General features: G+C 25.6%; 4 protein-coding genes across 8 annotated transcripts in view; 2 read left to right on the forward strand and 2 right to left on the reverse strand.

The window, feature by feature from the left end:
- Positions 1–2,165: 2,165 nt before the first annotated feature.
- On the reverse strand, positions 2,166–35,638 carry LOC126904029 (poly(rC)-binding protein 3). Of its 3 annotated transcripts, XM_050682664.1 has the most exons (12): positions 35,019–35,638; positions 26,808–26,966; positions 21,938–22,044; positions 18,176–18,232; positions 16,447–16,563; positions 14,545–14,811; positions 13,930–14,190; positions 13,729–13,819; positions 13,494–13,653; positions 12,836–12,967; positions 6,448–6,548; positions 2,166–2,269 (listed from the first exon to the last, which is right to left on the reverse strand). In XM_050682664.1, the coding sequence occupies exons 3-11, from the start codon at positions 22,001–22,003 to the stop codon at positions 6,464–6,466; spliced, it is 1,236 nt and encodes a 411-aa protein (XP_050538621.1). In that variant the 5' UTR covers positions 22,004–22,044; positions 26,808–26,966; positions 35,019–35,638; the 3' UTR covers positions 2,166–2,269; positions 6,448–6,463. The 3 variants fall into 3 exon arrangements, with proteins under 3 accessions (XP_050538621.1, XP_050538622.1, XP_050538620.1); XM_050682665.1 differs by lacking the exons at positions 2,166–2,269; positions 6,448–6,548 and adding an exon at positions 6,637–6,703; XM_050682663.1 differs by lacking the exons at positions 2,166–2,269; positions 6,448–6,548 and adding an exon at positions 9,046–10,181.
- Positions 35,639–50,772: 15,134 nt separating this feature from the next.
- LOC126904034 (fructose-1,6-bisphosphatase 1) lies at positions 50,773–54,881 on the forward strand. Of its 2 annotated transcripts, none has more exons than XM_050682670.1 (8): positions 50,773–50,915; positions 52,579–52,807; positions 53,447–53,591; positions 53,708–53,814; positions 53,902–54,055; positions 54,170–54,307; positions 54,367–54,483; positions 54,547–54,881. In XM_050682670.1, exons 2-8 carry the CDS (start codon positions 52,635–52,637, stop codon positions 54,724–54,726), a joined length of 1,014 nt encoding a protein of 337 aa, XP_050538627.1. In that variant the 5' UTR covers positions 50,773–50,915; positions 52,579–52,634; the 3' UTR covers positions 54,727–54,881. The 2 variants fall into 2 exon arrangements, with proteins under 2 accessions (XP_050538627.1, XP_050538628.1); XM_050682671.1 differs by having other exon boundaries at positions 50,780–50,915; positions 52,588–52,807.
- LOC126904022 (nuclear cap-binding protein subunit 1) lies at positions 54,774–58,949 on the reverse strand. 2 transcript variants are annotated; one of them, XM_050682655.1, is made up of 15 exons: positions 58,752–58,949; positions 58,332–58,429; positions 58,117–58,256; positions 58,016–58,061; positions 57,744–57,937; positions 57,034–57,427; positions 56,867–56,964; positions 56,556–56,795; positions 56,360–56,497; positions 56,200–56,303; positions 55,893–56,140; positions 55,657–55,835; positions 55,281–55,593; positions 55,099–55,212; positions 54,774–55,013 (listed from the first exon to the last, which is right to left on the reverse strand). In XM_050682655.1, exons 1-15 carry the CDS (start codon positions 58,792–58,794, stop codon positions 54,900–54,902), a joined length of 2,463 nt encoding a protein of 820 aa, XP_050538612.1. In that variant the 5' UTR covers positions 58,795–58,949; the 3' UTR covers positions 54,774–54,899. The 2 variants fall into 2 exon arrangements, with proteins under 2 accessions (XP_050538612.1, XP_050538611.1); XM_050682654.1 differs by having other exon boundaries at positions 58,016–58,025; positions 58,081–58,256; positions 58,752–58,948.
- A 2,733-nt stretch (positions 58,950–61,682) lies between these two features.
- Positions 61,683–72,089, forward strand: part of LOC126904036 (D-beta-hydroxybutyrate dehydrogenase, mitochondrial-like) — a 13,882-nt gene continuing 3,475 nt past the window's right edge. The window contains exons 1-2 of the mRNA XM_050682674.1: positions 61,683–61,980; positions 64,705–65,053. Of these exons, the coding sequence (XP_050538631.1) occupies positions 61,912–61,980; positions 64,705–65,053 (418 nt within the window). The 5' untranslated portion in view covers positions 61,683–61,911. The remainder of the gene's footprint in view (positions 61,981–64,704; positions 65,054–72,089) is intronic.

Here is a 72,089-nt window from a genome sequence, read left to right on the forward strand (position 1 = left end):
ATTTTAAAAGAAAATGTCTAAACATTTAAAAATGTCGTATTAAACAATTCGTTTTGCTTGTGCATTAAGAATGTAACACGGCCGCCGGGGAATGACGGCCGGTTATAGAAAGTGTACCGGAAATCATGTGAAAAAAAGAGGCGCGGTAAGGGATTAGAACCCGCGACCCAAGGCGTCGTAAAGACTAACCTTACCACTAGGCCACCGTGCACTTATGAATCAGATCCCTACAATATCCAATACACTTTCATATAGGTTGATAACGTGATGTGCGGCTGAGGGAAACACGGTACCGTGTCAAATGTCTGGTGCTGTTATATAATTTTTTAAAAATATATATTGTTACAAAAACTTATAAAATGTTAATAAAGGAAATATTGAATATTTATGATCTTATTATTTATAATATACATACTAATTTTTGTCATACGGAACAATGTTTAATCATAGAAAGGTTAGCCGGAGCAAAATTTTGTATTTCATAGAAGGTATATGGAAGTTATTTCTCCTTTAAATCCAAATTAATTTGATATTTTCTCTATTGAGTAGGTTACTAATTGTAACCAATCCAAATTACTAAAACTTAATCAGTCAGATAGCAAATAAATGTTTTTGCTTCTCTTGTACGCAGCCTATGCATTTGATATTTTCACTCTTCATTTATTTATGTATAATTATTGATTGCATAATATAATTATTCAATAATACATTGAAAATCTGAATAATTATCCAAATAATTTTAAATAAATAACTACAAATAAATAACTAATGTTTATTCATGCGAACATATGGGGATAGTTAATACCTTATATGTAAATTATTAACTATATTTTTCATATATAATCGATGAATAATAATATAAATAATTATTGGAAAAAATCGAATTACTTTATAAATTAATTGAATGATGATATTTTTTAATTCGAAAAAATTTGTTTAAATAAATCAACTTTATCATTTTACAATTCTTATTATAGAATATATTTTTGCAACATGCCTCCCGAGTACTGCGCTAACAATGTTTGTCAATTAATAAAATATGGGTAACATGTATTCGAAATTAACTTCCCTTATTGAATTTTTCATGAAATATTATGTCAATATATAATTTTAATTTGGTATAAAGTTTTATGTTTGTAAAAACCTATTTTTTTAAGAAATGTATTTCTTACATAAAAAATTATCTTTTCTATTATATAAAAATTATCTAGTGGTTAAGCTTAAAAAATAAAGATTACAATAATATTTCATTTATATTAATTATAAATATAAATTATTATATATTATTTTTAAAAACATCTTAATTTCGTATGATTTTCATTAAAATAAAAATGAATATTAAAATATTTTAAGCAGGATGCTGACGAATATTTTTTTTAAGAAAGAAAAATTTGGTATTGGCTATAAGTATAATTTTGGGTAGGTGTTATTTTAAAGATTAAAAATTAAAATGTTGTTATTTGTAATTTTAATATCACTAAATTATATTAGTATTGTTCGTGTGTATAATTACACTTTGGTGTTATCATTTACAGTATAAAACTTCAATTGAATTGCCATTTTCTGTCACCACGACATACTAAATAGAGAACTGTAAACTTATAGCAATCACCAGATAACAATTACACCCTGTATGTTAATTTTTTAATTATTTATGCAATTTTTAAAACTGGTGAATTTTTTTACCCTATTAACACACTAATCAAATTATTAAAATTTATATTGCTTTCGTCCCACAATAATATTATAAAATATATACATAAGTACATGTTAATTTCTTTCAAAATGCATGGTTATACTTCAATTATTTTATCTGATTACAAAAATTATTTTAATTTTGTCAACGCGTTTAATTATAAATATTTTTCAATTGATATAACTCAATTAACTAATATTTTGAGGTATTTTATAGAAATTTAATGTAACTTAAACTAAACACATTTTTAATTGTAAATTATCATTTTTATTGCCATTTAAAATGCAATAATAATGATAGTTAAGTAAGTATTATAAAACTTTTGACCCTTTATCTAACAAATTAAATGAAAAAAAAATTATTATATGTACGGGCTTTGCAAAAGATAATATTTTTAATGCATTATAACCCTTTAATTTTATATCATCCTTGATATATTGACAATGAATGGATGTAACATTACTGTATAGTTGTATTTATCTTAGTTTATAAATTAAAATGATAAGTCGACATCTGCTGATTTATTCACTGAAACATTTTTTCGAAGTTTTGATTTCTTTCGTAATATTTAATCTAAAATAAATAATGATTATAAACATTAAACAACAATAGGGATTGGTATCTAAATTATAGAGAATAAATAACAAAATTTACAAATAAAATTCATAATTTTAATGTTTGATTTATTTTTCGTATGTCATTTATTACTTATAATCACTTAGAACTTAAAGACATAAAAGCAACACATATCCTGATAAAAGAAATACCTTTTCAACATCATATGGAAGATAAAATTCAAATTTTAATTTTAAAAATTATATCGATTAGATAAATTTGATGATGAAAATAAGGGGTTATTATTTGAAAATCAAAAATTGATACAAGTTTAAATTACAAAGCATAGTAGCAAAAATGTAATTTTTTGTGTAAAACAACTCAATAAACAATTATTATTATTATTAAAAAAAACCAGTACATGGGGTCGCAGCAAAGTGGTGACGTGGCATAGTTGGATCAAGTAAGTGATATCTGACAGTGATTAAAATCACTACCATAAAAAACGCTTCGATGCAAATCTTTAGATAGTGTTTAATTTTAAAAAATTGGTGGATTATTCCAAAAGCTACATGATCTACTATTTTCTTATTAATATCCTGAATGAAAAAGGGATTATTAAAAAATATTATTTCTCATAAAAAATTGTGTTGATCCATACACTTTTCAATAAGTTATAGTATTATAAAGTTAAAAATGTAAAAAATAAAATCAAGAATTTTCATACGAAAATAGCATTTAATAGCTATTTTCACCACGAAGACAAGTTTAGAAGTCAAATTTTTTTTTCCATAATAAAGTACATTACATTAGCTTTAATTTAAGATATATATAAAAGTGTCAGTATTTCCGGAACACTTTCAAAAGTTAATTTTTTGTGAAAAAGTAGTCATTTTAAATCCCCTCCTATGGGCAGGTAAAGGGTTAAATTTATAAAAAATATATACCAAATGATAGGTAAAGACATCAATCATCTATAAAAAAAAAATTATACTGATATGTTCATTTTTGAAAAAGTTACGGCAGTTTTTAGTAAAAAAATTTCGAAAATTTCGAAAATTAGCGATTTTTAAATTTGTAATTTTTTTGGAGGTTTCCCCCGTTTACGGGAAACGAGGTAAATTTTTTCATTTTTTTTGGGTAATGTCTTCTACTAGATAAGATTTGTGATCTTTTGGCGTTACGTTGAAAGAAATCCGTTTGGTGAGAGCTTAGAAAAAGTGGTAACAGACACAAAAAAAAAAACACATCATAGTAAAACCAATAACTTCTCAGCTTCGCATCGAAGCTAAAAATAAAAAAGGCACAGTATAGACGTGGGATAGTTGGGACAACTATAAATGGTATCTGACAGTGATTTTAATCACTGTCATAACACACTTCTATGCAAAATTATAGATAGTATTTAATTTTAAGAAGTTATATATTAAATATATTTAATAATTTAATACTGTAATTTTTACGGAGAAATAGTAAAAAATTATTAATTAGTATATTTTGTTACTTCTATGGCACGTACAAAAATTAAAGGGTTTGATACAATAATTAAAAAAAAAAAGTTTATTTTACTTATGAATAAATACATTGGTCTACTAGGAACTTTCATTGGAATTAAAAATATACTTTTCTAAATCAACTTTTTGCACTGTTCTCAAATCTGAAACTGGACTTATTCTATCAACTTTATGTTTTAATATTATGACTAATTATTAAAAGAACTGAGAATTATAATACAAAATTTTATTTTAATGGGTACCGTATTTTGAATACGGTACCCATTTTTCACTATGAATACAATTTATAGCTTGACATTGTTTTGTTCATAATATATTATACTACATAATCTTTAATTTATAATATATATAAAAGTGTCAATATTTCCGGAACATTTTCAAATATTAGGTGAATGGTCTAGTTTCTATTCACATGTTTATAGTTTTAACATCCTCAGTATAAAGGAAAATGGTCCAGTCAAAAAAAAAGTATGTCGGATGAAAGCGTTATACAAAAATTATTTATCCTAAAAAATTAGTATTGATCCTTACATGTTTTAAAAAGTTTTAGCAAAATAAGTTAAAAAGTGTAAAATATACAATCAAGAATTTTTCAAAAAAATAGCTATTATTAAATATGGCAGTCATTTTCATCTTTAAGACAAGTCCAAAGGACAAATTATTTTTAAAATTAAAGTATATTACATAAGATTTAATTTAAGATATTTATAAAAATGACAGTATTTTCGAAACATTTTCAAAAGTAAATTTTTTGTGGAAATGTTGCCATTTTGTAACCCCCCCCAGTGGTCAGGTAAAAAGTAAAATGTTTACAAAAATAGATCAAATGATAAGTGAATATCTAAGGTATCTATAAAAAACAAATAATGTTGAATTGTTCATTTTTAAATAAGTTATGACAGTTTTAAGAAAAAAAAAATTGAATAATTTTCGATAATTATCGATTGTTAAAATTGTAATTTTTTGGGGGATTTCCTCATCTACTGGGAACGAAAGATTTTTTTCAATGTCTTCAACTAGATATAATTTGTGAACTTATGACGTATTGTTCATCAAAATCGGTCCAGTGAGATCTGAGAATGAGTGGTAACAGTTACAAAATAAATAAATAAAAAAACACAACATATTAAAATAAATATCTTTTCAGCTTCGCATTGAAGCAAAAATACAACTTTTTTGATTAAAAAAAAATAGAATTTTACAAAATGTTATAATACACAACGATTATAAAAAATGACCAAGCAAAATATCAAGAGGCAACTCCCGCTTTTGCACCCCTTGTGGATAACCATGAATTCAGTATTGTTAAAAAAAATGTTTAAAAGAAATATAAACTGTTTAAAATGTCCGTCCTATAAGACCAATGTTAATTTTGTAATTTTACGTTACAACCCTTTTGTATATAGTAAAAATCTAGACGGGAATAGTATTTTGTTGTACCCAAATAATTATTTTAGAGCCGTTTCCTTTTAAAATTATAATTATGTTAAGAAAATTATTTTTGGTTTTTTTTTAGTTTCATATATTTTTTGATTCAATAGATATTAGTTACTTTTTTAATTTATCCCTTATACCTTACAAAGGTGTCAACTTCAATTTGTTTTATAGCAACACACATATTTGACTAGTTTATAAAATAACACATGATCTAATTAAGACAATTACTAATCAATAACAACTACTAAAATAGTACTTTAGAAGTCATTAAATTTTTAAATAATAACACAGAGTAATATTATATTAAATATAACATAATTTACACCTTCCTCCTATTCTATATTTAAAAATAGTTGTAACTTTCGAAAAATAAAAATACGGGATGAATTAAAAATGTATTTAATAGTTGATAAATCAAAAAACATATCAAATTAAAAAATACCAAAATTAATTTGTTTACCATACTTATTATTTTAAGAGAAATAGAGTAGTTAATAGAATATAGAAATAGTATGTTATAGTAGAATAGAAATAGAATTTAAAAATAACCACTCTATAATACATACATGGATCAAAAAAACGTTAGAAATATACACTTTTAAAAATTTGATCATATATTATGATACACGCAATGAAATATTTATTTGCATTTTTGTGATAATGGAGATTAAGCTATTAAACAGTGCCTTCCTTCTAACTCTGATAGGATAAAAATCATCCTGAATATTTTTTTTATTTCTTAGTGTTTTATATAAAAGGTTTTACAATTCACAGATTTAATAGTAAAAAATGTGTTCATATTCACGTTAAATACACATTTATACATGTTCAAAAATGTATATTTTAGCATATAGTTGATGAGTTAAACAAAGACCCAATTTCAAATCTATCTAAAGAGGGGTGTGAAATTTGTTCACCAAACCGAGCTCAATAACTATGTAACTGATTTAGATAATAATTCAATATCACAAAAAATGTCATTCTTCGCATTGGCAAAATTAAAAAGTATGGGAAACTACTTATTCATAGACAAAAGTAATAAAATAGTAAAGATGTAACTTTCTTTTTTTTTTGAAAAGGATAACTAACATAATTAAAAATTGTCCACTTTTATTTAAACCCCCTGGAAAAAATCATAGTTAATCCACTAATAATTAAATAATTGTTTTTTATGAGACAAAGAAATTACATAAATATTTTATTTCTTAATGATCAAAGTTGAAATAAATTTATTTATAAAATTACCTGGTTAGAAAATATTTCAATGAATTGGAGATTTCACGATGTGGTTTGGCGATACATAATGATAACCTGGTATTGCAAGTCCAGCTGTTTCCATAGATATCCTAAACAAACAATTGTCTTAAATTTTGATTACAAAAATGATAACAAAAACAAAGATAAACTAACCTTTACATATTATTTTCCTAATATAATTTTTTTGAGCTGATTTATAACATAAATTCACACAAGTTAAAGAACCACTGGTTTTGCATGCAACCTAAGATCAAATTATCAAAGGCAAAACTAGAATAAATAGGAAGGCAGTTTACCTTTTCAATAAAAAATCTTAAGTTGGGTAAATTATATTTTCTTATTTTCATTCAAACAAATATGATTTTGTGATGACTATTAAAAGAAAAAGTCATGCAACACTTACATTAAATTACAATTCACAAATTGACTTTATTGTCCTTTTATTAAAAAAAAATATGTTTTCGAGCTATTGAATTTGAGTATAATATTGCAAAATACTACTAAACATAACCAAAACAAGAATCTTCAAAAAAAATTTGAACAAATCAATGTAATATGCACAGATATCAATTTTATAAATATATTTTATTTTCGTAACATGCGTGTCTAAATTATAAGTTTGATTACAAGAGTTTTAAATCAATAAGTTTTATTTTAGTTTAAGAATCAGTTAATAACAAATATTTAATAAAACTATAATTTATTATTTTAACAATGATAACAATTGAAGTTGAAAACTAAAAGAAATTAATATTAGTGTTTCATTTTTAAATATAAAAGATAATGGCGGTAACTATATTTATTAGCCTACCGTAGGGTATTCAGAAACCTATAAGAGGATTTTGTTAACATTCCTTAAAAATAATTTATACCCCTTTTTTTTTGAACTGCCAAACAATAAAATTATTTTGAAAATGTTATGGCATATCGAATTTTTCTCTATTCGTTCACCAGTGGCATACACAAATATTTTCAAGAGAACTGTCACATATAATGATTTAATCGCCTCTTTTTGCACATTATCTGATAACATGATTCTCTCCTAGTTTAATCAAATATAGTAGATAATAATGATAATTATAGTATTCTAATTAATGTCAAAGTGAAGCCGGGATTAAAATTTTGTTCGTTTAATATTTAAATATACTATAAAGTTATTTAACTTGCATATTTGAGTTTAATATTTTATTCAACATTATTCAACAAAAACGTTTTATTATTTTGTGTTTTAAGTTTTTAATATTAAAATTGTTTTAATAAATATTATTGGAAATTAAAATACAGTTTAAAGATTTTTTTTTGTTTATTACATTTATATAAAAAGCATTAAGTCGATTAGTTTGTACAAAACTTCCCACCAAATTAAGATTTTTGTCTCTGTAAACAATTTAATAAATATATTTATATATAGTATACATTTTAATGGTTTCTAACTTTTTTTGGTGATTATTTATTATTTAGAGATTTTTTTTAGAGAGCCTACATTAAATTTTACTGGAACCACGAGTTTGTTAATAGATGTTTATATACCAAGAGCATTCTGAAATGTCTTTTAAATGAACATTTCAAAAATTATCTTACGTCGATTATTGAAAAAGCTAAGTTCATTAAAGTTTAGTGTAAAAATATGTTTTTCAAATAAATTTTTCAAATTTATAAAGTTAATTTTTCTTAATCATCGTATAATAATTAGAAAATATAAATTAAAAACAGAATAAATGTTTAAAAAAATACTTGTAATACCTGTTTAAAGGGGCGTGACATCCCTAATAAGCCACTGCCATTTAGCCTTCTGATTTTGGGGTTTACGCTGTGGCACATATTTTGAGTATCTATAGTCTGCTATAGATTAAATTATATACTTTTCTGTTATTTTTATTTTAATATTAACTATAAATCATTAAAAATATATTTTTAAGTTAAATAATATTTGAATTTACATAATAATTCCAAATTAATTAATTTAATTCAATAAAATTATTTTCAAATAAAAATACATAAAAGTATTGGCGTCAAATGTATATATATAAATATTTAACTAATTTATAAAATAAAAAATTTATAAATTAACAAAGAATAACTTGTAATACATATAAATAATTGAAATTTAAATTAATTTTATATAAGTATAAGTATGTTAAAATACTTATACTTATATAATATAACAATATTACTAGACAATTCGACAGTCTGTTAAATAAGGCACTTAAAGATGTTGTAATTCTAAGTTTAAACAATTATTTTTAAATATATTTTTTAATATTATATTATTATTTACATGTATACGCTAAAAAAATATAGATTCTAAAAAATATATCAAGGAGAGAAATATGTAATAGGTAACTTATTTAAATTCTTAAGAGATTTTATTAAGTTATATTAATCAAAAATTAGAAAATAATTTATTTTCTGAACATTAAATATGAAATATAATAGCATATTTAAAATGGCTGTGATATAACAACGATAAAACTTAATTTGTTAACTTTTCAAAACTGAAATTACAAAATTATTAATATATAAAAATGTATGCTATTAAATAAATATTTAACAATATAAGTAATCACATGTAATTGTTATATAATAAACCTCTAAATTTATTCTAAATATAAAAAAAATACTGAAGTATTTATAATTGATTCAATTTTTTCGCAACATTTATATCTTTTTTTTAAAATTAAATTCAACATTATATTGACGGACTAGCACACAAAAAACGTAAGTGATATTTTTTATAGCCAGCTATCTAAATCCGCTTATGCATAAATATAAAAATATGGTATACATGCATAGATGCAACTAAAACAAAAATTTTTAAGAAAGGGATAAATTAATTTGTCTACACCCTAAAAATTATTTTTTTAAATAATAAAAATAATCATCTAATTTTTTTATGGACACAATTTTTTGATAGGGTAGTTGCGCCTAGATAAACATGACTACTCATTATTCCGATTTTATAGGAAGTAATAACTAACAAAACATAACTAATAATGATTGAAGGTATAAATACAAAAGGGATCCAAGAAAAAGTTTAGCAACCCCAATTTTCTTTATTATGCATTTCTTTGAAGGCTATAAACAAAACAAAATATTAGAATTTTGGTTGGAATTCACACTGATTTTAGCATCCTTAAATTTAGATTGAATTTGAGCCATTGACAATGTTATTTTTATGTGCAACTGTCTCATTATAAGATTTATTGATATAAGTAAGTAGTCCGGTTTTTATTTTGAAAAAAGGTTCAAAAAAAAATATCGTCTATATGCTATTAAGTTTAAACTCTTAATTATAATGTAATTAAGAATATTTCGGGGGCTAGATCTCGTGGATCCCCCTGGTAACGTACAAATAAAATATTTAAAATTAATTTTATTTTTGTTGATCCCATTGTCAGTAAGGTGCAAATTTGATTCGGTCTGGTTTATGTTTGGCGACCGTCGGTTGTGGCGATAGCAATGTAGCAGCTACATTAGGATTATGATGGAAATGGTGCTGGACGGGTATTTCGGCCACAGTCATAAACTGATGATGATAGGTCGGCATCGTGTGGCTAGTAACAACTGATGATATTGGATTATTGGTAGTCTGGGTTGTTGTAGAAGTGGTTGCGGTAGAAGTTGCAAGCATATGAATGGGATACGAATACTGTTGCGAAGACAACACTAGTTGTTGCTGTTGGATTTCTGATTGTAATATTGAATTTCGCTGTATATCCAAGCTGTCAAGCCGGAATGGGTTGATAAATAAAACATAAATAATTTTATAAAGGAAAAACAGTAATTGAAATCATTAAGTATGAATTATTTTGCATTAGAAATATTAATATTAAGGAAGGTATTTTAACATACAAGTTGAAATTAATTAATTGAAATGTGCAAGGTAAAATTATTAACAGGTTACATAACAAAATAAAATCCAAATCTGAGTATAAATGATAGAATCATGACACATTTATGTTGTCAGTATTAAGAAAATAATTTACATATCAATACTCATTATTTTTTTTAAATTATAGAGGAACTCAACAAAAATACATTGTAAAAAAAAATTTTAGTGTAGGATGAATTGGGATAGATATAAACAAATAATGTAACAGTTCATAATTGTCCATTATAGCTTTAAAAATATTTAGCAAATATTACCAGAAAGACGCCCCAACGACGTGACACTTCACAGCTACTCGCGCTGCTTTGAATTTATTTATCTAATTTGATATGTTAATATATATTTTATTTCACAACAAATGAAGTTACATAACGTTTTAATAAAATTAAGATTTAACTAATAGTATACCCAGGATTTTTGAAATAGTAGAGGTTAATACCTATACTAGAACCTCAAGATATATTACTGGTTGGGTTTATATATTACTTAAAATATGAATAATAAAATGGCCATATTTTAGTCTACTTTTGTATGTGTTAAAAGATTCTTAATTTAGTTATTTTAAACATTAACTGACTGAACATTTAGTTATGGTGTTTATAGAAATATTGTTTATTTCTAATTTTTCATTTTGAAATTTTGAGCGGGAACGCATGTAACGTTACATAAATTAGGTATATCAAGATCAGAATCATTAAGTCCGTTAAAAATGTAAAAAAGATAGATATTTTATAATTTTATACAATATTTTAAATTTGAAAGTTTGATTTATTTTTTAATATTGTTTTTTTTTCTTCATATTTAGTAAATTCTTATGTTTCAATCTCGATTATTTTTGTTGATGAAAAATATATTTTCAGTGACTTATTTAGACAGAGGAACACAGGTCAAATGTTTCCTTCAGTGGTGGATTTAGGGGTAGGGTGCAAGAGGTGCGCGCCCTTTTCTTAAATTATTACAGCTTATAACACAAAAAAAAAAGCCTTTTGAATGACAAGATTGGCAATAAAAATTAATTTTGAGCTCTATAAATGTCTTGTACTCATAGAACATTTCTGGGTCTTCCATTGACAAATTTATACTATCAAGAATATTTTGGTTGGTCTCTTTCTTTTATTTTAAAATCAAGTAAATGATTAACAAAAACGTCAGTAAAAATTTTACAAAGAAAGGTATTGAAATTTTTTAATATCCTCATTAATGATATTTAAATATGCCTCTGCATATTTATAAATGTTTAAAATAAATATTTTTTGATCCATCCAGTTTTAATATTTGGAATATTAAAATTATTATAACGAGTAACACGAAAGTCTTATGACAGATTTTATGCTATGATGTTATTTATGTTTCCATATACGCATATATATTTTTTATTAATGTTTCTATTGGAATTTTGACTGACCCCAAAGATAGTTTTCAGAAAACATTAGGCGTTTGCCGAATAATGTGAGATGCCTCTTACATTGATATCGAACCTTTGAAAATTTTATGAAATATTGTTAAGCCTAACAAATGTTAGTCTCTTTGAAGTTTATCAGATGTATAATTTTGAATTTATATTTAGTTTCTTGTTTATAATAATTAAAAATGTTTTTTTGTCAGTTTTTTATTTTATTAGGAAGTGATTACTTTTTTGTTTAATTTTAGGTTCCTTACTTTTGCTTTATTCCTTTATGAATGATATATTTTTGTGACAAGAGATTGATTGATCTTTGAAAATGTTAAAAATTCTTTTGAGGATAATTTTTGAATAAGAAAAACATATTCTTACGTATCTTGAATATTTATGATAATGATTAAGCAAAACCAGACTAAAATGTTTTCGATAGTAAAGTGGAAATGTTATTTCACATGATATTTCATTACATCGCTTTTTACTTCCAAGTACCATTGGTGTACAATTCAAATTTGTCTCAAGATTTTATGAGGCACTAATTATTTGTCTCCTTTATTCATCGCAATTTGATAAAACTATTATTATAATTATAAATTATTATTAACAGTTTATGTGTGTATGCTATTTGCGTAAATATCATTCATTCATTGATATAAGGCGGCAATTTAGTCATTATTTAGTTCAAAATCTTTTTTTAGTTAACTTTTTTCAATATTTGAAATACCTTATTATGTCTCCAAGAGGGAAATTGTTTTTCTTCTCTCGAAAAATTTCAAATTATACCACTAAATTATTTGTGTTTCGTCAAAAGATTTTACATTTTATAATTAATAAATATTAAATTACAGTCAAAATATGTATAAATGTTTCTTCGATCTTAATTAAAGTATAAGTAAATAAAATAGTATAAAATACAAAAAAAAATTTAAAAATTATGTGTTTTAAAAATATTATTTTATGAAAACTACAATTCATGCTGCGTTTATTATTTATCCAAAACAGTTTTACAAGAGTTATGTCGTAACAACAAAATGTATGACCATGCTATAAACTAGAATAACAATACACTTAACACGAATAACACTTACCTCATGTTAATCAAGTATTGGGCTAATGCTACAGAATCGGGGTTTCCAGATATAGTGATGGTTCGGTCGCTGCTGGTGCTTCCTTCGCGATCTTCACAATTTGATATACGTATCATAGCTCCACTAATTTGTCTAAAATATTATATATTTTTAAAGCCATTTTCATATAACACTTGGTATTGATTAATTAAGTCAATAAATAATACGCAATTAACCAGTGAGGATCGTAGTATACAACAATATATTAAAAATTTAATTATTAAAATCAGAAAAAAGAGAAAATATTAATATGTATCAGGTACAAGGTTGGCGTTTTCTTACAGGAGTATTTGTTAATATTAAAAACTTAGTAAAAATTATAAAATATATTTACATATTTTTTATGTAAAAAAAAAATAACGATTACCAAAGAAATTAAAAATAGACATGTTATAAAGAAGATTATAAAAAGTATAATTTGATAGTAAAATCTCCATTTAATCTTTTATAGTTAAATTTTTAGCATATTATAAAATTTGTAATAAAATGTGAATTTTTTCGTTTTTAATTTACGGTATTAATTGTTATTTTATGTGGATCAAAAAAAAGATAGAGGTAATATAAAATGTAGACACTAATGTTATTTATACGTTTGGGAGTTTTTCTATGAACATTTTACCTAATTTCAGCTATTTTAGTTCCGCCTTTCCCAATAATACAACCGATGAGATCATTTGGTACTGTCATCTCATGTGTTTGATGATTTCCACCAGACCTACTGTTTAGATTATTTCCTGTGCCATTAGATCGCAATTGACTTCCAGCTAAAGCTGCTAAAGCTAGAAAAGAAAGTAGTTTCTACTTGTTTTCTTATTTTAATAATTGTGCTACTTAGCTACAACTTGAAATTGTACCTGCGGGATTGAATGAATTGGCAGGACCACCCAAAGTGCCTAATCCTAAAGCTGCAAGACCGGCTAATGGATTACTTGTTAACTTACCCAACTAAAAATATATAGAAATCTATTTAACGTAATTTTTCAAGAATAGTGAATTGCCAATATTAGATATTAAATATTAGATAAAAGTTATTTACATAAAACGATTCTACGTACTTGTGACGGACCGAAAGCATTTTTAAGTAATGGATAATCCAAAGGATCAATTAAACCGAGACTAGCCGCAGCTCCTGGTGTCGGTGGAACCATTAACATTGGTGTGTTGAATGGTCCCCCACCTACCATCATAGTACCTACATCACAACCTGCGGCTGAACCTGCACTGGCTAACGTAAATGCTTGTCCGCCTGCTAAAATGACTGGAGCTCCGATTTGAGGTTTAGCTCGGTATGGAATTGTTACGCCCTTCGGCGGAGACTAAAAAAATGAATTTATAATTAAATTACTAATATTGTATTCTAATATGATTTAGTTTGACATGAAATTAGATAACATTAAAAGCTCAATAAATTAACGAGTATAAATTAAGTAAAATTTTTAACGATAATGAGTTAATGTACAATAAAAATAGCTAACTAAGTGGTTTTCTATTTATAAGCTATATATTTAATCTTAAAAGTCCACCATTTTATAATATTTTAATATTTTGGATTATTCCTAGACCAATAAAATGTTTAAAATTAATTCTCTATAAATTTCTCAAGGCTGAACTTATTTATTTTGTGATCTTTAATATAAAATATTATTGATGTATTATTATATTAGTCTCACTTCAATCATTACTGCGCATATATGAAAAATACACTGAGTTATTGAGTCTCTTGTACCAGTAAGTGTGACAGCTCGTTCTGTAGATTGTGGCAAAACATCTGAGGCAACTTGTATCTGAGCTCCAGTTGCTTCTCGGATTTCTTTTATCTTATTACCACCTTTTCCGATTAAAGAACCGCACTGAGATGCCGGAACTATTAACCTTAGAGTCATACCACACTTTCCTATAATACTGGAACTGGTTTTTCCATTTTGCATTTCAATAAACTAAAAATTATTAATAATCTATTAATGTAGTTATATACATAAGTTGAATAGTCATAGGGCACCCCAATTTTAATGCTTTATAACAAAGTATCATAAAACGCTAATCAATGCTTAAAAAATAAACTATAATATAAAAATAATAATTATAAAAAACAAAACTACTGTCTTATAAACCAATCTTAGAGAGGGTGTGTTATTGATTACCACTAGTGACTAATAATACTAATGATAAACTAAGGATTGTACCATTGAAAAAAATCTCCAAGATCAGCATATTAAGTTCTGAACAAAATCGCCGAAAACTAATTTGTTTATATCTATATAATTTACATAGTATCTTAATGACTATGATCGGATTTTGCGATTAATATTTTGATAAAAATTTACAATGAGCTGTGTTGAATGAATAGTTTGAAACTTTTTAATCCCTGCACAAACCTTAAAATTATAAATTAATTAAATTGGTCATAAAAGCATACTTTTTGTTTGTATAAGTTCGAACAAAATTTTGCTCAGTTAAGACTTGATAAAAATTACGTAATTTTTTCTAGATTTTCATTTAATGACTTAGTTTTTTTTATTAGGAAGACAAAAATATATACAAACTAATTCGTTAATCAGAATCTACTCAATTAATTACAAAACTAAAGTAATTTAAGGAATATTTTTTTGGTTTGTTTTAAACAAACCAATAATATATTTCAAAAACAAATTTGTTCATTAGTAGAAAATTTCGTTATAATTGATTAAATAATTTATTCTATTGAACAATTAGTAGATGTTTTTGAAAAATGTGAAGCCACTGAGTGACTCACGGGTTCTTAAGGAAAAAAAAATGTGTTCTATTAAAATGATAAAAATGTCGTAAAAGCAGATGAAAAATTGGGCATGACCTTTAGTTGAGATATAGCACACTTAAAACAAAAAAATTTACATAAGATAGAGATCAAAATAATTTTAAATTATTAAGTAATATTTCTTTGAACTAAAAAAAAAATAAAAAGCACCAAAATTGGCAAGAAGATGAATTTCAATTTTGTTAACATGTTAACGCGTGTTGATTTATTAAAGGAATAGTTCATTAGGTGGATATATATTTATTTTATAATTGAATCAAAGTCGTTACTGAATATTTAAATATACTGATTAATGTATTTATTTTACATTTTACTTGATTCATTGTTCAATGATTACGAAATTTTTGTGACACCACTTAATAGAAAATTTTGGCAACGTTTTTATGAACTTCATTCACGGCTAACTACTAGTGCTTTTGTAGCGAATTTTAACCAATATAACAGTGTGATTCTAATGCTATCTAACAGATACTTACTGGTGGGATTCAAAAAAACGTTGCCGAAATTTCTTATTACAAAATCTATCAATTTGTATTATTACTTTGTATGTATTTAGTAAAAAATATATACTACTATTAATTATGTTGACTAAATATAATTACACAATATTGATTTTATAATAAAGACACTAGTCAATAAATATAATAGTTATGTATCAGTAATTTGTGGAAATATATTATTTTATCTAGGAAACACCACTAAGGCCAAATTTATCGAAACATTAAATTTCCTTTAAAATTAATTTTAGAGTTAACATAAACTAATTTTAAGCTTTTACCTCTTCAACTTTAGTGCATATTAATGAAAAAGCTTTATAAATAGCTTCGGTTGAACCAGATATCGTCACAATTCGCTCAGGACAAGAGCCGTCAGATATGTTGATTTTTGCTCCAGACTAATAACAATTGAAATAATAAGTATTGTAAAAATCAATATCTTGAATTAAAAATTTGAATTTTATATTTAATCAGATGACTTTTGGCTATATATGCACATTGACACTTATTTTTAGTTAGTACCCAAGTTCATTTTTATCTAAATTTGTAACAAAGTCTATAACTCATAAATTTGTTTATAATTGCACTGTTTCAAAAAAATTTAGTGAATTTTGAAAGTTAATTATAAAAATTGTTAAAACCTAGCCCATCTTTTAACCTCAGAAAATTTAAAAATTCCCAAGTAAAAACAAACAATTTTTAAACATTTTTTTCAAATCTATGCTATTAGAGGAAATCCCTTTAAATATTATGAATGACTTTATAAGACAATATTTAAATATATTTAAGATATTTATATGAAGATCTTTCCAATACTATAACAATGGAAAAAAGTTAAAAGTATAAAAAAATATGTTGCACAGTGGGGTCGCGGCACACTGTGAGCGTGGCATAGTTGAGATTAGTATAGATGATATCTGACAGTGATTAAAATCACTATCTTAAGAAACGCTTCGATGCAAATCTGTAGATAATGTTTAATTTTAAGAAATTGGTGAATAATTCAAAAGCAAAATTCTAACTCAAAAATAATTAAGGAAAAATTGCAAAAACTAATTGCTACAGGCAATGATTTTTACTAAATCGGCAAATGTTCGTCGCATTCGTTTTTTGATAAAATTGCCAATTTAAGCTGATTCGAATGTTAAAATTAATTTTAAATAAGTTTAACTTTATATTCTATGTCAATTAGTTTTATATAATATTCATGAAAATCAGTGTATCTCATATAAAGTATATTAAAACAAATTAAAATACAATACCAAGAATTTTAACACAAAAATAGCATATTTTTGAATATGATAATAACTATGTTCACTATATATCGAAATTTTTTTCTTCGTAGTATAGAATATTACATAAGATTTAATTTAAGATTAAATAAAAGTGTCAATATTTTCGGAATATTTTCAAATCTTGAATTAAATTAAAAATGTCGAAATTTACCAATTTTAAAAATTGTCAATTTTGAGGGTAATGAATTTAACTAAATACAATTTGTAATCATTTGACGTATCGTAGAGAAAAATCGGTCCAGTGAAAGCTGAGAAAAAGTAGTGACAGACGCAAAAAAAAAAATGAAAAAAAATTAATAAACATATCATGATAAAATTAATATCTTCTCAGCTTCGCCTCGAAGCAAAAATGTATTCTTTTTATTTTAAAAGTAAGTTTTTAATTTCACGTACAATGGCCGAAAATATTTTGTCTTATTATATTGGTTTTTTTTTATGACACATTAATTGTAGATTATGGGGGTGTAGAAACGTATATTATAGTGCATGGAGTCCCGGATGCCAACAAGATTTTCTAATTGTTGGTATCTGGTGTTAGTAAGCTGTAATACCCGTCTGGTCCATTGCCCTAGTCAAAAACCATCTTTAACTCTCTAACTTGTGAAAGAGGGCCATCACCTTCTGTAGCATGTTAAGTTCGGGAGTTAGAAGCATGTAAAGTCATTTATTAATTGTACATTTAAGAATATATGTTCAATTCACACTTAATACTCACCTCTTCCCTAAAACGTTTGACGATCTCACCTTTTTTCCCAATTATACTGCCTACTTCCTAAAAATATGCAATATTATATTAATTTAACGTAGTTAATCACTGTGCAGAATATAATATAAGTTTACTCCAAAGGGTATTTATAATTTTTTATGATGGTGAAATGTTTCATTAAATTTATTAAAAAACAACAAGCCAGTACAGGGGGGTCGTGGCACAGTGGTGACGCGGCATAGTTGGATCAAGTATAATGATATCTGACAGTGATTAAAATCACTATCAAAAAAAAAAAAAAACGCTTCGATGCAAATCTTTAGATAGTGTTTAATTTTAAAAAATTGGTGGATTATTCCAAAAGCTACATGATCTGCTATTTCCTTATTAATATTTTGAATGAAAAAGGAATTATTAAAAAATGTTATTTCTCATAAAAAAATTGTGTTGATCCATACACTTTTCAATAAGTTAAAGCATTATAAAGTTAAAAATGTAAAAAATAAAATCAAGAATTTTCAAACGAAAATAGCATTTAATAGCTATTTTCACCACGAAGACAAGTTTATAAGTCAAATTTTTTTTTCCATAATAAAGTACATTACATTAGCTTTAATTTAAGATATATATAAAAGTTTCAGTATTTCCGGAACACTTTCAAAAGTTAATTTTTTGTGAAACAGAAGTCATTTTAAATCCCCTCCTGTGGGCAGGTTAGGTGTTAAATTTATAAAAAAAAAATATGCCAAATGATAGGTAAGGACATCAAGCATCTATAAAAAAAAATTATACTGATATGTTCATTTTTGAAAAAGATACGGCAGTTTTTAGTAAAAAAAATTGAAAAAATTAGCGATTTTTAAATTTGTAATTTTTTTGGAGGTTTCCCTCATTTACGGGGAACGAGGTAAATTTTTTCAATTTTTGAGGGTAATATCTTCGACTAGATACGATTTGTGATCTTTTGACGTATCATTGAAAGAAATCGGTTCAGTGAGAGCTGAGAAAAAGTGGTAACAGACACAAAAAAAAAAAAACAAAAATCATAGTAAAATTAATACTTTCTCAGCTTCGCATCGAAGCTAAAATATGTAGTATTTTCCATTTGTTAAAATCTTATTACTAAAAGCGAAAACTTAAAAGTAGTTTATAATATTTCAGACTTATTTTCCAATAAAATTTTGTAAACAAAAAAAAAAAGTATTTATTAATTAAATAAATATTTACTTATATTTGTTAAGGGTAAATATAAATTAGTCTAATTTACTTCAATTAAATCACTATAAATTTTACTATACATATGATCATTATTTTGTAGTAATGCTTTAATTTCAAAAATAGTTGTTTAATGAAGTATATATAATTAATAAATTATGAATACTTATGAAATTACCAGTTTTCTTAATTTGTTTAGTATTTTATTATTTAAATGAAAATAAAAATTTTATTTTCATTTCACTGTAAGCTTTTTAAGAAATTAGACGTGTTTTATGTTTTGCTCTTTTTTCTTTGGTACGATGTTGATGTACAATAAGTGTAATACACCAGACTCCGTTAACGGTAGTATTGTATGTACAGAATATAATTTTATATTTAATACTGTACAATAATTGTACTGTAAATAAATTTAATTAAATCTTGGATTTGTAGCTATTGTGATTTTGTTTATATTCAAAAATCTAGTAAGAAGAAATTAGTTACTATTATGGAAGTTTATAAAAATCCATGGAATCTAAACCTAATAATGTTTCTAAACATTAGCTTAATTAACCGAAGAGAATAAAATATTAAAATCTAGACAGTTAGTAGTTGAAAATGATCAAACATTGCCAACTTAAACAAAAATATTTTTTCTGAACTTTTTGAACGTCAATCTCGATTTTGAAACATTTAAATTTTTAATGCTGGTGTTAATCTTAATATAAATTATTTAAGATCCTATGTTAATTCTATTTTTAATTCCGTTGAAATTTATATAAAGCCTATAAAAGTACAACACCTAGATAAATATTCTAGCAAACCATTATCAATTGTTTATGACAGATTTTCTACCGAGAAAACTTTTACAATAATTGGTGGGTATATTTTCTGGTATTTAATAGAAGATACGTTCTAAGTAAGAAAGTGATATTTTCATTTTTATAATGCATGCTGATTCGTTTATTCCAACCCATCTTCCAATTACTTACAAGATGAAAATAATAGTACTTTTTAGTACCTTGTTATGGTGTCAAATTTTTATTTTTAATGATAACATACATAATTAACTAGTTTATAAAATATGAAATAATCAAATAAAGTAAATTCCTGATTCAATTTTTTATTTAGTATTTCTGAAATTATTACTATTTTAAAATACAGACTTTAGGTAAGGTTATGATTATTTTCATGTTATTAACATTCTTATATCTAGAGAGGAGAGGCCGATGTATATAAGTAATATATATATATTACTTTCTTTTGTATAAAATAGAGAGTAAAATATTACAATATTATATTTTATTATAAAAATCAAACTTTGGAATCATTTTTTCACAGTTTATAATTATGTAGATTAAATTTTAAATTTTGTCTAATTGTTGCGTATGTTATTAAAGTACACTTATTTTATATTGATTATAGAAAAATTAAAACTACTAGGTGAGTTTATAGACAAGACAAACCTTACAAGGTTTCTATTATGTAAGAGTAATAAGTTATAATCAATACTAAATATCAAACATTGTGTAAGGTTTCTTATAATAGTTAAAGGATGAAGAAAACAAAAAATAATTATTAACAAAAATTAATAAAAACATGTTGTATGTCTTTTTATCGCAGCTCGTATATTCGTAGCTTAATTCCAAAAGCTGATATGGCAAAAAGTTGGGATTTGATTTTTTTTATAGTGTACAAGGTGTCCACTAGGTTTTAATATCTTTAATAACTTTTGACCTAGTAAATGTTTTGTGTTATTTATTTTAATTTTTATAGTTTTTGTTTATACATATATATTTTATATGTTAATATACATATATATATTTTTAATAATAAAAAATTAAGATAATTTTTTTGTGTTTTCATTATTTTGAAATCTCAAAATAACCAAATTTTAGCTCTTTTTTATATATATAACTATGATTGAGCGATATGAACTTTAGGATAAGGATTTTTTGAGTTACAAATCTTTTAATACATATCTACTTTATGTAGGTATATTGTCTTATAAGTAATTTTTATCGTAGTCCGATACTATAAAAATTTAAAAAAAAAATGTTTTAAATTAAAATTATATTAAAAATATTAATGTAAAACTAAACAATAATTAACTCAAAAAGCCACAAGATAATTACTAAGTAATCGTGGATACATATTTCCGTATATTACGTATATATTCATGGTCGATAACTATGTATTATAGAAACTATTTAAGTCCAGAACTTTCCATTATAGCCCTTTGAGTCAAAATTAAGTTATTTTTTTTTATTTTTTGTATTATATCGAAGTGTTATCATTTGTTTGGCCATTTCAATTACATCGCGACACGTTTATGGTAGCTTAAAAGAAGTTTATTATTATTTTCTAGTAGTTTTGCATTTTGAAATTAAGTCGTTTCTTAAATAAGTGATTCAAATATTGGTGATGGAGTTATTATTAATAGATTGGAGGATTACACTTGTGTTTTTCCTTGTATCTAAATTTATTAATAACTAGGGTTATTTGAATATATTTTTTTCTATTTATAAACAACTTATGTTAACTTATATTAAGATAATAATTCTCATATTTTACCTTTCCTTGCATGATAAGTCGAAGTGTGAGGTTAATATTAGAATCATCTTTTGATTTGGCGTCCATTTGGTCCTTTTGTTAAAATCCCTGTATTTCTATATTAGTTACTGTAATATAAAACATAATTATATAGNTGGTTATATTAGTTACTGTAATATAAAACATAATTATATAGCAATATATTCAAAAAGTATTATATACAAAATGAATAATATCATTTAACTAGATTAATATTAAATTTAAAAGTATTTCGATAATAACAGTTTCAGATTAGCGTTCAAAGATTTTCAGTAACACAGTAATACAGGTAACCAAATTTCTGAACTATAAATTTTTTATCACATTCACAAAAGCTGCCAGTCATGTAAACATTTTTTAGTTGAAAACTGATATTTGATCAACTTGTATAAACAATTTGAAATTATCAACATACAAAATTTTAAACATGATATATATTTCTAACTGACCTTAAATAATTTTTCAATAATAATTAATCCAAGACTTCATTTTCGAAAATGCAATTTAAAATAATAGTTTACAAGTAATGAAAATATTAACTGTATCACAATATTCATAACTCGTTAAATACAAAATTTAATGCAAGTAGTTCATTTGTTTTGTAAAAGTAGTTTCAAGTACTACTAAACAAGTTGAGAGAGAAGGAGGTTTTGCTATGTACTTGACAGTTTGTGCACGTTTTTTTTTTTAGTGTGCATAGTGGCTGTAACCACTATATCTAACTCTAACAGCTCTAGAAATAGCTTAAAAAAAAAAATAAAACTTTTTTGTTTTCACTTGGAGTCTTTATTTTTTGGTTTTACTCGCAAAACATGAACTACAAACCAAGCTGTATACCATTCTTCTTCTGTCCATTACAAACATTGTTGAGTAAAATTTTTTGACTACACATAATTGTATCCAATGATGAAGCGAATCCCAAGTTATACTGTTGAAAACGTACTCTTTTTACTTAAACGGAATTTTAAACTAGTTGCTAAATAATGATAAAAATGGTAATTTCTCACTTAATCGTCGACCTTCAAGTCAAGCTAAAAATTGTAATATTAATGTAGTAAGCATAGTAATTACTATGTTTATTACACTTTGCACAAGTAAATAGAGTTTTTAGGTATCAAAACGAACGAGGTAGCGATATAATTATAAATACTTTTATGGATTTTGAATTCCTATGCACATAGCTATAAACTGAAACAAAAATCATGAGTCTATAAATATTTGACCCTAATTTCCAAGGATAGAAAGTTGTTCGATTTTCTATATTTTTCCATAAAACCTTTGTTAGGGACTAGTTTAATACTTGAGGATAAATGTTTTTACACCTTTTAAGTGAGATAAATATTATATCTTAGTTTCTTATTTTTGTACATATATATTGTCCAATGATATGATATACTTCTTCAGCCGCCTTTATCAACCCAGAGGCTGCGACAGATCATTCATACAATAGGTCTAGTGTTGATTATCAAATGTTCAGTATCTAATAAAGTTTAAATTTAAACATTCAAATGTATAACAAATAGTGCTATAGTAATTTGATTATTATGGAACAGGTAAATAAAAATTCATTAAATAATCGAGTGAATCGAGTTTTGGTCTACAACAGTGTAATTTTATTAGACATACAAGTAATAATTACAACTGATATAGAATTGTCAATTATAAAAACAAAAGTTTTAACAATAATAGTTAAAATATATTTTTATTAAATTTTAAAATGTAATCACAATTACTAAAATTTTAACTTAAAAATGCTATTGCTCCATTTATTTATTTACGAAATTTAGTATTTTTATTTATACAAGAAAATTAATTTAAATATTATAGATGGAAATCAATTTCGGAATTATTTATTTATTAATGTTATATGATGTCCATCTAAATAGTCACTGACTACTTGATATGAAAAAAAAGCAGTTTTAAAAATTATAAAAAACCAAGTATATTATCTCAGTTTCCAGAGTTCATTGTTGGGAAAATCGATATTAACGTTTGTTCTCAAAAATGTTGACGGTATAATTCATCGTTATACAAGGTGATTCTTTTAATGCTAGAAAATAGATTTCTCTTTAAATAATAATTACATAAAGATAACTATATTTAGTATTTTTTAATTTAATATATTTCTTGATTTATCAGTTATTACTTACTCGTTTAATTCATTCTTTATACTTTATAATGGTGTCAATTTTTTTAAAACTATTTTTCATATTTAACTAGCTTATGAAATAAAAAGTAATCTAATTGATAAAATGATTGGTCCATAATAATTTTCGATCCATTATCTTAGAAGATATTATTTCAAAGTATAGATTGGAGAATGTTGCGAGTAATGTAATATTTATCATTAAACATCTCTCCTTCGCCTTAAGTATAAATATGTTAATAAATTTTAAAGTACTGGTCCGATATTTGATATCGACCAATAATTTTCTATTTCGCAAGCTAGTTAATATGCATGTTGCAATTTAAAAAAAATAAAGTTGACATTCCTTTAAGTTATAAAAGATGATTCTAAAAATGAATTATTAGTTGAGAACTTAGAAAATATACGCAACTAAATGAAATCAAAATTTTTGTTTAAATATTGTATTTATTATGCGAGTAATTGAGTGGTTTATGATAAACCGATTATTCTATATATCAATAGCATTCTCAGAGTTTTGTCTTAGAGAGGNCGATTATTCTACATATCAATAGCATTCTCAGAGTTTTGTCTTAGAGAGGTATATCCATAAGATATATTACAAATCTCATCGAAATATATTTCCATCATATAATGTAAGACTGTGTAATAAGGAGAGGTATTAAATTGTTGACACTGTTTAAAATACCAAAAATTTAAAAAAATTAGATTGGTCTTATGGGGCATTTTAAACGTTTTAAAATGTTTACCCCTTTTTATATAACCTCCATTTCATTAAGTAAACTTGGGTACAAAACTGAATAGATATAACTAAAGTTTGGTCACATTAATATAGACGCATTAAGAATATATTCTCTTGACAGTATTAATAAATAATTAATTGTAAAATAGAAAATCTTATGTCAAAATATATGATGGTATATTTAATGCATATACTTGTTAATGATCTTATACTGTGATAATACTATTGATTTGAAATTATTCTTAATTTTTCATCTTTCAGTATACTCTGTAGTGTCAATTTTTTAACATAATTTTACTAAATTTTTTAGTATTTTACTTTAATAAAAACTAGTATTTTTAATTATAAAAAACAACTAATTAATGTACATCCAATACAATAGTATTGGCCTTATTGTGTTTAAATAATAGTATGTAAACAGTTTTATAAGACTATGCCGGGTAGTCATACAGACAAGCATCAAAGTCGAGGGAAAAATTAAAAAAATGGAAATTATAGATAGGTTTCATCTGCCAGTGGCTTTATAATTGTGTACCATAAATGCTTTTACTAAAGAGGGCATCTACCATTTTTAGCATGTTAAAATTATGAATTATATTAAAAAATGCGTTTTATATTTGTATTATAAATATAAACATTTGCGCTGTTAAAGAAATTATTTATGTTTTTCTACATTTTAATTAGTGGCTAATTGATCCATATATTATTGAAACATTATCAGTCTCGCATGATTTATGTATTATTATTATGTAGGCCAAAGTTTCATTGTTGCTGCTAGACACCAGAGGTTATAAAATCTGTAGGATCGATGGCAAACCACCTCACGTGTTACGCTCAACTATCGATAGTGAATAGGTCCACGGTAGCGAACGATGTATCCCGGGCGTCAAGCCGTCTACGTCATCCAAGTGTTACTCCGTTGCCATTGGCGACCGCGGCACAGATGCAGGAAGGCAAGACGGTGAGGTGGTGAGGATGCAGAAAGTCCCGTCGCGCGCTGGTCTCATTGATTCATCCCACGTACAGCTTCCTTGCCCGCCAATACCTACACTACTCAGAACCATAGTATTGGGCCCTATTAGCAATGTGGCGCACAGGAACGGCTCTCGGGCTTTTCGTTTTGCACCTACGGCTAACTCCATGTCGTCCTTCCGTAAATACTGTCGTCCTAGCAACGGTCGACGTGTAGCCGAACGATGGCGACGATATCGCGCTAGCCTTGTAGGCGCCCGCGCTCACTGGCGACGCTGTGGCTGCGCTCGCTCTCGTATTTCCCAAGAATTAACCAAAATATTATGCGTAGGTGGTGGTAGATCGTCTGAGGTCCGAACAAACATGTGACCCTTTTGCGTTCTTTCGCAAGTTCACCAAACACAAACGTTTATCAAGCAACAATGAAATCCCTGGCGCGTTATATTACGTGTGACTTTGCAAACAAAATCATTTATGAATTTAATAAACAAGTTTAACACTCAATAAGAGTAGATAATTTTAATTTACTAATAAGTATTAATATTATATTATAAAAAAAATCGAAACTACTGAATAACGTAAATTGTGAACAGTTGAATTTGAACTTTGAAATAATATTAATCGACGGATTAAAAAAATCAATTACGATACTAATGATTACTGTAGACGTTTTATAATTCACTATTATAATAGTACTAATAGAATTATTAATCCATAAAATTAAAAAATAAATAATCGATAAATATCTACAAGATTAAGACAGTGAAAATACAAAAATCTGTATTAAAAATTTGAAATTGCAGCAATTTTAGCGAGATAATTTTTGATATGTTTTATACAAAAGTAAAAAACACAATCACTAGCTTACCCTGATTTTTTTAAGATTTAAAACTCAATAGTATCAATAAATATAATTTTGCTATAATCATAATCGGACATAGACTGTTTAACAACTCAATCACGTCTGAGCGACGGCATACGATGATTGTTACCTTAGTTAAAACTTTGCTTTGTTGTCTGTCGATTCAAGTCCATTAAATTTCCACAGATGTAATGATCAAAAAGTCTTTACTTCTTCCTTATTATATTCTCTTTTACTGGCTTGAAGTGATTTAACTACAATTTCAAAACAACCTTGTTCGTTTATATACCTGAAAACAATGATTTCTCAATATTATGTATGTTACAAAAAAAATAATTATTATTTACAGGTCATATGTCAACCTGTTATGTCAATTTCTATCTAAATCGCTAAATATATTTATTTAAATATTTTTCAATTGGAAGTACCATATACTTATACTACTGTGTAACGTCCTTTCAATGGAATCATTTTTCTGATTAGAGAAAGTTTTCCTTTAATAGAGGTTAATTTGAATTTGTAGAAAAACAGAACCATATTTTTCCGTTTAAAATAGGTTTCCGTCTAATAGAGAGTCCATTGAAAAGTGGTTTCACTATATATGAAATATAAATAGTAAAATATAAAAAAAACACTAAAAAAAATCGTTATTTTATTTTAATAACACTTTTAATTATTAAAAATGTATATAATTAATACTTTATTATTAGTATTAATAATATAATAATTGTAATTAGACATTCCTGTTTATATGATTTTTTTTTTGGGTTGGTGAAGATATTAACATTCTCAAATTTTGAGATAGTAACAATTTCAAGGCAAGTACTAATAGCTATTCATAATACTCGGATTATAAAGTTGAAACTTGAGATAAGATACCCATAATTACCCCGATAAACGATAAAAATAGTGACAAAGTAATTAATATTATAACATTTATTTATTTTTCAAAAATAAATAAATTAATTTTTTAAGTTTCTTACAAAAACATTTTTCTCCTTCTTGAATTTCATATTTTTTAATTCCTAGGCTACATTTATTAAATATTTTTAGTATACACATACAGAGCGTTTAATAAGTAAGAAAAAAATTTACCATCATCTCCAATGTTCATAATAATTAATCTCTTTCCGTATTACATAAACATCCTATTTCTCTATATCTATCAATGAAAGAGCTATTGTCAGAGATTTCAATAAAGTATTTTTTTAGGTAGCATTAAGTCTAAAGTTTATCTAGAAATTATTTTTAAAGGTAATATCTGTTCAAAACTATTTTTTTTCTTCTTATTAAAAAAAAAACAATCTGTACATGAAAATTTACAATAAGTTTTTTTGTTGACTTATTCAATTACATAACATTAATAGCGTTAAAAGAAGTCACCCATTGGTAACACCTCGATTAGATTTAGTTGAAGCTGTATACAAGTTATGGTTTCATTGTTGTCGTTAATTTGTTAAGTCAATTGGTCTCGTTCCATTTACGTTTGAGTCTTCGTGGTGGGTTGTCAGGTATTGAAGTTGTGTACTAGATCAAGCTGATTAATTTATCGTTGATCACTAATATCTTATAAACACATTTTTTTATATTATCAGTCATTATACAAACTAGTTAATTATGTATGTTAAATAAATCATTCACTATATATTATTCTAAAAAAATCTAGCTAAGAAATTACTCGTTAAGAAAAGGTATTATCACATGTTAAAAAAACAAATATTTCGTTGATTAAGATTAAACACTAGTGTACCTAAGGCTTAAGTAATTAATTAAGTTGTTTTAAATAAGTGAATTTTCCTGTAAAATTAATGCTAACTTAACGAAGCAAAAAAAAAAATTGTTTGTTAACTTTCAACTTAATAGTTTTGAAATTATCTTAATAAATGAGTTTAAAAAAAATGTGTTAACTTTTCCAGCCTTTTTTGTACTCAGCTGCATTATATAGTGTGTTCAGTAATTAAGGAAACGGTCTTATATTATCGTAATTGTTTGTAACAGCTGACCTGTTTCCTTACTTACTGATCATACTGTATAAATGTACAAGGTAATAAACGCTTTTCTGGAAAAATTACTAGCGTGCTCCGATTTTCAAATTTTTTTTTTCAACGAATGTATTTGGTTATGAAACTTTGAGAAAATTATTGGTAAAGGTCGGATCATTTTTGCCGATCATTTTATACTTTACCAGTTTTCGAATTGTACATAGAAAGGAAATATTATAAACAATTTTAGGTTAGTATAAGAATTTATAAATTTTCATTAAAACATTATTAATAAATTCATATCACTTAATAAAATAATAAAACCAAAATAATGAATTTAAATAATAATTTAATTTAAACAAAATAGTTAAACCCATGAAAAACAAGGAGAAGATAAACCCAGATACTGAAGCTTTATCATGGATAAATATAAATCTCTATGAATTGAATTATATGCAATTTAAAATTACATATAAAATATTAACTGAATACTAAATAAATAATTTACTGTATTAATGGAACAAAATCAAAATTAATTAGTAGCATGACAGACCCAACTATGTCAGGGTTTAATGGGCATATCATCGCCGTCAATGGGTATACTCTGCATTTATATAAAGAGAAAATTCAAGGAGATGTTCACTATGTCCATCCTGATCGCACCCGAAAATCTTTGGGTACGGTTAGGTTGAGTTTTATGAGCATAGAGGTTGGAACTATCTGTAAGATTAGGTTTATTATATTGACGAACAAGAGTTCAATGTATTAACGAAAAGATGTATTGATAAATTAATTCAGTATATTGGATCAACAGTTTCTGTTAATTAATATTTCATGTTATGTTTTGTTAACTCCAACAAAATTATTGACATTGAAAATTTTGAGTTCATTGTTTCAATTAGCAGATTTAGTGATCTAAAATGGCTAATTGTTGAATTAAAGAATTAAACAGTTTTTTTTTTAATATCTAAGTTTTAGCTTTATACATAGTGTTCAAAAAGTATGGAAACAGACCAGTAAGGAATTGTTACAAACAATGAGAATAATAAAAAAACATTTTCTTACTTATTGAACACCTATATATTACAATAAATTAAAGTTCAAGTAGTGTACTGCAAGTTAAAAAAAATTGTTACCACAACTTGTCTTCAATACAGGAATTGGATCCAAAATAAAATATGAGTTCGGGTTGAAATTAAAGTGTTCAAAAATAATTAAATAAGATTCTGTTAAGATTCTATTTTTTAATTTTGTTAAGGGTTCCAAAACTGATGTTAACCAAGTTTAAACATTTTTCGATTATTAGCAGTATTTTTTGTAAAAATAAAATTTATATTATTATTTCATAAATACACAGAAAAAACACATAATTTATCATTGGGGTTATGAAAATTCAAATTATTATATTAGGTAAAAATAGGGAGGAGACGGCTAATTTAAATTAAAACGTTTTACATTTAAATTTGTTTATTGTTTTACATATTTTTTTTTAACGTTTTTTTTTAAGAATAAACATTTTTTATTTTATTTTATATGTTTAATGATGTTTCAGAATAAATCGCATCGAAATTTTTAGGTTTTTCGTTTTACAGTTATATGATTCTTTGTTGTTTTTAAACATAATAATTTTAAAGTTGTAGAAACGTTTTTAAGTAGTGAGGAAACTTATAATTTTAGAAACAAAATTGAAGTACATCAAGATTCAGTTCTCATTAAATGAGGTACTTTAGATATTTACTATTCCACAGTTTTATAATACTATTAAGGCGGGTAATCAATGGATAAGGAGTTCGGCGATAAACAGAAAAACAGGACAGGTATTGAATCTTGTAATTCATTTGCTAAAGAATTCTGACTGAGCCCTAAGTGTTTCCTCAAAATAAATAATCATTTAATGCATGATTAAAATTATGATAAAATTGAGAATGTTAGGTCATAATGTAAATCACTAAAAAGTACGATAAATAAATGAATATATTGAAACTAGTTCATCAATTACATCAAAATTTTTCTTCTAATTTAAGTAAATTAACCAAATAGTTGGTAGAAAGGAGGAAAAGATAGTATACTTTTTATTGAAATTATGAAAAATGAGAAAAATGTTCCGATTTTATACAAATAAATGAAGCTGAATTAATTAAGAATATTAATATAAGTTTGACTGTACGTCATAAATAAACTATCACTAATTAATTTTTTTTGTAAATAATTGAGTTAATTAAAAATTTAAAAAAAATACGACTAATGAAGTTTACCTCTGAGATACAGCTATAAGTGATAAAAATAAAGTATTAAACAGAGTAACTGTACGTAAAAATATTGAAGTCATATATTTCAAAATACCTTTTTTCAAGATATGTACTTTTTAGACTCATTGTGTAATAGAACCCAATCTAACCAATATACATTTAATTGTATTGATTCTAAATTGTTCTTTTATTGTTGGGAGCACCCTCTTTCCAGTTGGTCCAGTGAAACTGTTTCAAATGTCATTTAATATTTATGACCTTCATTAAATATTTAAATAATCTAGTATATGATTCATAAATTTACTGTTAATTATAACCTTTTATAAAACGAAACAACAACCGAATTAGATATTACTTTGAAAGGCAAAAATTTTAATTTAAAACTAATTTTATCATATATTAGGGTATACACGATGTGTTATAAGTATAATGATATTCGCTATACTCCACCTGCGAAATTTAAAAATACACCATTGATTTGTATTAAGTAAAATTAAAACTATATTAAAAATATTATTAATTTAAAAAACTAAAAAATATTAAAAATATTAAACTCAGTATGTGTTTAGCGTTGATAATGGTAACATTGTTTCCGAAATACGTATCCGCGACTTTTCATTAATTTTTTTGTGGCTTTGAGTTTAATATTTTTAATATTTTTTAGTTTTTTAAATTAATAATATTTTTAATATAGTTTTAATTTTACTTAATTAATTAGCCACAAGTGATCAATTTTTATTATATTGATTTGTATGTTAACCAAACGAAAATTATATTTTAAGAAATAATGGATACCAATTTGTTGTTTAATTCAGGTTAAATTTTTATTGCAATCGATTAAAATAAAACAACTTAACTTTGTCATAATAAAATAAAAATTTCATAAATTAGATTTATTATAATTTATTGAATTTTTATGTACTAAAAAGTAAAATATTAAATACTAAATGATTTAATCCAAAATTTATTAACATAATAAAAATATCACCCATGCCATTTTTAAATGTGTTGGATTACAATATATTAGAATAATACCGATACAGTTTTAGATGAATAGGCAGTTTTTATTTTTGTCCTTAGACTTAAAAAATTCCAACAGATCTTAAAGACAAACTGTACCTTTGCCAAAAATTACTGATAGGACATTCGATTTTTAATTATTCGAGACGTTCTTTATAGGCAATCTATTTTAGTGCTACAGTTGGTGAAAAAATTGCCAATGGAATCATTTGACTGTTAATTGTAATCGCATCATAGCCTCGTACACACATTAATGCAACAGAACCATTATAATTACATAAATAAACACATAATATATTATTATACTGTATTAATAGTATTGTTATCAATATATTTTTATCGGAAAACTATACTGTAAAATAAGGGCGAATTGCTAGAATTGTTGAGATATATTCTACTTTAACATAATTTAGTTTTGAAGTTAGGGAAATCTAATGACTTCGACTAAATCGTCGTCATCTCTAGATTTTACAAAATTTCAATTTAAAAACCAGTATAATTAATCGATTTTTTATATATTTTGTATGTTTCAATCAACCTTTTCATGAGGTCATTTACAACATTTCTATCAAAACCATACTAAAAGTAATTCAACCACATATTATTTGATTTTAAACTAATATATTATTTTTTAAATTCATATCTAGCATGTATAAATATGATAGGTGATTAATAACTTACATAATTCTAAATAACTTATGTTTATTTTTTGGGACTTGTTACTACGAGAATCCTGTACATGATTTATGGGCATTTAAATAATTGAATAAAATTAGTTATAAATAAAAAAATCAAATCTTTTTGAAAAATTTACATTATAAGGTGTTTTGCTACGTTAGCTAAAAAAATAAACAGAGTACTGAAATTGCTCCAAAACTGAAAATTTTGCACCTATCTATGTATAAAATATTTTTTACAATTAACAATTAAAAATCATTTTATTTTATTTTATTTTTATATAAATAAATAATATTTTTAGTTTTAGTGCTAAATTGAAATATCTATTATCGCATGATAAGATTTTCAATTGAAGTAGGATTTGGGTGCGTAGAATTTATTTATAACCAATCACTAATAAAGATATATAACTTCTTGGGAAATGTTTCGATCACTACGAATTTTTGTCCTATAAAATCGATATTTTGTCAGAAATTCAATGGTACCTTCATTCTTGTTACAGCACCAATATATAACTTTTGACAGTAAAATGAAACATAGTTTTCTTGAGATTCTCCTTTGTTCACCTTTTTGTTGATAAATGATAATGATAATGTTGAATATGGGTATATAAAATAAAAATATTGACGAATTTTTTATATCAATAATTACACAAATTTTTAAAAATATAATTGACGTAAGTGAATTAGTACAATGTATATCATATAAGGATAGGTATATTATTTACTCGATTTAGTCAACCATTTGGCCAATTTATCAAAAAACAAATTTGATGTCTTTGGATTATGTTAAAAATAACGACATTATATTAGACCAATAATAATGACTAAATACTGTAGTAATAACTAAAGAGAAGAGGCCATCAGATAATTCCTTGCTTATTTTATTATTTAAATTATTTATTTATAATAAATGATTATAGTATAATAATTATTATTAACTTATTTGATTAAAATCAAATAGTAAAGACAGTATTTTTCCTTTTGAAAGTCGCGAGAATAAGCTTTTCTATGAATATATTATTTTTAAGTCTACTTAAATTACACCAAATACTAAATAAATGTGTAATAATAATTGTAATATCTTTAAATACCATTTAACACATTTTCATACGTTAATATAAAACTCAATCTTAGAAGCTATAACGATTTAAGTTAATAAAAAGTAAAGAATCATTCATAATAAAAAATATATATCTTAGAAGGAAATTTGATTTGGAATAAAATTTCGTATGAAATTAAGCCCCAAAAGCCGTATTAATCTCATAACTATCTACTTATAAGCAATAATATGGAGGGATATAAAAATTAAATTTTCTTATGTATACCAATTAGTAAATCAAAATATTGTGGTAAATGTAGTTATGTAATAGTTAACTAACTTAGTAGAATATGAAAAAAATCTCTTTAAATGTTGAAAAGCCCTTTTATTAATTAAAAATTATCATTCAATTAAGATTTAATAGATTATTGTATAATATAAAAAATATAGTTATAATTTTCGATTTATTATTTCAATTGTACTAAAATTTAAAACAAAAAATTTAACTCTATTGTAAAATATACTTGAAAAAATCTATTTTATTTTATAAAAATTGAACCAAAGGTGTCATATTAAGCGCAAAAAGTTAAAGGGAGCCATTGACCTAAGTAAAACTGACGTAATTACGAGGGGATATGATAATATTCCTCGTGGTGAAAATAATTACATATTTTGACATATCTTAGGCATAACGACTTTTTGTAAAAAAAGTCGTTTCAATTTACTTAATTCAAATTTGTAAATGCATACAAATTTTTTTGCTCCCGTCTAGTAAAATTTTATGTATATTTTGTAAGAAACAGTATTTACCAATTAATTTGAACATAATTTTAAATAGTTTATTGTTTTTAATCAATTACCTCAAAATTTCCGTAATTTTGCAAATATAAAATGAAACCTAAATATAATGTTTTTCCAGAAATATAACATAATTATACATAACTACTTAATATTCCAGGAGTTTTTGTTTTATGCAAATATTTATGTTAATTAATTTATTGAATATTTATTTTTTCAGTATTCCACTAATAAGTTATGAGCCATGATAATATTTGGCCGGGGCAATAAACATAAAATGTATTTTCAGTTAATATCTTCGGTTAAATATACCATCTAATACAATTTATATTTATTTATGTTTACATTAAAAAAAAATCAACTTTTTTATTGGACATTTCGATATAGAAAATTTATGACAAGTACACTTTTTTAAAAATTATCATTAAAAATCTCATTTAAAAAAAAGCGGACTTATAATAACTATAGAGTATAGATGTACTAAGCTATGTAAGTTTTGTGTTGACCATTTAAATTAATTTTAATAATATTCATAAATTTTAAAATTGAAACAGCTGATGATGTACTACTGACCTTTGATTGACTTTCAATAGAATAGATACTATGATCTACAGGTATATCTGGTAATGAGGACCAGAAGCGAGGTAAGGTGCGTTTCTTAACGGTACTAGAAGTGATTGTGTTGTTGAATATTTCTGCTGCAATTTCGTCTCTAATAACAACGGTAGCCGTTATAATTGCGGACTGCAGTTATTGCTCTTCTGGAAAGGTAAAGGCGATAGCGACTTCGGCAGTAGCGGATGTGTTCTTAGGTATAAGCGAAAGAAGTCGTTGACAAGGAGCCAACCATATACAACTGGCAGATAAACCTATTATAACGCGATACTGGTAAGTAATACGCGTTGGTTGAAGGACGCTAACCGCTTGCCTGAGGATTCCAGGAAATGTATCCGAAAAAATAAGTCGTTAACGATTGGTTTAAGTTAGATGCACCGATTAAATATGTACAAACTTTCAGATAAACTTAAAATTATGTTGCCGATATGATGTAAACCGGAATTCGGTCGATTTATAATGCAGGAGGGACGGTTAGGTCAGCGGCGAAACAGAAAGTGAGGTGATTGCGGAGAAGGTGATGGACGCGCTCTTAGATGCGTGTGTTGTGACGATGATGGTGGCCGGGCACTATCTGTGTTGATGGGGCGGTACGCGCGCGCTTTTGCCCAGCCCTACATCAGTGCGTAGACAGTGGCGCAGCTTGTGGTTACTATAAACAACCATAGTCAAAGGGATTAAATATGTATTATATTTTTTCTTTAAGGTCTTTCATGCCAAATTACCTAAACCGTTAGTTTTAAAAGGTTTTAAAATTTGCTGAAAATACAATATTTTCTTTTAATAATTCATTAACTCCAAAATTTAAAAAAAAAATTTTAATTCTCCTTTTTTAGTGAATTATAAGTAGTATAAGTATATATCGATATATTCCTATTTTGCATCTTTAAATATCAACGAAAAAAATAATATGAACTTTAAACATAGAGAGTACTTTTTTTAAAAAAATAATTGTAATTTACAAGAATATAAAATTACACTTTTGGCTTAAGTCGATTTTATAAAGAGGATACTACTTCAAAAGTGGCAAAACATACACATGTTATAGGTTAATTATTTAAAATATACTGCACTGGTAAAAATGTAAACAATCTTTTTTTGAAAACAAAAATGAAAAATACATACAAACATTTAAAATAATACATATTATATTATACTATATAACTATCTAAAAATTTTTTTTTAATTTCTACGATCATAATATTTAGACGAATTTTACATGGAATTTTGACGTTGATTATAAACCTGACTTTAGATTCCATCACATCTAGTTTTTAAGATAACCACAAATTAGAAGTTCAAAATAAATGAACGATAAAATTAATAGAAAAAATTATGCATTGATGATATAGTTAATAGATATAGTTAAAGTGAAGAGAAGTGTCTGGTGTGTTATGCGATAAAAGAATTCCAATGAAATGTAAATTTTATAAGACTGTAGTGTTTTGAGTTTGAAAAAAATTTTTTAATCATTTAATTTTTATCTCATTTAAATTCAATAGTTTTAATAAATATCACGGATCCCATCACTGTAATCTCCCCCCTATTTGACGAAATTTCTTATTCATATTGAAGTCTTTTTACTATGTGATTTTTTTTATGGCTCTCGTTTATTTTCTTAGTTCTCATTTGACTAACTTTTTTTAACGGTACTTAAATGATCACAAATAATACACTCAATTGAGTAGATTTTTTTAACAACATTTTGAATGGCTTTTTTTTATTTAAAGTAAATCATTCAAATTAATTATGTTCTGAATATTTCAATTGTAAAATATTTTTAATCACCAAAAATTACTTAGAAATGATTATTATGATTTCTATTTAAGTAATCTATTATAATAAAAATACAAAAAAATATTGAGCTTTTCTGATAAATTTACAATTTCCTGACTGCATATTAATCTTAACAATACAATTTTTTTATTCTCATAAAATTTTCTTTTTAATAATGTAAATTTCAAACATGAAGTTGAGTTTAAAGTTATGGTAATAAATTCAACTTTTTTTTATTATAAACTTTCAAAAAATCAACTTTAAAATACCAAAAAATAGGTAAAAATAATATTTTGTACTGATTATTTTTAAAATATTAAAAATAAAAATGTATGTCACTTTTTTTAAAAATTGGACCATTTTCTTTTATACAGAATGAGTTTAAAACTTGAAACATACTTATAAAAAGTAGAACTTTTTCAACTTAACTTTTGAAAATGTTCCGGAAATATTGCGTCCAATTAAAGTTTACAATAAATACTTGATGAGTGTATATATTTGAAATAGACAAATATTTTTTATTATTTCATACTACTTAAATTGATTTACGTAAATCCAACTTTCCGAGTTGACGTAAAAATTTGATACAATAATTATAGTAAAAGATGCTGTATAATAATTTAACTCCTTATATGAGGTGATACTAGAGTGTAAGGAAAGTACCTCTAAGCGGTCCACCTAGGCAACGATTCAGTGATCCTCTAACTAATCGGCTAATCTTTCCACCACGGAGCTCGGGTCTTACACCCAAAGAAAAACCTCAATCAATTTTGATAAAGAAATTTTATCAAGGGTTTATGATAATGTTTTATAAATACGAACAAAATAATTATTCTTATGAATAATTATTGTTCAAGATAAGAAAAAAAATCATCATATTGATAAATATATCATAGATTCATTAGTAATGATATATTTATCAAATTGAACAATGAATTTATTATATAGATCGAGGTTTTTCTCTGGGTGTATATACCAAACGTGATAAATACCAATACAAAGTCAACTACCAAAAGGCCCTTTTCAGTGCTAGCCCTGACGATAACCTCGATAAATATCGATGGTTTGACTAGTGACAAGGAAATAATCCTAACAAAAATATGTAAGGAATCCTATGTGATATTATATTTATGAATGTGTTGAAACTTTCATGGATTGTCATATTATTTGAAAAGCTTGAGAATTTATCCATGTTTGCAGTTGATTGCTCACGTTTCGGACTCATTGCAGAGTCCATCTTCGGAGCGACAGTTACTGTTCGGTGGCTGAAACTATACTGGCGGCTAGTCTTGTTATCAGTCTATTTTTATACGTTGGTTGTTTATCATATCAGTTGTTTACCGTATCGGTTGTTTATCATACCTGTTTATGACTCATGTTGTTTACGGTATCTTGTTTTTGCTGATATTTTTGTTGACAACTATGTTTTTGGTTATTGTTGTTGTTTTTGACATTCTTGGCATTTTGGTCTTCCTTTTCTGCACCGACAGTTTATAATGACGACGAAGAAAACAAAGAAGATGAAAAGAAAGGAACTTTAATACTACTGTACATACAGGGAATCACTGACTGCATTTCAAGAATCGCACAAAAACTTAAACTAAGAACTGTTTTTAAACCGAACACAGTCGCAGGATCACTACTGCGGAACCCGAAAGATAAGCTATCAGAAATGCAAACACCCGGAGTATATGAAATACTGTGCTCTTGTGGTAAATCCTACATTAGACAAACAGGAAGAGCTTTTGCAACAAGAATAAAAGAACACGAAAAAGACGTGGATTACCAAAGGATAGAAAAATTCGCCGTAGCCGAACACGCTAAAAATACAGGACATGACACCCAATTCGATAAAGTAAAAATACTAAACAAAGAAACTCATATTGGCAAATGAATATACAAAGAGGCAATAGAAATCGAAAAATGTCCAGAGAATTTCAACAGAGAAGACGGATGGAAAATAAGCAAAACTTGGTTACTCATCACACACCAGACAAAAAAAAAAAACCAGCACAGGGGGGTCGCGGCACAGTGGTGACGTGGTATATATGAATCAAGTATAATGATATCTGACAGTGATTAAAATCACTATCAAAAAAAAAACGCTTCGATGCAAATATTTAGATACTGTTTAATTTTAAAAAATTGGTGGACTATTCCAAAAGCCACATTATCTGCTAGTTCATTATTAATATCCTAATTAAGATAAAGTATGTAGAATGAAAAAGGGATTATTAAAAAATATTATTTCTCATAAAAAAATAATGTTGATCCATACACTTTTCAATATGTCATAGCATTATAAAGTTAAAAATGTAAAAAATAAAATCGAGAATTTTCACACAATAATAGCATTCGGTAGCCATTTTCACCGTGAAGATAAAATAAAGTCCGAAATTTTTTTTTTGCATAATAAAGTAAATTACATTAGCTTTAATTTAAGATATATATAAAAGTGTCAGACTTTCCGGAACACTTTCAAAATTTAAGTTGAAAAAGTAAATTTTTTGTGAAAAAGTGGTCATTTTAAATCCCCCCCTGTGGGCAGGTAAAGGGTCAGATATAAAAAAAATATATACCAAATGATAGGTAAAGACATCATGCATCTATAAAAAAAAAATTATATTGATCCATACATCTTTCAAAAAGTTATAGCATTATAAAGTTAAAAATATAAAAAAGAATTTTTTTACAAAAATCGTATTTTTTTTATAAACTTTGATGTCTGTTTTCACCATGAAGATAAAATAAAGTCCGAAATTTTTTTTTTGCATAATAAAGTATATTACATTAGCTTTAATTTAAGATATATATAAAAGTGTCAGACTTTCCGGAACACTTTCAAAATTTAAGTTGAAAAAGTTCTACTTTCTACATGCATTTTTTAGATTTGAACCCCCCTCGTATATAGGGAAATGGTCGGATTTAAAAAAACAGTATGTCAAATGAAAGATGTATATAAATACTACTCCTCATGAAAAAATTGTACTGATCCATACATTTTTCAAAAAGTTATAGCATAATAAAGTTAAAAATGTAAAATACAAAATCGAAAATTTTCACACAAAAATAGCATTCGGTAGCCATTTTCACCGTGAAGATAAAATAAAGTCCGAAATTTTTTTTTTGCATAATAAAGTATATTACATTAGCTTTAATTTAAGATATATATAAAAGTGTCAGACTTTCCGGAACACTTTCAAAATTTAAGTTGAAAAAGTTCTACTTTCTACATGCATTTATTAGATTTGAACCCCCCTCGTATACAGGGAAATGGTCGGATTTAAAAAAACAGTATGTCAAATGAAAGATGTATATAAATACTACTCCTCATGAAAAAATTGTACTGATCCATACATTTTTCAAAATGTTATAGCATAATAAAGTTAAAAATGTAAAATACAAAATCGAAAATTTTCACACAAAAATAGCATTCGGTAGCCATTTTCACCGTGAAGATANAAGAATTCGGTAAAAATCGTATTTTTTTTATAAACTTTGATGTCTGTTTTCACCATGAAGATAAAATAAAGTCCGAAATTTTTTTTTACCATTATAAAGTATATTACATTAGCTTTAATTTAAGATATATATAAAAGTGTCAGACCTTCCGGAACATTTTCAAAATTTAAGTTGAAAGAGTTAATTTTTTTTGAAAAAGTTGTCATTTTAAATCCCCCCTTGTGGGCAGGTTAAGGGTTAAATTTATGAAAAAAATATACCAAACGAAAGGTAATGATATTACACATTTATATAAAAAAAAATTATATTGATATGTTCATTTTTGAAAAAGTTATGGCACTTTTAAGTAAAAAAAATTGAAAAAATTTCGAAAATTAGCAATTTTTAAATTTGTAATTTTTTTGGAGGTTTCCCCCATTTACGGGGAACGAGGACATTTTTTTCAATTTTTGAGGGTAATGTCTTCGACTAGATACAATTTGTGATCTTTTGACGTATCATTGAAAGAAATTGGTTCGGTGAGAGCTGAGAAAAAGTGGTAACAGACACAAAAAAAAAAATAAAAAAAATAAACTCATCTTAGTAAAACCAATACCTTCTCAGCTTCGCATCGAAGCTAAAATCAACTAACAACACTGAAAACAGTTCAATACAAGAAAAAGTTACTTTCAACGTAATGGAAAACTGTCGGTGCAGAAAAGGAAGACCAAAATGCCAAGAATGTCAAAAACAACAACAATAACCAAAAACATAGTTGTCAACAAAAATATCAGCAAAAACAAGATACCGTAAACAACATGAGTCATAAACAGGTATGATAAACAACCGATACGGTAAACAACTGATATGATAAACAACCAACGTATAAAAATAGACTGATAACAAGACTAGCCGCCAGTATAGTTTCAGCCACCGAACAGTAACTGTCGCTCCGAAGATGGACTCTGCAATGAGTCCGAAACGTGAGCAATCAACTGCAAACATGGATAAATTCTCAAGCTTTTCAAATAATATGACAATCCATGAAAGTTTCAACACATTCATAAATATAATATCACATAGGATTCCTTACATATTTTTGTTAGGATTATTTCCTTGTCACTAGTCAAACCATCGATATTTATCGAGGTTATCGTCAGGGCTAGCACTGAAAAGGGCCTTTTGGTAGTTGACTTTGTATTGGTATTTATCACGTTTGGTATATACACCCAGAGAAAAACCTCGATCTATATAATAAATTCATTTAATTTCCATAATCTTGATAATTTTAACAATTCAAGAATTCCATGTCCAGTAGACAAACTATATTCTCTAGCAGAAATAGCGCCACCACATATACGTAGACAAATTGCTAATGACACAGACGGACGAAACAGATTACGGATAAAAGGCACCCAATGTATAACACACAAGTTGAAGGATTCCGGCTAAAATGAAGAAAGAGCTTCCTAAAATACACAATGAAATTAGAAGGTAACCCACAAACAGCAAGATTAAAGTTATGGGAGGTAGAGAGCAAGTAAAAAGTCGAAGAGAAGTTACCCCTAGAACATAACAATAAATGGATGGTATGGAGGACACTAAACCGCTTACGTACAGGATTTCGAGAGAAAACCTAAAAAAATGGGGAATTAACGAAATGAAGACACAAACTGCGTTGCGGATAAGTCCAGACAATGTCGCACCTACTAAATTGCAACGAATGTCCAGTTAAATGTGACGTAACAGACTTACAAGACGCAAACAGCAAGGCTATAAAGTTGGCAGAATTTTGAAACATTTAATGACTGATTATTGGAAAATACTAAATCAAGTTGTGAAGCATTTTAATTATTATTTAAATCAAAATATGAATTCAAAAAATTATTATCATGGATATTGGAATTAATGTATATTAGTTTTTTGAACAGATGGTCGGGATACTTTTGACATACTTTATAACTGAACTCACATCAACAAATTTTTCATAAGCAACTGTTGACTACGCGTAAGATCAGGGTTCATCCAGACATTTTTCCAGCGAGCGTAAACGAGATTTGTGTTTCAATAACATTTGCACATCAGAAGAATTATTAAATTCAATAAGAATTGGTCGATCAGTAGGGCGTGGCTTACCTATACGCTTAACTTCGATGATGTGACTATTAATATTTAGAACAGTTAACAAATCTTTAACAAGTTTCCGAACTTTCATTAGACAATTCAATATGATTAAAATGAATCAAATTTTAACTTTTATTTATTCTATTTTGAGCTTCAGTCAACATTTCTTTGGAAGAAAAAGTACACTCAGTCATACATTGAATTACATACATACAATTTTCCAAAATTGCTACTTTAAACCACCAATTTCTTCCTTAAGATAAGCATTTTCTATTTTTAAAGTGTTTATGGAATTTATCATTTCACTTACTGAATTATTAAAACCACTAATTTTATTCTCAAAATTAGTTAATTTGTCACTTACTAAATGGAACTTATCAATTTAAGAACTTTCGATTTATATTAACTTCTTCATCAAATCAACTAATGTAATATCATTATAAAATGATGATGGTGAGGCGCCTTTTTTAATATGTATCAGATTTAGTATTAAGAGGCATTTTAATTTTTATAAACAAAACGCATAATAAAAACAAACGAAATATATACAGAAGCGGAACGTCTTATCTACTCAATTTTTATAAAATTTTATAAAATAATTTATATAAATTTATATAAAATAGCATATTTTTGAATACGGTAGCCATTTGCGCATAGAAGATATGTCGTCGGACAAATTTTTTTTTTTTTATTTTATAGTACATAAAATAAGCTTTAATTTGATATATGTTTAAAGGACGCAGTATTTCCGGAACATTTTCAAAAATTAAGTTGAAAAAGTTATTTTTTGTAAAAAAGTTACTATTTTAAATCCCCTCAGTGAGCAGAATAAGTGTTAGATTTTCAAGAAAAATTATATCAAATGAAAGGGAAATATCTAAGGTTTCAATACAAAAAAATATTATTTTTATTTGTTCATTTTTGAAAAAGTTATGGCAGTTTTAAGTACAAAAAACATTTTACATTTTTTTTAATTTTCGACAGCCAATTGCACAAAGAAGATAAGATGTCGGGACAAATTTTGTTTTTTCATTTGATAGTATATAACATAACCTTTGATTTGATATGTGTTTAAAGGATGCAGTATTCCCGGAACATTTTCAAAAGTTCAGTTGAAAAAGATTTATGTTTTTTACAATATTTCAAGTTTTGAACGCCCCTTATATATGGGGAATTTGTCCAATTTTAATAAAAAGTATGTCAAATGAAAGATATTCTTATAATATATTTAGGAAAAAAAAATTGTGCTGAAACATACATTTTTCGAAAAGTTATAGCATTTTTAAGTTGAAAATTTAAAATCGAAAATTTTAACACAAAAAAAGCGTTTTTTAAACAACGGCAGCCGTTTACATGCAGAAGATAAAGTGTCGGGACAAATTTTTTTTTTCATTTTATAGCACATAAAATAAGCTTTAATTTGATATATGTTTAAAGGACGCAGTATTTCCGGAACATTTTCAAAAATTAAGTTGAAAAAGTTAGTTTTTGTAAAAAAGTTGCAATTTTAAATCCCCCCCCATGAGCAGGTTAAGTGTTAAATTTTCAAAAAAATTATATCAAATGAAAGGAAAATATCTAAGGTTTTAGTTTAAAAAAAAATTATGTTGATTTGTTGATTTTTGAAAAAGTTATGGAAGTTTTAAGAAAAAAAAGTGAAAAAAATGACAAAATTTACCGATTTTTAAATTTGTAATTTTTTTGGATATTTCCCCCATTTTCGGGGAACGAGGGAATTTTTTTCAATTTTTAAGGGTAATGTCTTCAACTAGATACGATTTGTGATCTTTTGACGTACTTTTGAAAGAAATCGGTCCAGTGAGAGCTGAGAAAAAGTGGCAACAGACATAAAAAAAAAAAACACATCATAGTAAAATTAATACCTTCTCAGCTTCGCATCGAAGCTAAAATTAATTTATTTTACCATAATTTTTAGCCCAATTGGCAAGTTTGAAATTGACATCATTAAATAGAAAATTTTATGAGAATTAAAAAAATTGTACCGTTAAGATTAATATGCAGTTAGGAAGTTTTATAATTACTATTTATAGTAAATTTATCAGAGTAGCTCAATATTTTTTGCATTTTTATCGTAATAGATAACTGAAATAGAAATAATAGTAATCATTAACTAGTAACTTTTGGTGTTTAAAAATATTCTACAATTGAAATATTCATAACTTAATTAATTTTAATGATTTGCTTTAACTAAATTAACCAATCAAAACAAAGTTGTTAAAAAGATTTACTCAATTGAGCGTATTATAAAATTTCATTATTATTGTAAAAATCCATTGCTAATTCAGGAGAAATTAACTATCATTTTTTTTATAAATGATTTATATAGCAACATTTACCAAAAAATTTGGAATATTATAGACTAGTAGTGCACACACAAATAGAGTAAAAAAATTATTAAATTACAAAGTAAAATGATTTAATTTTGTATTTGAAACCTATCATATTAAATTGTCATATCAAACTTGATTCGTCAATAAATACTTTGATAACATTAGAAATGAATGATTTTAATTGTCTGTATAGAAAACATGGGATAGTAACTGTTTCATTGATAAATTAGAATTTTTTTTCAATTTTTGATGGTAATATCTTTAACTAGCTACGAATTGTAGTCATTTGACGTATCGTTGAAAAAGTAGGTCAAGTTAGAGCAGAGAAAATAAATGAAAGTCACAACAAAATACCTTCTTAGCTTTGCATCAAAGCTAAAACCTAAAATATAGTAAAATAATTTTAATATGAATAAAAAATTTCTTCTCGCAAGTGGCGACTACAGTGATGGGATCCTTGATCTTTATTGAAGTTATTAAATCTAAATGAGATAAAAATCAAAGCACTTGAAAATTTATTCTAATTTAAAAAGAATTAAGAAAAAAATGCAAAAAATTCCTTGCTACAAGCGGGTTGGAACCTTGTATCCCAACAAGTCAAATACAAGTTTTACCGACTCAACAACCGTACGTCGCTAACGTTAGATGAAAAAATTGGCTATTTAAGCTAGTTCAAATTTCAAAATTATTTTTCTCAAATTTAAAAACCAAAAAATTTATATAATATTTATGAAAATCTGTACTCCTCTTGTCAGGTATTTTAAAATAAAATAATATACAAAACCCAGAATTTTACACACAAAAATAGCATATTTTTAAAAACGGTAGTCATTTTTACCATGAAGACAAATCCAGAGGTCAAATATTTTTTTTCAAATTAAAGTATATTACAAAAGCTTTAACTTAAGATATATATAAAAGTGTCAGTCTTTCCGGAACATTTTCAAAAGTTAAATTGAAAAAGTTGTACTTTCTATACGCATTTTAAAAGGTTTGCACCCCCCCTGTATAAAGGGAAATAATCCAATTTAAAAAAAAAGTATGTCAAATGAAACAGGTATATATAAAATATTTATTATTAAAGAATAGAATTGATTCATGCATTTTTTAAAAAGTTTGCATAATAAAGCAACATAATGTTAAAAAATGTAAAATATAATATCAAGAATTTTTTCACAAAAATTGCATATTTTTGCATACGGTAATCATTTTCACCATGAAGACAAGTCCAGAGGTCAAATTTTTTTTTTCAAATTAAATTATATTACATAATCTTTAATTTAAGATATCTATAAAAGTGTCAGTCTTTCCGGAATATTTTCAAAAGTTAAGTTGAAAAAGTAATTTTTTTGTAAAAAAGTTACCAATTTAAAACCCTTCCTGTGGGCTTATAAATGGTCAAATGTTCATAAAAATATATAAAATGATAGGTGAATACCTAAGGTATCTATAAAAAAAAAATTATATTGATTCGGTCATTTTTAAATAAGTTATGGCAATTTTAAGTAAAAAAAATTGAAAATATGTCGAAAATTAGCGATTTTTAAATTTGTAATTTTTTGGAGGATTTCCCCCGTTTCCAGGGAACGAGGGATTTTTTCAAATTTTGAGGGTAATGTCTTCGACTAGATACGATTTGTGATCTTTTGACGTATTGTTGAAAGAAATCGGTTTGGTGAGATCTGAGAAAAAGTGGTAACAGACACAAAAATCGAAGCAAAAATGTAAAATATAATATCAAGAATTTTTTGACAAAAATAGCATATTTTTGCATACGGTAGTCATTTTCACCATGAAGACAAGTCCAGAGGTCAAATTTTTTTTGGAAAACAATATACAAAAAAAAAAANTCAATTTTTTTTTGGAAAACAATATACAAAAAAAAAACTTAATTATTTATTTTTTTTAATTATATATGAAATTTGATATATTTAAAATTATTTTCTAAATCCATGCTAAAACAATTTCAATTTTCTTAATTCTATAGAAAAATTACTTTATATTTTTAGAGAATTTTTTTTTTTATTACAAAAATTTACCACAACCCCATCAAACTGTAAAATTAACTCAATTTAAAAATATCCCAATAAAACTCATATAGTTTTATTGTTTTATATAAACAACCTTAAGTTATTTAAAAAATCGAAATTTTTTTTTGAAAAGTAATATTGTGAGTAATTTTCAATATTTTTTTCTATATTTTACAAAATTAAAGCATCGAATTAAAAAAACTCTGATATTAGGAAATTTGTTTTATATTTTCAATCGCCAATAACTTCTTCATTTTTTACCAATGTTACAAAATAATATATAATTTTTTTATTATGTATTAGAGTATAACGCAATATAATTTAATATTGTTTAATTGTACGTAAAAAAAATGAAAATCGGTTAATTGCAATTAAAAATATTTAGAATATAAGAAACACCTTTTTTGCGGCAAACGAAAAACACTAATTTCGCAATAACTTAAAAACTATTCTACTTTTTGTATTTTGAACTTCATTTTCGGACTCAGTGGACAATTTTACATAAAAAAATGACTATCATAAGTCATAGGTCAGAAAATTTTTTTTTATTTGTAAACTAGTGTTATTATTATTTTTTAAGGCACAATTTAGAGGAATTTAATCTCTTAATTCTACAATAGTCACTTATTAATCATAAAAAAGTACAAACAATTTAACTCTAATATGAAAGCTGTCAAGGATATAGATGTCAAAGTTTTAATGGGCTCAATTGAGATAATAACAAGATAGAAAAATTACTTTGAAGAACTGCTTAATAGTGAAGTATCAGTGAGGTTAGTGCTAGCGTGGATAGATTATAGGGCAAAACAAAAGATAAACGATGTATTCATGCAAAAAGTTAAAAAAGTTATCAATAGCCTAATGGACTTCATTTTCGGACGCAGTAGACGATATTACATAAAAAATGACTATCAAAAGTCAATTTTGTTGTAAACTAGTATAATAAATAGTAAATATTATAAGAAATATAACACATTTTCAAAATTTTTTTATAAAATTAATTTTGATGAAAATTTACATCACTTGGTATTATATTAAATATGGTATAATCATATTTTTTGCATAACCGATGTAACAGAAATTCTGTGACAGAGGCTGTATTGAGTGTCATGTATTGATTTAAACCGGATCAAAATAAATATTATTCATATGAACTATAATTCATTAGTGAAATGAAGAAGTAAAAATTATTGCATACAATTTTACTGGTTAAAAAATAAAACCTAAATCGTACTTAACCATTTAAACCAAACTATTTATTGTTAAAAATATAATCCTCAAATCAAATTATGTAAACACATTTTTTAATATGAGTAGGAAGAGTTAAGGACCTGTTGGTTGTGAGTTAAGTTTGTTTATTTATCGATTATTCCTGCAAATAATCGTTGGTAATAATCCAACCTCTACTGATAGGATTAAATATAAGTTTTTGTTAAACGTTTAAATATGTAACAGCATTATTTTGTAATTGAGATTTTTACGTTATTTTATTTTTATGTACGTTGAACGTTTAATATGTTCGGAACATAATTCACTTTCATGAACAGTTTGAATAGTGATTAAATTTCTCACGCATATATTTTTTTCATGTATAAAATGTTTGAAAACAAGATATTTTGATTTTAATAAGAATTTCTCTATATTATTAATGTAAAGAAAATTGTGGGATCCAGTCAATATTAAATTTAAAAGATTACATTAAATATATATAAATATATACAGAATGATTTTTTTATCATAACCCACTCAATTACTTACAAATAAAAATAATTAAAAATTTTTTTTTTTGGTTACATATTATTCTTGAATTATTAGCTATGTCATACTTTTTAAGTTCATACCTAATGCTTTTTAAGGGTTCCAACTTTATTGTTTTCAACACATATTTTGAATTTAATAAAATATTTGAGCTTTTATTTTAATAGTAAATGACATTTGAATTGTTAACATAACTTTATTCGTTTATTAGATGTAAAACGTTAATGTTTCAAAATTTTGAGATTCAAATGTGATTTATCATTAAAATAAAACTTCAAACATTTTATTAAATTCAAAATATATGTTCCCATTTAAAACAACAAAGTTGAAACCCTTAAAAGGCATAAGGTATGATCTTATATTACATATCTAAAAATTTAAGAATAATAAGTGATTAAGTGTGTCCAAGAAAAAAAAATTTTAATTATTTTTATTCTGTGAGTAATAAAGTGAGTTATGATAGAAAAATCATTCTATATTTTTATACAGAGTGATCGGTTTTCCACAAACAACTCGATTACTCTTAAATTAAAAACTATAATAAAAAAAACCCCAGTACAGGGGGGTCGCGGCACAGTGGTGTCCTGGCATAGTCGGATCAAGTATAATGATATCTGATAGCCATTTTCACCGTAAAGACAAAATAAAGTCCAAAATTTTTTTTTTCCATAATAAAGTACATTACATTAGCTTTAATTTAAAATATTTATATTAAAGTGTCAGACTTTCCGGAACACTTTCAAAAGTTAAGTTGAAAAAGTAAATTTTTTGTGAAAAAGTTGTTATTTTAAATCCCTCCTGTGGGCAGGTGAAGGGTCAGATTTATAAAAAAAATATACCAAATGTTAGGTAAAAACATCAATCATTTATAAAAAAATTTATATTGATTTGGTCATTTTTAAAAAAGTTATGGTAGTTTAATGTAAAAAAATTGAAAAAATTAGTAATTTTGAAATTTGTAATTTTTTTGGGGGTTTCTCCCATTTACGGGGAAAAGGGAAATTTGTAAAATTTTTGAGTGTTATGTCTTAAACTAGATATGATTTGTGATCTTTTAACGTATCGTTGAAAGAAATCGGTCTTGTGAGAGCTGAAAAAATTGGTAACAGACACAAAAGAAAAAACACATAGTAAAATTAATACCTTCTCAGCTTCGCATCGAAGCTAAAAAATATTGATTTCTTTTAGTTAAATATAATTCTTGATATATCAGCTAATAATTACTTTTTAGAATCGTCCTTCATAATTTAAAGCGGTGTCAATTTAGTTTTTTAAATACAAACATACATAGTTATCTAGCTTACAAAATAAGAAATAATCTAATTAAGAAAATTATTGGTCGATAATAACTTTTGGCCCAATATTTCAGAAGTTATTAACAATTTAAAGTATTGACTAGTGGTGAGGATTGAATTCTATTATTTTTATCACTAGTCATTTACCAGCCGTACTCTCCGTCCCACCCAGGTATAAAAATGTGAATAACCTTTTTTAGTGATCCATAAGTTATTATTGACCGATTATTTTCTCCTCAATTAGATTATTTTCTATTTTATAAGTTAATTAAATATGCATGTTACAATTTAAATAAATAAAGTTGACACCTCTATATGTTATAAGGGATTATTCTAAAATAATTCAAGAAACATATGCAATTAAAATAACAAAGTATTATTTTCAACATAGTATTTATATTAAGATTAATTGAGTTGCTTATGATAAACCGCTCACCTATAAATATTATCTATTGGTATATGTTACGTTCGTATACCAGGAAATAAATATTAACTAATTTATCTCAGTAAAACAATTTTGCTTGTTTACACCTTTTAGTCGATCGTGTATATTTAATTAATAATTATTGAAACAAAGATTTATTAGAATTATTATTATTTAAGGTGATTGCTTATTCAAAGTTCAGTGATAATAGAAAATATAATATTTGATAAATTTATAATGAATTAATCCTAAACATTTTAGTAAACATAATGTATAACAATTAATGTCACGACTAAATTTTGCTAGGCCTAGCGAACCTATTACCTGCCAGATGGAAAATAATCTACAGAGTTTTCGGGTGTACGCCACACCACTTGTAACAATCATAACAATTCTATTTAACTTAAGTTATATTATGTATACTGCTGTATACAACATTACAGTAAATAAAACGTATGCAAGTATACACTGCCCCTCTCTTTTCTTGAAAAACAATTACAGTATATTAACTGTACTATCACTTCAGTTGTTAACAACGCATTTTGTATTCACTACAGTGCGTTCTACGAATAGTTTTAGTCGTCGCTGCAATGCCATTGTGGTTGGGTTAGACTTAAATAAGATATTGTTATTATTGCTGGATTCATTTTAACGAGGTAAATATTTATGGTTTTGAAGAATTAAGTTTCATAGTAAATTCTTAATGTGTTTTTTAATTATAAAAGTTGTGAAAGATCCTTACTAATTGTTTTTAAAAAAAAGATGATTTTTAATTATAAAAAATAAATTTTGTTTTATTTAAGTATATGTTTAACGTTTAGATTTTAATGTAATTAAAAAATTAAATAGTAACAAAAATAATTGTATATTTTTGAATGTATAATGATGGAGGCTACATTATTATTTTTTTATATAAATATTATTTACATGTTTATAAATGTAATTAATAGTCGTTCGCTCTGACCTTAGAATATAAGTTTTATTGAATTAATTAATTTATTAATATGTAGAAGAAGGATATGAAAATATTATAAATAAAATTATAATTATAACGTTCATAAAAAAATAATTTTGTGAAAACATAATTAAAAACAAAAAATATGTATATGAATAACGTTAAACATAAACAACTCGCATTGTTAAAAAAGATTTTTCAAACGTCATATTTAAAAAAATTCTATTTAAAAAAAATGTAGTAATTTGCCCATATTAAAATCTGTGTATGAAAATAAAGTATGTTTTAAATTCTTTTAACGTTAAACGTAAAAATGTAGTAGCGTTAAACGACATTTTTCCCGACCCCTGTATAAATATAGTATACTATTGTGACAAACTTTTTCTATACTCTATTATTACACTTTGAAATTTGAATATTATGTAAGCTAAATTTCTATTCTGGCCCATTGTGGGATGCTTTAAGTCTGTTACACTCAAAACTACCATTACAATTTGATATACATTTAAAACTCGTTAAAAAGTGTATATATACACCATGGACTAAAATAATAAGATCTAATATCTTAATTCGTGATATACACTATTAACGATTTATATGGGATTAAGTTGAGGAATTGATTTATTTATATATTTTATTTTGAATTATTATTGGCATTTTTTATAATTGGACACGATAAAAAGAAGAAGGCGAATAAAATGAAGAAGTATTAAATACAAATATTATAATATATATTATATAATAATTATATAATTATTTTAGTAATATATATAATATAACTGGCCTTTTTAGCTTTTTGCATTTTCTTAGGACGGGTGCTAGTATTTAATTTAAATATAAATTCCCGACAGATATTGTCCTATTTGTTTTCTTATTTATCTGTTAATTATGTTTACTTGTTTCGTGTTAGTGTATTTATATACTATAAACTTAAATAAAAACACAAATCATTTTTATGATAGGTATGTTTTTTAAATTTTACAAATAATTCATATTGTTATTGGTATTTTTCTTCGAGAAAGGTTTAGATTTACAATTTGATCTCGAATCAACTTTATCGAGCACAATAAATTTCATAAAAATCTGTGAAGCCGTTTACGAGTTTTAATACTTCTACGTGGAAAGAAAAAATATATAAATATAAACGTGAACATAATTAATAGAATATATATTTTTAATTCAAATAACCTGCTGTAGCACAGTGGGTTGGTGATTATTATGCCTACGACAGAAAAGCATATGGTCGGGCGGTCAAGTACTGAGAAGATGCCACGGCCACGATTATTAGCAATCTACTTTTTTCATTAATTTAATAATTACATAAACATATTTATAAATGTAATCTATATTTAAATGTTTTGTAGTTCTTTTAGAAAAATAGCATTAAGTAAATTGATAGCTTTACATCGTCACCGTCAATATGGCTCAACAGCAAGTATTTGATTCTAATTGCATGACACTTACCCGATTTGTATTGGCAGAACAAAAAAAAGTTCCAACAGCTACAGGTGATCTCTCTCAATTGTTGACAAGTATACAAACCGCTGTGAAAGCCGTGAGCTCAGCCGTTCGCAGGGCAGGACTAGCACATTTGTGAGTTTTTAATTAAATTAAGATGAATTGAATTTTCATGGCTCTTAGCTAAAGTAAATAATTTCTTAAGTAAAAAATCGCCAAATAATTTAATTTGGGAATTGATTATAACCAGTGTGTATGTTTTATTTAACATTTTAAGTATTTTGTGAATCTGGGTTTTAGCATTTTTGTGTATTGTATGATATAAATTCGTTTTTTGAGGTAGAGTAGCAGGATAGTATAAAAAAAAATCAGCACCAGAAAATAAAAATTTGTATAAATCAATAAATTTATCGTAATATAAAATGTATGTTAATAATAAAATGCATTATTAATTCAGAAAGTAAATGTAAAATATGGTTGGTGGGCTCTTGATTTTCTATTTGTGAGTCATTTGTTGCATCGATTCGTGGTATAGGCTGTTAACAAAATCGAAAACTTATCTGGAGATGAAATTTTAAGTTTGAAATCTCCCTAAATGTGGTATGAAGTATTATTAAACAGAGCCTATTTTTTTATTGATTTTTGACTCATTGATTGTAAGATGAATTAAACTAAATATTAGTTCAGATTCAAAATTCTGGTAGATAATAATTATAGCCATATAAAAAAAAATTGTAATAATAATAACAAAATAATGTAATTTATTGTGTGTAGGTATGGTATGGCTGGATCAACTAATGTGCAAGGGGAAGATGTAAAAAAATTGGACGTACTTAGCAACGAGCTATTTGTTAACATGCTTGCATCTTCATACACAGTGAATATGTTAGTAAGCGAAGAAAATGAGACTGTTATAGAGGTATAAAATAATTTACTGTTATTAGAAATAAATAAATAAATAAAATAAAAATGTGATTAACTATTTAAATACAAATTAACAACATATTGTTAATAAAATAGCACAATTTTTCGTAGATTGAAACTGAAAAACGAGGTAAATACATTGTATGTTTCGACCCTCTAGATGGATCATCTAATATAGATTGTCTAGTGTCAATTGGATCAATATTTGGCATTTTTAAGTATGGCTAATATTAATGCCATTTAACTTATTTACAAGTATTTTTAATATTTGAATTTATTTTTTAAGTAAACTAATAAACTTTTAGGAAAACTAATGAAAGTAATGATATTGACATTAAAAATGCCCTTCAACCAGGTAGGACTATGGTTGCTGCTGGTTATGCTTTGTATGGTAGTGCAACTATGATGGTATTATCATTGGGGAAAGGAAGTGGAGTGAATGGATTTATGTTGGATCCGGTAATTAATTTTCATATTGGTTGTTAGACTTTTAATCAAATACTGATATATTTTTACAAAATATAAATAACTTAGCTGGCATTCATAGTTCTTTCTGTAATTAAATAATTATAGGCCCTAGGAGAATTTTTATTAACAGAACGTGATATTAAAATACCAAGAAAAGGTAATATTTACAGTATCAATGAAGGTTACACCCATCAATGGGATGATATTATTACTAAATATATCATACAGAAAAAAGATCCTAAGGTATATATAATGCTAATAAGACTTAAATTTATAATAATAGCCACATTTTTTGATTTTAGTATGGAAAACCTTATGGTGCTAGATACATTGGATCAATGGTAGCAGATGTCCATCGTACACTAAAGTATGGTGGTATATTTATGTATCCCGCATCAAAACAATCTCCAAATGGCAAAGTTAATTATTTTCATTTAATTCTATTTAAGATCAACTTATTTATGATCAACATTTTACTTTAGTTACGTCTTTTGTATGAGGGTAATCCAATGGCTTTCATAGTAGAAGAAGCGGGAGGTGTTGCTACTAATGGTAAGATACCAATTTTGGATATCCAACCAACAGCTTTACATCAAAGATGCCCAATATTTTTGGGTTCTAAAGATGATGTCAATGAACTTTTAGAAATGTACAATGTATAGTTAGAGAGAAATGTTAATTATTAAACTAATTTTTTTTAATATTGTCATACAAAATATTCAAGTTTTAATTGTAATTTTAAATTGTTTACATGTCAAAATAATAATAAATGTACAGTTAAAGAAACAACATTAAAAGTAAAATTTAAATAAGTCAATGATGTTAAATAAAAAAATTATGAACGGAGAGCTAAAAATTGATGGAATACTTCAAGAATATGAATGTCTAAGTCTTGAGTGAAAAGAAGACCTTCAAGTGTACTACTATATTTTTGTACTTGTTCATGATGCTAAAACATTTAACAATATTTTAATATAGTAAAAAATCAATAAAACAAAATGAAATTCAATTATTGAAGTATAAATAAAACTCACAGCTAAAAACACCTGTTGAAGTCGCCCAATTGTATACTTATACCAATATGTATCAAATGGTCTATCATCAGTATCACATTTTACTAAATGTTCTGACAGTATCATAATAAATCTCTAAAAAAACCATTCATTAACCATTTTAAATTTATTTTTGCAACATTTGATTAAGGATATTAGTTTACCTGAAAAACAATTAAAAACAAATTTTTTTGATCTGCTTGTGCCATCTCTAGTTTTTCTTCCATTCTTTCAACCATTTCTTCAGTAACATTTTCATCTACTTCCATTGGTACTTGCCCTCCAAATGTAGTAGTTGACTGACGAGAAGGTTTAGAATCAGTTTTTTCAGTTTCAGTATCACTATCATCTGAACTATTAGAGGTAGCTGCAGTAGTCCTTAACTTTTCTCTAGCTTCATTTAACTCTCTTGTTAATCGATCAACATGTCTTGACATCTTATTTATAGTTAATGATAATATTTCCCATATGTATAGTCTAAGGATAAATATTTAACTAAATTAGTTTTTTAATCTTCCTCAATTTAAAAAGAAAATTTACTTAGTGAATTCTGGAACCATTTCCCTTGAAAAAATCCAATTTGCAACAGATGAACACTCAATAATTTGTGTTTTTAACATCTTATCAATAAGTACAGTCAACATTTGCTGATTGGCACTCCATAAATCAAAAGTACTTCGTAAAATTTGAAGTTGTCCATCATCAGTTTCACCTAACGCCTTAAAATTATCCATTTAATAAAATTATATGGAAAAATAATCAACTACCTCGCATACCTTAAAAACACTAATAAATTTTGTTATAGCAGCAAAAGCATGTGAAAATGATTTGCTAGCAATATATAACAAAGTTTGTACATAAGCATCAATTTTTATAGGGTTAGTAAGACCAGTGTCTACTGGCTCCATTATTTCTCCATTGTCTAACAATAGTGGTTCTTTTAATATCTCAAGTACTTCTTCAGGAGTAGCTTTATTTCGTATTTTTGTCAGCAGAGTATTTGCCAAAAATTGACCAGGAAGCTCTAATTATTATAGAACTCATAAAAAAAACAAAAAATTAATTAAGAAAAATTAAATTTACTTGACTTCTCAATGGCAAATTTATATTTGGTGTCAGGCTTTTCTGGTAATAGTGGTTCAAAATCAACAGGAACTATATCCCGCATTCGCTCATAGAAAGATAAACTATAAATTGCACATAGCTAAATTTTATGTAAAATAAAATAAAAATTTTAAATTACCGCATAGCTTTTTGGAGAACTTCACGAACAAATTTAGGTTTAGGATGTTCAGGATCTAAAGTTAAACAATCGGCCCATTCTTGCCAAGACCAACTGAATTTGAAATTACTTAAATGATATGCAAACCACGAAACAAACCTATAACATTTAATCAATTATAATAAAAAATATTAATAATTTACATTTTTTTACAAACCTATCAAATGCACAAACATGCATAGATTCAATACGAGAATACAATATTTCAGTTGTTTGAGCTAATACAAGAGGCATAGTGTTAGTTGAAAGTTTAGATAATTCAATGAAAACTGATCCAAACATAACTTCTAAATATTTAGGCTTTGGTTGGTGAAACATTAAGCTGAAGATCACTTCTACTATACAATATTCCAGTGGCACTTTATTTTTATGAACAAAATTCATCAAGTTCGTTGCACTACAAAAATAGTAATTACATTAACAAAATTCATACTGATGATTAATTAAATTATTTAAAAAATAATTAACCATTCTTTTCTATTTTTGCTTGACATATCAATTATTTGTTGTAAATGTTCTTCTACAAGGAATCTTTCAATAGAATGTGCACCAGGCATTATATGACCCTAATTTAAAGAAAGATTATATAATAGAAAAATATTAACAAATAATTTATTCAAGTTAGTTTAAGTTACTTCAGTCACATCAGTATAATCAAACAATCTACACACAACCCAAGGCATAGGATAAACACAAGCATTATGATGAGGAGGTGGAGTAATCACTGGTAAATTATGCTGAAGAGCTTCACATAAAACATTATCAAAAGTTAAGTAAGGCCTTGGTATTATTGTTTCTGTCCAACTATCGTGTTTTAATTTTTTTATTTGATTCCAAAGACATTCCAAGTATTCTTCTTGTGGATGTGGAATATCTGTTAACCAAATTCGCAACATATTTATATGTTTTTTTGGTCGTTTATTTAAATACACTTCAATTGTTGTTAATAACATTTCTAAGGGAGATTCTCTCTTTTCATATAATTCTCTACCAACCCAAGGTAAACATGACATTACAGCATAACAATACCTACAAAAAATAAAAAAATAAATTAACCATCAGTTTATTTAAAAAATAATAGTTTATAACTCTATGTATATAATAATTATATAATTAAATTATAATTTGAACACATTTTTATTTTATAAATTAATATAATGTAATTTTTTATTTTAATATTATGTTCAAATATTTTTAATTAAACAAAAAAATATTCTTTTGGAATTAATAATCATAAAAAAAAAAAAATGGTCAGTAAAACATGTAACATTAAAATAACTTTTTCTTTTAAAAATATATTAATTTGAAATCTAAGAAATTGATGAAATAATTCAAATTATCATACCAATCTTTTCGTACATTAGGAACACCATCTTCTTTAGTTACATCTAATAAGCTAGCCATAAGTTGCACAAACGAATTAGCAGATACAACATGACAGTTTACCAAATCACCAATAAAACGCAAAATGACTCTAGCTTCATTCCACGAATTATTTTTAAGTGAATCTTTGAAAGTGCGCACAATGTTTTCTACAAACTATATAAAAAAAAATTTCCAACACAATCATATTTTCAAAATTATACACAATATTCAATGGCTCATTTCTGAACTTACCTCTCCACCAAAATTATAGTTTTTAGCATTTAATAAACCAACTAATGTTGAATAAATTGTGCATNAAATTATAGTTTTTAGCATTTAATAAACCAACTAATGTTGAATAAATTGTGCATTTTTCAGGCATATTAATAGCACAATCAACTAATAACTTCAAAACTTTCTTTTTGAAATTTTGCAAATTACCATCCAATACACTAACTAATCCTTCCAAGTTACTTTCTAATGTACTTGATGTCTAAATATTTTTATAAATTTAGTTCATTAATGTTAATTTTTAAAAATAAATGACAATTATTTAAAATAAAATTACCTTTTCTCCAACTTTTAAAATAAGACTCTCTAGTCTATCTTCAAGATCATTATTTTCTGAATTTCCGCGTCGACGTTTCTTATGAGCTCGATCTCCACCTAAAAATAGTTTAATAATAATAATATATATATATACATACATACTTAAAGGAGTCATAAAATACTTTTTTATTTTCGAAACAACATTTATAATATGTCAATAATACATTAAATAAAATATNCAACATTTATAATATGTCAATAATACATTAAATTAAATATTTATGTCGTTAAAACGTTTCTAACTTAAAAAAATAATAGTCCATACTGTAAAACTTACAAAATTCACAAATTGTCAATTAAAATAAAATAATATATTTTATTTAATGTTTAAATTTGTTTGGTTTGAAAGCACACTTCTAACATGAACTTTTAAACTTACCGTATAAATCCTCATAGCTATCGTGAAAGCGACGGCGACTCATAATGTACAAATAATTTGAATTAAAGGTGATTAAATTAAGAAGTTAAATTCTAAATTGATCAATACTTAAACTTAAAATACCTCAATATTTAAATACTAACGATTGAACAAACTTAATTGAAACAAAATATTAGAAGCCATCACTGTAAACGATAACGCTCGTGCCGCTACAGCAATTTTCTATTTGTTTGATAAATAATAATATTAAGAACATCAGTATGACCAATGATACAATAATTAATATACATTTTTCTTGTTTATTGAAACTATAAACGTTTGATTTTTTAAATCAAACCATTAAACATATTAGGTATATAATTTCTATAAGGTTTCTTACAAACTTATCACATTTTTTTTTACATTTTATAGAAGAGTAAAACTAAAAAATGAATTATATATTACTTAATATAAAAAATTTATTTTTGAGACAAGTTTTATACAGAGATAATGTGTATATTAATTAATTTTGACAATTCAGTTAAAATCTGCATCATTTGTATAATAGAAATTGATTATTAACTCATTCACATTTAGGAAATTACATGTTATGGGCGAGCATTTACCCTTTACCTACAAAAAGGATTTAGCCATAAGCGCAACTAGGTAGTCTAGGATTCGGTGACGGACTCGCCCACGGAGGATACGATGAGAGGGCGAGTGGACCAGGTCCCTTATAGGACCCGATCGGCTAGACAGGTTGGGTGGACCGGACTTACAGTGAGATGACATCGTCTCACCCAAGTGATGTCCGGCCACGGCTGTTTTGACGAATACTTACACCGTATTCGCAAAGCAGCCGCTTCGACGTGCGATCACTGTTCGAATCGCCCCGGAAAGGCCGATAGCGCTCTGCACACCTCTTCCGGTGCGTGTCATGGCACCAGGAGCGGGACTCTTTGGAGTCCCGACTAGGATCTACGTTCCGAGTCGGATCCATGGTGGACCTGAAGTTGAGGAGCCGGGAGGCGTGGAGGCTCGTCTTAGCGTTTGCCGAATCCGTCTTGAAACAGAAGGAGGAAGCGGAACGCCTGAGACAGAGGCAGCCACGCCGCCCGGCACAGGAGGACCTGAGGCGCTGGTTTAGTCCGGTTCCTTAGGTTCTTGTTTTTTTTTTTTGTGGTTTGTGAGTTATTTTGCCAACCCATCCTAACGGTTCCTATTCTGGGATTCGGCTAATGGGAAGGGGCCACACCATGTTGCGAATCAACTCTTGATTAATTTCGGGCTGATTTGCAACGTGGTGGTGTGAATTTTAAAGATGGCGTGAGTCGCCCTGAAGTAATGCCTAACGGCAGTTCCAGGGCGGCCCACAGTAATGCCGATCTTGTAAAAAAAAAAGGCGAGGTCTAGGGACGCTTAACCTTCCATAAGTTAGAAAATTATATATTTTGTTATATTAAAAAATGTAGAATAAAAAAAGAAATTAATTTAGCAATCATAAACATTTATTTTAGTTGCACAGTCCTAGTGGCGAATTTACTATTTTTGATTACTTGAAAACAATATAAAGTATAGCTTAACTAAATACATATTTTTATAAGCTAATATGAAACCAATAATAGCTTACAGAACGTAAACATGATTAAAAATATAAAAAACACCTAGTGGCTATTTAGAAGGAACTTAGAGATACATGTTATTTATTTGTTATCGTCAAAATGATTTTAAAATCATTATATTAAGATTTTTATATTAAGTATAATAGGTTTGGTTTGTTAGTATTTACTAACAAACGATCCATTTAAATGAATCGTTTGCTTCGTTCACACCTTTGTAAAATGATATCAAATATTTGTTACATTCTAGTAAAATTTGTTTACCGTCTTTAGGTACAATACTCTTTTCCTGATGGTATTTTTTTTTTCTAATAATGTTTTAATAACGTTTTATAATATATAATATTATAAAATATTTTTTATAAAACTATTCTTTAAAATAACTTTATGGGTTATTATGATAATAAAGAAATCAGTGTACTGATAACATAAATTGTTTTATTTTTCCATTATTTTGATAATAATATTCACCAAAGTAGATTTATCCATCTTAGTATTCACTGAATATAAAGACATTGCGTAGGGTATTTTTATTTAACTAATAAAATATGTAATCATTTAATAATAACGAGATATAACTGAGTTAATTGGGTTTCGTAAAAACCTTCCGGAATAATTTCAACATTTAAAATATTTGCAAAACTGGAAATATTACATTAACAGTCAACAAAAATTTGTCGTCATCAACGTTTATAACTTATTTTACTAGTATATTTTTAAGTCGATAAATTTTTCGAGGTCATGTCTTACGATCTAATTATTAACTTACATGTATTTATTAAAAATAGTATTTTATACTCACGAATCTGTGTGGTTACGTTGTACTAAAAAGGATAAATACATTTTATAATAAGGGTCTAAAATTAAAGGAGCGTACCAATTAAAATTGGGATTTTTCGATTGTTAATCTATTTCAACCATAACATAAAATATTTTTTAATGTTTTTCAATTAATGTGAAATATCATAGTATGTATTGCTGGAGAATTATTATATTTATGATCACATTTATGCAAATGTGCAAGTTTGCGTTAAATGTTTTAAAATCTTACATCATACATTTGATTTATTTAATCAATAATCTATTTGTGTTCTTTCTTGTAAAATATAATAGAATTATATTAATGCGTGATAACTTATGAATAGACACATATTAAATTTTGGAAGAATATTCTACTAAAAAAGAATGAAAGAATACAACAAGAAATTCAACATTTTGTTGACTACACTAAAACTGTTCAAGTAAAAATTTCCATCCAATCATTAGTTCAGTCACGTCTTTGGTCACTGTCCCGATTATGTTTAAAAACAAGTGGCTGCCTCAGGCTTGACACTGTTATTGCTGTTATTTGCCTGTAGGACAATAGTCATATGTTGGGTCATAGTACACGTCGCGCTCTCGCACCGTGTGGTAGTCATGTACCACTGAACCTTTCGCTGATCTTCGTTTACAGTGTCTAGTGTAAATATTTCTTAATTTCGCATACTAAGTGCGCTCAATATTTTTAAATTGTGAAAAATGTTGTTTTACAAATAGTGTAGTTTCTAAAAAAGAAACACAAGATGGATGAAGAAACAATTGTGGTTTTAGGCGTGCAGCTTTTGGCTCTTTGCTGTATCATTTGTTCTATAGTAAGTATCTAATTTAACTATTTTTCATTTTAATACACGTTTAAATAAAAAGATAAACAAATCTGGTTTGATTTGGTTTTACTTGAAGTAATATAACTTCCTGATTAATTTTACTTAACGTTAAGGCATAGAAGAAGTACCGATATTTTTTATTGCTGATAAAACTTGTATTTATAGATAATTATACAAGAAAAACAAATTGCGCTCACTTTAAAATTTTTAATATTTTTAAACAACTTTAAACAATTATCTTTTTTTTTTTTCATAAAAAATATGAACTTTTTCCTCTTCCTAAAAAAAAATATTATAATAATCAGCAGAGTTTTTAGAAATTTTGGAGGGTTTAATTTATACTTTAATATTGGTTAAACCCCTTCCAGCCTCTCTTCATTTTCGTCTATTCCTTTAAACAAACTTGGTTATTATCTAGCAAATTATAAAGTTATTACATTTAATTAAAGAATAGTATTGAATTGTATAAATATATAATATATAAGTATAAATACATTTAACGAAAGAGTGAAAAGGCTCTCTTTATGTGCTATTATAGGAATATAAAAAATGTATTTTAAATTATTTTTAAGAACGGGAAAGATTGGCTTAGAATATTTGTCAAAGGGTTTGCCAAAAAACGCGGGTCCTCAAATTCAACTATCAAATGACCTTTTTTTATACAAGGTCAAAATATCTTGGTTTTGGGTGTACATTCTAATAGCTCAGTTGTGTCTAACACTAAGTAATTAAGAATGAATAAATGATGTACTCGGGAATTACAACTGGGCATCTTATTCCATAGTTTACTCATAATATTCTGTATCAAATATTCATTAGGATTCAAAAATAACCTGTGAATTTTAAAGACATTTTTATATATTTTGACTCTCATTGACCCTAAGTAAAAAATTAACTTTTGTACATGGAATTTTCACGTCAAAAATTTGTTAAAATAATTTTACGTTTTACAAAATTATTAAGTTACACTTGTAAAACGATATATATTATAAAACGGTTACAATTTAATATGAAATCGCTATTGTAAGATATAATGCTTACTAATATAAACGTTTAATTTATTTGAATCCTGTATGACAAACAAATTTTTGACTTTAATAGATTTTTTTTGAGTACGATCAAATTGGTAATCGATAGGATATAGTACGTGAAATTAAATAACAAATCGAACATTTATATATTAATAATAATATATAATTACTCAATATAAAGTAATACTCATAACTACTAATTTTAACAAATTAATACTACCTTTTTTAAAACGTAGTAGTGAAAATAATCTTACAATGTCATTTTGAAGCCTCCAAAGTCTATATTTTGCTATTACGTTTTTATATTTCACTCTTTTTATTGTAATAATAATCACACGAAAAAATTGAAAAACTGTGATTCATCAATATCATAACACAACAATAAAATAATTTTTCCAAGTCTTGATAGTTTAAGCACCTTAAATGTCACTAAAAGGTTTCAAAGTTTGTTGGTAGCGATATTTTGATATTCTTACTAATAATTTGAAATTCAACAAAAATTGGTTAAAACTTTTTTTAGTTAAAACCGCAGTAGTTAATACTCGAAAACATTTTCATTTTTTGTAAATATAAAATTGTGTATTAAAAAATGAATATTTTTAATCTGGGGGTACTGTGATACCCTTAAAATTTTAGAAATTATATTTACTTTCATATAAAAAATATTTTTTTTAAATGGGAAAAATTTATATTTTATTGATTAATATGCCAAAAATTGTATTATATTTGCATCTCAGGGTTTATCCTTATTCACCATTCTGGGTATACCTTTGTTTGAATGGTATAGAATTAAAAAACGATAAATAGCAGTTTTTTATTGTTATTACCGTTTATTAGTAAGCAAGTAGTACTGCTAATATGAATGCATATCCGACAGATTTCTCCAGCTTTCCAATGTCCATTGTAGGATAATATTAATCGTCATCAATTATAATACATAAACATAGGGACAATTTTTTGTTAAATATTAAATATGAATATTTTTATTTATATTAAGTTTACCTAAGTATCATTCCTTAACCTCATAATTATAACGTAATAACATTAATTAAAAAAAAATAATGAACATCGCACTACGCCATAATATAATTTAAATAGGGGAATACGAGGCATTATGACACAAATAGTGTCCAGCTTTATGTAACACGTTATATATCATAAAAATTGATCACTTTTTGTTAATATTATTTAAAATTAAAACTATATTAAAATTTTTTTTATTTTAAATTTAATAATATTTTTAACACGTTCTAAAATTTAGGGTCTATTGCAACAAATTGGTAATTCCTATTTCAGAAATTTTAAAGGAGAAGCAATTTACTGAAATATTTTCTATTAATAACAATGGTAAATTATTTATTTTTGTTCAAGTACGATATGAATCCTACAAATGACTCATTTTGTCCCTATGTAATGGTAAAATAGAGCAGTAAATATTTGTACACATTTATTTGATTGGATGGGTTTAATTTTAGTTGGTAAGTTTAATAGCAATTAATTAAAAGTTTTGTTCTTGTCATTTTAAAACAAAATACGACTCAAATATTTATAAATAAATTTAAAAAAACATGATTAACTGTTTGTATATAATTTCGTGCTATTATAAAAAAATTAAACTATTAATCATAAATTAACTATATTAAATTATTTAATTGATGATTAACTGTTAACTTTTTTTAAGGTTATATATTTATTGCGAAAAATGAATCGGAAAACGGTTTACGCAACTCCTGCTCATCGATCAGTTTTAATTACGTCTTGTGAGACGTCCGTTGGTTTGCAACTGTGTGACAAATTGTCTTCTGCTGGATTTCGGGTATTTGCTGGCTATAAGCCTATGTCAGAAACTGACGACGGTACATTGTCAGAGGCATGTATCTCTTTACGCATCAAAATTAAACAACGTGAATCTACAGACATGGAACGAGCCCAGTGTGGCATCGTATTTATGCGACTTGATGTCACTCGTGAAGATTCTTTGCACGAAGCCGTGGACACCATTAAGAGACATTTACCCGCCGGTGAAGATGGTAAGATCAACATAAAAATCATTTTATAATAAGTTAAAATTAAAACTCTCGAGAAAATTAAATTCTGTGGATAAATTATAAAATATATAGAGGGCTCCTATCTTACAAAAATAACACTCAGTTACGTTCTCATATAGCACGTAGTATTTTTATCTAATTTAACATATAATATATTTTTTTTAATATTTATAGTTGTTAAAACAAGCTAATTAGCTTACTTTAAAAATTAATCAATACTTTCATGAAGTAAATAACTATAGGAATTGTTTAATGTATTAGATCTTTAGTTTAAACGTCAATATGTCCCTGAATTTACTTTACTTTAAATTATATTGAAATTAAGACACATATTAGTTTGCTGTTATTTCGGATATTATATGATAACAGTAAAATAAAGGACAACGCAGAATAATCATGCATGTTTGCACAAATTTACTTCGAAATAATCTTTTAATAATTTATTTTATTATTAAACTATTGACCAGGCTACAAATGAGAGCGTTTACATTGAGTGATTACTTCTTTAAAAAACATATAATTACAGTTTTACGTTTATTGTTCTATTGTATGTCTCAAACATCTATTGAAATATTTGTTCTGTGCCCTTGAAAACAAGAATGATAACGTGCATTACACCAATTTGGACAAGATTTTTATTTAGAAGAATAGGATTAATTCATCAAGTCTTCCCACAGCAACAGTAAAAGCAATTACTTAAAAATAGTAGCAATTGTTTAAACAAATTTAGAGAACGATTCAAGGTTATTCCTTATAAAAAGCAAATTTGTCCACCTTATTCATTCCAAAACAAATAGGTGTTTACTTATATTGATAATTCTTGAACACACATATGACTGAATGTTACAGTAATTTGATGTGTTATTAACTATTAACATAATATCGATGGTTAAAAGGAAAATGTTGAAAGTACCAGTAATCAAATTGTTAAGGAAAGCCAACTATACATTCTTATTCTACCATAGAACATCCTTTAATAATTTCTCCCTATTAATGTGAATGACACCGATGATCAATGTGATCAAAGTGAAACCAATGAATATATAATTACGCCGTATACAATAGTAAAAATATAAAAATTTATTTTTGAAAAATATGTCGTTTCTAGATATTGATATTTATATTATATATAACAATCTATAAAATATCTGTTTAAAATCATTTTTATGACTCAGGGCTATTTTTTTAAGTTTAGGTATTGCAAACTCTTGAGTAAAACTTGCTAACTCTAAATTCACAAAATTCCTAATTGTATAGTGACTAGTATAACATGTGTAGTCATTGCCTATTTTAAGAATTTCAATCTGAGTCGTCTCTCAATATCGTAAAACATACAAAATTAGTCCCTAATATAGCTCAAAAGAAACATCATTAGCTTTATTATCAAAAACGTTACTTAACAATCGAAATGATAATCATTATAATATATACAAATGTGAATTCTGTTTTATTTATTGAATCTTTTTTTAATTATAATAAAGGTGACTGTACGAAGATAATTGTCATCCACATTAAATCATAACCTTTATAAAAAAAATTATAATAACATAAATATTAATTTTTTATATTCAATAAGTAAACTAAGTATAACATTATTGCTATTGCTATAGTTCTATAGTAGTTAGTATTTGGAAGCACGTATTACGTGCTTAACAATATATTCTATGCCTGTGAATTTTATGTAATAAGTTAATAACTTATCTATAAAAAGTTTATTTCGGCGTGTAATCTAATAGACACATCAGTTACGGTACTTTTCTTAAGTTAGACACGATTTGTTTGCAAAACATTCATGTAAAATAACAATATTTTCATTAAAAAGTATGTTATGCAGTGTGGTGATTGTTGATAATTTATTAAGTTACATATTTCTTAAATTTGATTAATCTTTTATGTAATCAAATATATTAAAATAACTGCGGTTATTTATGAGTGATATAAATACTTCAAAATTCATATAAAATATAATTAAGTTATTTCAAACTCATTACATACAACAATACGTTCTTAAAGTTGTTTATTATGATATACTGAGTTTAAATGATAAAAAAGATAAATAATAATTTAAAAGTAAATACAGTTAGAAAAGAAAGTGTAGTTTTTATGTTATATTACTGAAATTTCAAGATTTAATTCAACATTTTCAAGATCGTGTTAGATATAAAAATTACAGTAAACATATTATTTTATCGTATTAAATCTAAAGAATTAAACATAAATTGAAGGAAACCCTTTTTTCTATTAATGAATTAAATAAAATCAGTTTAAACTATCAAAACAAAAAGTAGCTCATCCAAAAAAATTTAGTGGAACGAAAACCATAACAAAATAATTTCTGATGACTTTTTAATTTAATAGTGGTTTTTCATCTAAATTGTAGGTTTAATATGATGATGATTTTTGCGTATTTTGAAGTAATATTAAGAAATTTAATTTAATGTTCTATATAGTAAATTTTTTCTTATATTTTTTATTATTATTATTATTGAAATGTCAGGATATTTGAAACTTACTATATTAACTTTTGAACATTTTGTGCAACACTTGATTGCCGTACATTCCAAAGATTAATATGTGTTTTCTAAATTATATCTTTTTTGATATGGATCATAACTCGGTAAGTGTTAATCACAACAACAATGCCGTATACTTAGTACTTAACGGTCAAAAAAATGTAAATTATTTAGTTAATTTTATTAATGTTCAATATTGTCATTATTCAAGTCACAAATTGATTTATATTGGCTAATTTTCATAATAGTTGCATACGAAAATATAATAAAAAAATGTACAGTTATTAGTCATATTATTTTATATTTCTGAATTAAAAATAATCTTATAATATTTTACGGGTTGTTTAAATACGATTATATGTTCATTTTTTTTTGTTTTACTCAAATGTATCAGAGTTTTTACGCGTCTTTGTTTCGTATAAGTGTATACAATCTCATAAAGCATGAAAAATTTCCAACCGTGGACGTCAAAACTGTTAATAATTACTGAAAACTAAAATAATACCGATGAACATTTAATTCAGTTTTTATGCACTGCAGTAAAGTTTAATATAAAATATATATTTTATATTACGACACAAGATTATAAATTAGACTAAGAAAATGTGAACAGAAATTGTACATAGATTACAGTAAGAATAACTGATTATACATTTCATCAAAATATATCTAATTTGTTGCAAAATTAATGTATATCATTAATATTTTAGAAAATTTTTATTAATGTACGAATTTTATTGAATTATTCAAATTAACATCAGCGTTAAAATGATCAGTTATAAATCGAAACTAGTTCATTAGGACACCGTTTATTCTATTCAACAATAACGTTTAAATGTTTCGTGAGAATATAGTAGTCCACCATTTTAATGATCGACATTCCGACATTCTAGTACGTTTTAAAAAAATGTATTCTTATATGGTAGTGCAATGGGTTAGGAAAATTCCTCAAAATATTTTTTTTTGATATTCTATTCATATAATAATAAGTATAAAAATATTTAATCATTTGGTTGAACTGATTTGTCATTATAAATTGAAAAAACTATCATAAAATTGTAGTTTTTTTGTGTTTTTAATAAGTATACTTCAAAACCATAATTATGATTATAATACAATAACATAAAGTCTTAGTATATAATAAAGATACATAACCAAAAATGTTATATGAAAAATTAAAGCAATTGCACAGTAGAAGATTGGGGCAGTTGTTTTAGAAACTATATTACATTGATAACATTTTTTATTAAATTTAGAAAAATTGAAACAAAATTAGAGAAAATATCCAACTATTAAAAAATATATATTTCCAATAAAGAAATCCATTTATAAGTATCTCCAAGTTAAAACATGATCACTATAATCAATAACATAAAGAAATGTATATTTATATTAAAAAAAATGCCACCTCCAATATATTTCAATTATACACGAAAATACACAATTTTTTAGTATAATTGTGGATTTTTGAGCTCAATAATTTTAATATTTATTAGTTATGAATTAATGTTTTAAATTAATTTTTAATTTTTAATAATATTAACCGTAAGTGATCAATTCTTATTATTAGTATATGTTATTATTATTATGTTCTATTTATTAATTTGTAAAATATTTTGACTAATTATATACCTGTATACTTAGGATATGTAATATAAGAATAATTCTTTTAAAATAACTACTGTTTAATCGCTATTGAACAAACTAATGGTTTTACGAAATTCCAGACTTTTTGATACTATGTTCAATGAACGTTGAAAAACCACTATTTTAAGACTTTCTCGAATTTATTATTTCAAATAGTGAAAATAACACATGTAATAGCTATATGTACTACTTACAATACTGTGTAATGTATGCAACCTACGATAATTAAAAAAGTAATTAAAGGTGTATCACGATTCAACATAGTCTTTAATCAACTATTTCAGGCGTGGTCTAAAAATTATTCTACTGATCATTATTAACCTAAATAAAAAATATATTGCTCACTCAACTTATACTATCGAGTCATTAAAAGTTCTACTAAAATATTTTTGAATTGAAATAGATCAACCCAACCTAACCGAAACTATTACGTGTTTTTATAAAATAATGATTGGGGGTGGGTGTTAATCTATCGATTTTCTTTATGGCTAATCATTGACATTTTTAACACATTAATAAAATAAATTTAAAATACTTCAATCCTATCCATTTATTAAAAAATCGATACAATAAAATAAATGTTGATTATATACATATATAAAGTTGTTTTTTTAGTAGAAAAACTTATATTTTGAGTTTTACCTTGGTTTGATAACTTTCTATAGTCAGTAGGTTTCAAATACTATGCGATTGTATTAATAAATCACGTAATCAAATTGGAGTACGCATAAATATATATATATATATATATATATTAATTAATTATTAGTTATGTATATTGTTCATGTGAGGTCATGCGTCATAAAATATACATTACTAATTATCTTTAATTTAAAAGATTGTCTAGTTATGGTTGCTTCTATACATTTTAAGTACACCAAACTATAAATAAAATTAACAAAGATACATTTGCATATTTTAATGAAATGAGAAAGTATAAACAAATTATTATTATATTACTATTTTAATAAAAAACAAATATTGCTTAGGCACTTTCTATCGATTATCTGATGATATATCACAATTACTGGCATAACTATAATGTTGTATAACCTAATTATAGAATAGTTATTAGCTACTATCAGATACATTCTTATCCTACGTTCACCTTAACTGTATCTACTTATGAGTTTATTCTTAGATGTAAGAATTTTTTCAACACTAACAACAATGTTCATCAGTAGTACTTTTTGAGAGGGAGCAAGTCTTTTATATTACCTAGTAAGCTGTACAATAATCATCAATCATAAGTTATGTAAAAAATGAGTGTCATTGCATCTTTTTAGAGTGAGAGAACTTTTAAACATACGACTATAAATTTAAAATATTTCAATGAAGCAATCAACAAATATATAATGGCTTGTTTTTAATTTTACTTTTTCTTCCCCAATCATACTCTTAGATATACATGCTTTTAGAAATATATTTTTCAAATGCTAAATAATATTTAAATTATATAAAAGTTTTCGACATTTTCACTTTCTTAACTTAAAAAATCAAATAAATATATTGTGAGATAATAAATTTTTCATTTAGTATTTTTTCAGAGTCATTCTCAGTTATTCTAAAATTAAAAATAAAAACAAATTATATTGGATCGATAATATCAATATATGTTATTATGAACAAATTGTTTAAACTATCTTGCCGAAATTTGAATATTCTTGAAATTGTTAAAACTAAAAAGTATTATACTTATGGCGTAGGAAAAGTGGCGTACCTATCACTTAGTGCACCCCCAGTGGTAGTAGGGCTAACTTTACCTTAACTATCTGTGGTAATCTGGTCTGCTAGGTTATGGGTTGGACATAGTACTAGCAAATTTTCTCTATAAAAATATATTTATTATGAGTACATCAAAAATGGCGTTAAAAACTCTTAGAGAGTATTAAGAGCTCAAAGACGAAGAAGAGAAAATATTGTACAATTTTTTTTTTTGAGTAATTATTTAGATATTTAATTATTAAAATTAGTATTAGAATTTATTCTTTATCTGCTGCTTCCAATACAACAAGTGTTTTGATTGTATACTATACAATATATTGTATCTTTTGGGTTTATGTTACCTGATTATTGATAAATATAACAATTAAATAATATTTAATAGAATTATATTTTGATCACATTTGTAATTATATTAAAAATTAAAAAATATTATAAAATAAAACAATATGTATCAATTTATTAGTTAAAGTACTATTTTCATAGTTTTATTTACTGTGTTATTTTAGTAGTGTAAATGTCATAATTGCTTTATATTTTGATGTTTTGCTTATAGTTTTTTAACACATAAAAAAGTGAAGGTAATAACAACATGATAAATATATGATATAAAATGCGATCATAAAAAAAAAAACATGATAAATGTAATATAATATAACACAAACAATAAATAATACAAAATACTACTTGGTACTTTCTCTTCGACAATGTGCCGTCATTGTAGGCCGAGTATATGTGTGGTACTGTTAGGATAGTCTAACGGTCATTCACATCAATGATGACCGGCGATCCAGGTTTATAAATTGTAATTCACGATGATAAAATAAACATTTAAAACTATTGATTTTCCCGAATCATACTTGAAAAGAGACGTAAATTTTAAAATTAACTAATTTAGTTTGTTTATTTTTTATTTATAAAATCAATTATTTTCAAGACTGAAATATGTAAGTATAATTATGCAAGTTGAAATTAAATTAAAATGAAAATTTATCTCATGAATCAGAAAAATGTAAAAAAATAATAATTATAAATTCAATTAACATGAAAAGTTGTGTATCGTTAATTTTCTTCAAATAAATTATTTAATAATATAAACTCGCTCTTTTATATTGTTAATATGAGTGTGCATAAAT

Source organism: Daktulosphaira vitifoliae, unplaced genomic scaffold (assembly GCF_025091365.1).
Source record: "Daktulosphaira vitifoliae isolate Bord-2020 unplaced genomic scaffold, ASM2509136v1 Scaffold_4, whole genome shotgun sequence".
Lineage (NCBI taxonomy): Eukaryota > Metazoa > Arthropoda > Insecta > Hemiptera > Phylloxeridae > Daktulosphaira > Daktulosphaira vitifoliae.

Bases quoted from the DNA above. Each gene is read 5' to 3' on its own strand.
- LOC126904034 (XM_050682670.1), top strand. From the start codon at position 52,635: ATGGCTCAACAGCAAGTATTTGATTCTAATTGCATGACACTTACCCGA. The intron at 53,592-53,707 runs GTATAAAATAAT...AATTTTTCGTAG, and splicing joins AAAATGAGACTGTTATAGAG to ATTGAAACTGAAAAACGAGG. The intron at 54,056-54,169 runs GTAATTAATTTT...AAATAATTATAG, and splicing joins ATGGATTTATGTTGGATCCG to GCCCTAGGAGAATTTTTATT.
- LOC126904029 (XM_050682663.1), bottom strand. From the start codon at position 22,003: ATGGACGCCAAATCAAAAGATGATTCTAATATTAACCTCACACTTCGA. The intron at 14,191-14,544 runs GTGAGACTAATA...TCATTTTTTTAG, and splicing joins TATGCGCAGTAATGATTGAA to TCTCCGCCGAAGGGCGTAAC. The intron at 13,820-13,929 runs GTACGTAGAATC...ATATATTTTTAG, and splicing joins ATGCTTTCGGTCCGTCACAA to TTGGGTAAGTTAACAAGTAA.
- LOC126904022 (XM_050682655.1), bottom strand. From the start codon at position 58,794: ATGAGTCGCCGTCGCTTTCACGATAGCTATGAGGATTTATACG. The intron at 58,062-58,116 runs ATTAGTTGGTTT...AATTTATTCAAC, and splicing joins AAATGCACAATTTATTCAAC to ATTAGTTGGTTTATTAAATG. The intron at 57,428-57,743 runs GTATGATAATTT...TATTTTTTGTAG, and splicing joins CCTAATGTACGAAAAGATTG to GTATTGTTATGCTGTAATGT.